At 40.3% G+C, this 72089-nt stretch overlaps 3 protein-coding genes across 8 annotated transcripts; 2 read left to right on the top strand and 1 right to left on the bottom strand.

Moving 5' to 3' along the window:
* Positions 1 to 18839: 18839 nt before the first annotated feature.
* Positions 18840 to 19283, top strand: LOC142169779 (uncharacterized). Its single transcript, XM_075231687.1, has one exon. The coding sequence runs from the start codon at positions 18840 to 18842 to the stop codon at positions 19281 to 19283; it is 444 nt and encodes a 147-aa protein (XP_075087788.1).
* An 11630-nt stretch (positions 19284 to 30913) lies between these two features.
* LOC107828337 (uncharacterized) lies at positions 30914 to 35345 on the top strand. Its single transcript, XM_016655626.1, has 5 exons — positions 30914 to 31204; positions 32634 to 32951; positions 33046 to 33128; positions 33230 to 33311; positions 34999 to 35345. The coding sequence occupies exons 1-5, from the start codon at positions 31163 to 31165 to the stop codon at positions 35050 to 35052; spliced, it is 579 nt and encodes a 192-aa protein (XP_016511112.1). The 5' UTR covers positions 30914 to 31162; the 3' UTR covers positions 35053 to 35345.
* Positions 35346 to 36311: 966 nt separating this feature from the next.
* Positions 36312 to 42348, bottom strand: LOC107828336 (O-fucosyltransferase 7-like). 6 transcript variants are annotated; one of them, XM_016655622.2, is made up of 12 exons: positions 42024 to 42348; positions 41035 to 41133; positions 40799 to 40898; positions 40612 to 40679; positions 40336 to 40424; positions 39978 to 40158; positions 39756 to 39884; positions 39529 to 39662; positions 39034 to 39247; positions 37895 to 38079; positions 37688 to 37783; positions 36312 to 36823 (listed from the first exon to the last, which is right to left on the bottom strand). In XM_016655622.2, exons 1-12 carry the CDS (start codon positions 42171 to 42173, stop codon positions 36670 to 36672), a joined length of 1599 nt encoding a protein of 532 aa, XP_016511108.1. In that variant the 5' UTR covers positions 42174 to 42348; the 3' UTR covers positions 36312 to 36669. The 6 variants fall into 6 exon arrangements, with proteins under 6 accessions (XP_016511108.1, XP_016511109.1, XP_075087181.1 ...); XM_016655623.2 differs by having other exon boundaries at positions 41035 to 41130; positions 42024 to 42308; XM_075231080.1 differs by having other exon boundaries at positions 40612 to 40695; positions 42024 to 42303.
* Between the last annotated feature and the right edge of the window lie 29741 nt (positions 42349 to 72089).

Genomic DNA, 72089 nt, shown 5'->3' with positions numbered 1-72089 from the left:
GGACATCATCCACGAAAGCTCTGAAGTAGTGGACGAGGACACAACGCCCAATGCCTCTCCTAGGCGAGGTGGATCACCCCCTCCCCACTGCAGCATCACAAAATCCCATGGCAAGACAGCCTCCACATCCGTGGGAGATGAGACACCACTAGAGATAAAGAAACTCCTTGAGGCTTGGCTAACTGATACAATGACCAGCGTCCTCCATAAGCCCGTCCAGGACGTGGCCGCAGTAAAGGAGAGAACCAGCGTCGCACCACTAGTGGACGAGCAACATGACCAGACTCCTACTCCTCCTCCTCCACCCACAACGACAGGTATTACTCACAGTGTTATTAACAATGCAGGAGACGACGCTCTCACAACCATTCTAAAAAAGGATGGAGGAAATGGAAAACAAGAACAAGACACTTCAGGATCAAATGAGAGAGCACCAAGAAAGGGTCGATAAAATACCGGGCGCTCCTAAGTTATTGCCGAAGAGAGACGCCGGTCGGTTCGTCGAGCAGCCGTATAGTGATAATACTGCCCCACATGCCATACCAAAGACCTTTAAAATGCCACCTTATCTGAAAATATACGATGTCTCAACCGACCCCGAGGATTATGTGACCCATTACGTCACCGCCGTGAAAGGCAATGACCTTGCCAAAGAACAAGTATCCTCCATTCTGCTAAAACAATTCGACGAAACCCTCACGGCTAAAATAATTTGGCGAAACCCTCACGGGAGGTACATTAACCTGGTACTCGCAACTGCCAGCACGTTCCATCGAAACCTTTGAGGAAATGGCCGATAAGTTCGTGACGGCCTATGCTGGGGCCAAGAAGGCCGAGGCAAGAATGAATGACATCTTTGCTATCATGCAATCCCCGGGAGAAGGACTGAGGGACTTCCTTGCCCATTTCAACTGAGTAAGAATGACTTTGCCCAATGTATCAGAAGGAATGGCTGTAGCTACTTTTCAAAATGGGCTGAACAGAAATGGTTCAAGGGCGACAAGAAAATTATTAAGTCGGCTTATAAAATATCCCCCGACAACTTGGGACGAAATACATAATGCGTACTGTGCCAAAGTCCGAGCAGATGAAGACGACCTCAATGGGCCGACTCATCGACTGACCTCAGTACAAGCAGAATCCAGAAAAGATCAGAGAAGTGATATTAGAAGAGATCCAGTGGCCCCACGGCCAAACCGGGAATGACATCTCCCATATGTCAGAACTACCATTGTATCCTCATCTCGCCATGAAGAAGGCCCCCCCGATTAAGAACAGGGACTCACCAGAATGAGAGAGGTATGCCCCATTTACTATCCACTCACAATTTTTGTGTGTCACCTACAGAGATCGTCTACGCCTTGGAGAAGCTCGGACCAAAGGTAAAGTGGCCACAAAAGATGAGGTCAAACCCGAATACCATAAAATCAGGCGCCATCTGCGAGTTCCATCAAGAGCGATGATACAAAACCTAAGATTTCATCGCCCTAAGATAGGAGGTAGTAAATATGTTGCGACAGGGACACCTCAAAGAGTTGCTGAGTGATCGGGGAAGGACCAACTTTGCCAGGGGATGCGAACAACATCAATGGCCTCTGAAGCTGCCCTCGCTAGCCCGCACCATCCGCATGATCATCGGTGGCAGGGACGACACTTCCATCAATAACGTGAAGTTCACCACAACCCACAAGCTCAAACGGTCGATCACCCACGAATGGTATGATGAATTCAGAGAAAGTATCACCTTCGATAAGTCAGATACCGACGGTTTGGCATTCCCTCACTATGACGCTCTCGTTATTACTTTACAAATTTTAGATACCTACGTAATATGAATTCTTGTATATGATGGGAGCGGCGCGTGTATTATCCATCCCCGAGTACTCACACAAATCAAACTTCGAGGACAAGATAGTACCATGTTGCATCACACTAACAGACTTTAGCAATGCAGTTGAACGAACATCTGGCAAGATCACACTCCCCGTCCTGGCGGGTGGCGTCACTCTGGAAACCACTTTCCATATAATGGACCAGGACACGGTGTACAACACCATAATAGGGCGACCATGGATACATACCATGAGAACTATACCCTCCAGCTTGTACCAAGTCATCAAATTCCCAAGTCCATGGGGCAAATTCAGCATACACGGGGAGCAACGCACATCCCAAGAGTGCTACTGCATTGCCCTAGACTACACGACCACCCAACAAATGAGAGATAGAGAGAAAGAGGCATAACAATCAACAAGGTCGAGGTCGGTAAGTGATGATAGTGGGGACATCATCAGAGACCCCGATATGGCCGAGGCCACATGATTGACCATAGAGAACCTCAACCCCGTTCAACTAGATAGCGACGACCACAGCAAGAAAGCTTACATCGGTTGCAAACTTCAAGAACCAGGTAATTTTTGTGAATTTGTAACTGCTAACGTGGACTTGTTTGATTTTAGCCATGCAGATATGCCAGGTATACCAAAGGAGATCGCCACACACAAATTAAACGTCGATCCACTCTACCCCCCGGTGAGGCAGGTTCGACATAAGTTCAACTCCGCAATCAATGACGCAGTGCGTGAAGAATTGGAAAAGTTATTGGAAATTGGCCCCGTCAGAAAGTCGAAGTACCCCCAATGGTTAGCTAACGTGGTCATGGTGAAAAAGAAGAATGACAAGGGGCAGATGTGTTTAGATTTCACCGAATTGAACAAAGCTTTCCCCAAGGATTCGTTTCCATTACCTCATATCGACTAGCTCATCGACGCAACAGCCGGGCATGAGTTGCTAAGTTTATTAGATGCCTAATCGGGCTACAACCATATCCTTATGGAGGAAGAGGACCAGGAAAAGACCACCTTCATCACCCACCAGGGGACGTACTGCTACATGGTCATGCCTTTTGAATTGAAAAATACGGGGGCAACTTACCAAAGGTTGGTGATGAATATGTTCAAAGAACAACTTGGAAAAATGATGGAGGTATACATTGACGACATGCTGGTCAAGTCCAAAAGGAAAGATGATCACATCGACCACTTAATAGAAGCATTTGACATACTCATGCAATACGACATAAAACTGAACCCCGAAAAATATGCATTCGGCGTGGCCTCAGGGAAATTCTTGGGTTTTTTAGTGTCACAGTGGGGTATCGAGGTCAATCCCAACCAAATCAAGGCCATCGACAGGATACCAGAGCACTTGACTACCAAAAAGCAGGTCCAGAAGCTAACTGGTCGTATCGCCGCTCTTTTGAGATTCATCTCACGATCCTCCGATAGGTGCCATAAGTTTTTTGGCATACTCAAAAAGGAGAACGACCTCTAATGGAACCCTGAGTGCGTCCAAGCCCTGAAGGAGTTAAAGGTGTACTTGTCCTCACCACCGTTGCTCTCAAAATCGAAACCAGGACAACCTCTCCTCATCTATCTGACCGTGTCCAAAGTAGTTATGACTGCAGTCTTAGTCCAAGAAAATAAAGTTAAGCACTCTCCCATCTATTACATTAGCAAGACACTAGTCAACACCAAGACCAAATACCGCCATCTTGAAAAACTGGCTCTGGCCTTAGTCGTAGCTTCACAAAAGCTTAGACTGTATTTCCAATGCCATCCCATCTCAGTCGTCATGACTTTCCCCTTAAGAAACATTTTACACAAACTCGAACTATCGGGCAGATTGGCCAAATGGGCCATCGAACTAAGCGAGCATGATATTACATATCGACCGAAAACGGCGATAAAGTCTCATGTCCTCGCCAACTTCGTCGGCGACTTCCGTACGCACATACTGCCCGAAGTAAAAAAGGAAGTCGTCCATTCTTCTTTCCAAATACAAGACCTCTGGGTCCTATACACCGACGATGCATCTAACGCGTTGGGGTCCAGGTTGGGACTCGTACTCGAAGTCCCAACAGGCTAAATGATTCGCCAATCCATAAGGTTCCCGAACATGACTAACAGCGAGGCCGAGTATGAGGCCGTAGTTGCAGGACTAAGACTAGCACTCAAGTACGGGGCGAAGCGGCTAAGGTTGCGCTACAATTCTCAGCTCGTGGTCAACCAAGTCACAAAGACTTTCCAAATCAAGGAGCAAAGGTTACAAAAATACCAGACCGAAATCTGCAAACTACTACCCGAGTTTGACGAATGTCAACTCGACCAGATTCCCCAAGCATAGAATATCGAGGTGGAGGGCCTAGCCAAATTAGCAACACCCACCAAAAACATTACAACCGGAGACCAAAATGTGGTCCACCTATTCAACTCGTTGATAGACCAAATCAAGGTAAGAATCATAAACCTAACTTGGGACTGGCACAACCGTATTATTACATATTTGCAGGATAGCGTACTCCCCAACGATAAAAAAAAGGCCAAGAAGCTGCAAATGCAAATGGCCAGATACAATATCGTTCACAACGACCTGTACAAAAGGATATATGGTGGACCTCTAGCGAAATGCTTAGGCCCAAATCAAATGCGGCGCGTCCTTGAAGTGGAGCTCACTCTGGCAATCGAGCTTTGGACAGGTGCCTCATACGAGCGGAGTATTACTGGCCCACCATGAAAACACAGGCCGTGGATTTCGTGAAAAAATGTGAGCAATGCCATAAATATGCCCCAATGATCCACCAAGCAGGCGAACACCTACACTCAGTAACTTCTCCTTGTACGTTCATCAAATGGGGAATGGACATCGTGGGCCTCTAATCTCGTCCAAGTTCACATCTCAATTCAAGGTTATGAAACGGTCGATTGCAATAGTAATACCCAACAAGGAATCAGGGTCGAATTCCACAGGGAGCTATACGTGGGATTTAGGAGTATAAATTGCAGTGTATGAGTATGAACTATCTCAAATTACACTTCCACAAATTGATGCTTGTTGTATGTCTATTCCAAGTTAAGATTGCAAGATTAAGTAATGAAACTAAAAAAATATTTTTGTTGTTGTTTTTAAAATACTGTAAAAGGCGTAGCTATGACCTTCACCTAGGTGTTTGCCTAACTGGTTGTAAACTTTAAAGCTTGTTTTATTGGTCGGGGTGTATTATAGCTATCAACACTTGAGTACCTACTCAATACCTCTCGGTCAGAGAGTGACTTTGCCCAAATTAGCTTTCTCAAGTCCAAATGGGTGTTGAACAAAACGGTTGATACAAAGCTCAAGTCGGGTTTTACTATCTCTAGATTGAATCTTTTAATTGGGACTATCAATCTCTTAATTCATCCCAATTTCTTGTTAGCCAAATTTTTCTAGACTATGTCTCTCTTTCTCAAGTAGAGACCAAGTCAAATAGGCATAAACTAATATTTGCAGCCATTAATTTTACAACTAAAAGCACGAAGAAGGCTAAATAATAAATACCCAACCATAAACAAGCAATAAATCAAACACCCATTAAGTTTACACTCTAGGGTTGGGTCACAACCCTAGTAAAAATCTAGCTACTCATGCTTAAGACGGAAGAAATAGAAGAAGAAATGATAATTAAACCCATATTGATAATTAAAATAAAGAAATTTATGTTTAAAAAGCTCAAAATGGCAAAAATTACTAAAGAGAGTAAAGAAAAATGGCTACTATAGCTGCTGATGTCAAAAACTTGATCTAAAAAAGTGAAACTCTTCTATTTATACAGAGCTAAAATTTTCGGACAAAAATACCCTTTCGGAGGTTCTGCGGCCGCACAACTCCATATGCGACCCGCACTTTGCTTCAACCTGACAGGATTGGAATCTTGCGGCCGCACAATTCTGAACCGTGGCCGCATCTCTCTCTTTCTGCGGTCCGCACATTTCTGAGTGCGGCCGCACAAATGCAATTGTGGCCGCGAAGATGATCTTCTGTGGCCGCACAATAATTGTGCGGTCCGTACTTCCGTTGAACTTGATATGTAGGTTCTATAAACTTTTGCGCTTGCCTAGCTTCTACGGCCGCACTTCTCACAGATCTCTGATAAGTTCTTCTGCATAATCTGCGGCCGCAGATGAGGTTTTGCGGTCCACACTTTAAGCTTCTGTGTCTTTTTTTGTCCTTGAGTGCAGATCACTCCTTCTTGAGTTGGATTTCATCTTGGAGGCTCATTTTCCAATATTCCTGCAATTAAGCATATGTCATCAGTTTTCAGGAACACAATTAAATGCTTTTGGACTAAAACAAAAGCTAAAAGGCGCTAATAAGTAGTCAAAATTCTCACTTATCAATTCCCCCAAACTTAAGCTTTTGCTTGTCCTCAAGAAAATAAAGTAATTACCACCTCCACAAGTTAAAAGCTATTCCAGCTAATCAAAGATGCATCAATCACACATCAATTGGGACCAACAATTACCCACAACACTTATGAATTATCAACAAGGCGATGAGTTGAGCTTTTAAGCGCAAATAGTTCTAATGTGACACTTGAGCATCAAGAGTTGACTTTATTCATCAAGGAAGCTCTCTCTTTCATGTAGGTCATTGTAGATACCAAACTACTCCTCCTCTACTCTCCATAATGTTATCTCACTAAAGAATGTAGCACTCAATTCAAAGATTTGTGAAAGGTTTGCTCATCTCTCTCAAAAGAATGTCACAAGTACGACTCTAAGTACCATATGATTGCCCCTCATGTAGAACATAATGTAAGTTCACTCGGCTTGAAATCACGTAGGACATTTTCGGAATGCAATGAAGGCTTTTGTACTGAGGTTGGATATGTTGTAATAGAACAGGTTCATCTTTCCTTAAGCACTCTACTTCCTCTTATCGACTCATGTTTTGCCAACTCTTCGAGGCATTTTCTTTTCCTTAGGGGAACTAGAGAGACTTAACGTCATTATTTCTTGGTCATGATATTCATTTTCTCCTTCTTTTCTTTTTCCATTCTTTGCATCATTACTATTCTTTGAAATCCCTTCAACTCTTCAACTTATTCACTTTCTTTTTGCATTTTTCTTTTTGTTCTTCTTTCTTTTTCTTGCCTTTCCTTCTCTTCATTTCTTTTCTCTTTTTGTGCATTGATACCTTTTCCAAACTCCTCGTTTCTCCCCCAAACTTATATTTTTTAGCCAATTGTTTCACAAGAGTGTTAAGGAAAGCTCGGGTGCCAAGATAGGGTCACGATAGAACAGGTAAAGGTTTGTAACATAGTGATCAAATTAGAAAGGGTTTAGGCTCAAATGGGTTGACTAAGGATAACAACATTGGTGGGCCATGAAAAATTTCAAGCGGGTCAAGTAGAGCCTACAATCACTTTTCAAGCCAAGCAAAACTTAATATTTCGTCTCGAAACACATTCGAGGCAAGTTCTAGACCATTCGCACATGTACTTGGACTTGCAACAAAAACATCTCACCTCTCACACAACTGGATTGTTAAAGAGGATAGAGTCGAGGGCCCACAACGATCATATTCAATATTGAAAATCATTATGGTTCGACTAAACCACTCGATGGTTTCTTAAGTCAACACAAGAGTCAGAAGGTCACTAACTAGAGCTGTTTCTTTCTAAAAACTTATTTTTAATCATAAGCACGGAGTTAAGTGTGTTGGTACCAAGTGAAGCATGTTTGACTCTTCGAGCCTGACTCAATTAGGTCTTTTTATTCTTGATTACTACTATTCTTACCTAAACACCAAAAACGGACTCAATCCCTTAAGAAGGTTATCACGCCATCCATCGTTAGGAAGAGTCACCCGGTTCACACAAAAATTACATTTGGAAAGAACCGTGGCATTAAAAAAACTAAAGGCTTATTATCCACTCTAACATAAAAAGAAGCTACTAGATTAAAAAGAAGCTATTAGATTAAACAAGAAGCTACTGAATTAAACATTGACTAATACAAAAATAAAATAAAGAAGCTACAAAGCAAGCTACTGCAAGCATAATGAATATACATAATGAGGGAGGAAAATAGAAAATATATACATCAATAGAGAGAGAAAGAGGAGAATCTATACATGATAAAAAGAACTAGGAAAATGTTATCAATTATTACAAACCAAATGTCAAATCATCCAAATATCAAATAAACTCTACCCCCCAAATAAAAGTAAGCATTGTCCCCAATCCTTAACAAAATAAGAATAAAGAAGGGTAAGAGTGAACAGGATTCCCTATGTGGCTGTGTCCATAGCAGCGTCACCGCCCTCAGTCTCATCTAACTGGATCTCATCATCCTCGGCTCTAGGAGTAACTGGGTGGGTGAACATCTGGCGCACCGCCTCAGCAGTGTCGGCAGCCAGGTCTGGCTCCTCAGACTGGCCAGCTGGTGCCACTGGTGCTGATGGATCTGCTAGTGCTATTGGATCTGTCTCCATCAGCATATCAAATGGAAGGTCCCCAATGGTTGCTATCTTGGTGACCTCTCTCCTCAGGTTGTCTAATGATTTCTTGGATGCCTGGGATTTCTTTATCTTCTTTACATGCTTCCCAAGCTCCTCAATCACTTATCCATGTGCTACTAAAGTGTTCATGATGGTTTGCTGATTCTCCAAAATCTTCTTCAATGTATCCTCCACTGTTGGAGGAATCTGGAGTATCGGGGTGGATGACTGTGCTATAACAACACTGGATAAGTCAGACAGCTTTGCATTAGCTGTCTGCATCTAATTGTTGAGGCTCGCCAGTGTCTGGGAGACTCGCATCGCAGATAGTGGATGAGTGGGCATAGGCAACGACCTTAAAGTCGAGGTGGAGGGAACTGATGCTGAAGGCTCTGAAGAAGGAGGTGGAGGCATGGCATTTGCACTGGTAGAAGGCACTGCTGAAGTAGAAGGCATGTCTGCTGACTCTGCAGCTACCATCGAAGGCTCATCAGACTGGCCTACGGTAGTAGTCGGTTGACCCTTTTTCTTTGGGTTTCCACCACCAATTAAATAATACCATGAGAAGGGCTTCTTCGACCGCACCTTAGTATCAAAATCCCTCGGTTCCACCCCCGCATCCGTAAAGTACTCAGTGATAGTGTTGGTATACGGGTAGGAGGTGTCACCTTGCCTGGCGACGAAAGACATATTGGCCGACATCATGGCACCCACATTGATTGGGTACCTGGCCATGATAGAGGAAACTAGCACTGCCAGAGGAATTGGAAGATTTGTCTTATTCTGGCACAGGTCTAGTCTGCTGCATACGAATGTCTGCCATCCCTTTGCCTCGATGTTTAGAGTGTTCCTGTGAATAGGAACCCCTGATGTGATCCATGGTGGTGGTGGTCCCGGAGCTGCCAGAATCTCAGCTAGCCATGGGTGAGCTCCATCACTCATAGCCAGCTTTTCCAAATATTGCACTGGCTCAACATCCTCAAACCCCAAGTAGGTGTTCAAGGTGTTCTGATCAAACCTCACTTTCAGGTTCCTCACTTTTGTCACGTTGATCCCCTTCTTTATGTATGCCACATTGGCATAAAATTCCCGGACCAAGTACTCTCTGGAATCTATCACACTCTTAGTGAACCATGTCCACCCTTTCCGCTCACGGAACTGCCTTGACACCGCCACATTGTATTTATCAAGGTCTTTCAACAAGAATTGACGCTCAAGAGTGAGCGATCTTGACGGCCACCACTCTCTGAAACTAGAGAAGGCTGCAAGACTGACGAACCTATCTTCCCAAAATTCTTTCTTCTTCGGCCTCTCAAGGCCGGCTACTCTGGTATCACCCCCTCGACCATCATCCGGGAGATCATCAATATCTATTATGGTAGCAGGTGCATTGGGGACATATATGGATGGAGGTTCTGAAGCCTGACTGTTACCTTCCGAACCCTCAGAAGTGCTCTCAGAAGAGGAAGGCTCGTTTCTATGTTGGTATCTGTCCTTAGGCAGATGTGGTTGTGATTGCACAGTAGGATGCTCTTGCACTGAGTCTCCCTCTGATGCTTCCGAAGACGGGGCATATGAACTTGATTCGGAGGGTTCCGGCTGTTTACTTCGGCCTGCTATGACTTTCTTACTGATTACTCTTTGGAGGGCGATGGGTAAAGTGCTTTTGCCTCTGCCTCTGGAAGGTTCACCCCTCCCCTTTAATGTATCACCACGACCACGGGATCTAACTATTTTCTGCAATAACAGTAGCAGGAGTCAGTTCTAATTCAAGTGCAAATAATCAGAAGTTCACAGAACAAAACAGTTTGCAGGGTATGGAAGTGTGGTCCGCACAATTGCAAGTGCGACAGCAGGTCTGGTTGTGCAGACCGCACAATTTTAAAGTGCAGCCGCACAATGGGCACCTGAAAATGGCAACTCTCTGAAGACAGAGAATGCCCTGATCGCATAATTTCAAGTGCAGTCCACACAATGTTACTTCAACAAAGCCCTAATCTATACTTCTGCGGACCGCATAATTCCTTGTGCGGCCGCACATTTCAAAACTTAATCAGGCAGAGTTCTTAGGATTTCAATTTTATTCATAAATTGGACATTGTAGTAGCACTTAAACATGAAAAACCAAATACTCATTCCCTAAATAGCAACTAGGAGTTTACCCAACACAATTCACACCCCACATAGATATGAAATAGACAAATGGTCTAAAATAACTAACAAATTGTAAACTAAATTAAGAAAATTGAAGAATCCTAGAAATGTTTTGAACATACCAGTAATGAAGTGGTGTTAAGGAGTGATCACAGATGCTCAATTGAGTGACAGATGATTGAATCAGTTGTGTGCAAGATTTTAGCCTTTGTTTTAATTTCTCAGAGATTGGAAAGTTTCAACAGTAGCATTAGGGCTACTATTTATACTAACCGGTTTTGGCTAAGGGTTCAAGAGACGAGTGCGGCCACAGAATTTCATCTGCGGTTCGCACTCTACTACCTGTTGTTCAAGTTCCCTTCGTTGATCTACGATCCGTATAATTAGCTGCGCAACCGGAGATGTTCATGTGGTCCGCAGATTTCCTTGTGCGGCCGCACTTTGGCCATTTCTCTGACAAACAAACTTCATAGAGTTTGCATTTTCACATCTCAAATTGTCGGCCGCAGTTGACTTCTGATATAACATTCAAAATTGTGCGGTCCGCACAATACATGTGCGGTTCGCACTTTTTCCATACTTAGCCAATTTTTCTAAGCACAGTTCCTGCAACACACTTCAAAACCAGTTAGCACAAAATAAGACATATCTAAAGAAAAAGAAACATGGGTTGCCTCCCAAGAAGCGCCTGATTTAACGTCGCGGCACGACGCAGATTACCATCATTTGAAATGAATTGCCGCCACGATGTGGCCATCGCCAACTTTTCCCAGATAATGCTTCACCCGGTGACCATTGACTCTAAACACCTCATCATTTTATTCTTCAAGTCCAAAGCACCAAAGGGTGTCACACACACAACCTCAAACTGGCCACTCCATTTAGACTTTAACTTTTTGGGAAACATCCGTAACCGTGAATTGAACAACAATACAAGATCACCCTCTTTAAACTCTTTGTTCCAAATGCACTTGTCATAAAGATATTTCATCTTCTCTTTGTATAAGGACGAACTTGTGTATGCATGATACCAGAACTCATCCAACTCGTTCAAATATGCCACCCTTAAGTTGGCAGCGACATCCCACTCAAGATTCAATTCTTTAAAGCCCACATGACTTTGTGCTCTAGTTCCACCGGAAGATGACAAGCTTTTCCGAACATCAACCGATATGGAGACATTCCGATAGGTGTTTTGTAAGCCGACCTATAAGCCCATACAACATCATCAAGCTTCTTGGACCGATCCGTCTGGTTAACATTCACTATTTTGGAGAAAATACTCTTTATCTCCCGGTTGGAGACTTCCACTTAATCGCTTGCTTGTGGATGATAGGGAGTTGTGACTTTATGAGTGACACCATAATTGGTGAGTAAGGTGTCGAAAGCTTTGTTGCAAAAATGCAATCCTCCATCACTTATGATAGCCCTTGGAGTACCAAATCTTGTGAAAATATTTTTCTTCAAAAACGCCACCAATCTTCTCGCTTCATTGTTGGGTAGAGCAATGACCTCAACCCATTTGGACACATAATCAACTGCGACCAAGATGTAGGTGTTTCCACAAGAACTCACAAAAGGACCCATGAAGTCAATACCCCACAGATCGAAAATATCAATCTCCAAAATGGTTGTGAGGGCCATTTCATTTTTCTTTGAGATTCCACCTGCCATTTGACATTCATCACAACGCTTGACTAGATCACTTGCATCCTTGTAAAGGGTGGGCCAATAGAAACCGCAATTTAGCACTTTGGCCGTAGTTCTTGTTCCACCAAGGTGACCACCATATGGCGAAGAATGACAGGCCCCAAGAATTTCAACTTGTTCCTCCTCCGGTATACATCTTCTAATCACTCCATCTGTACAAATCCGGAAATGGTACGGTTCATCCCAATAATAGTCTTGAAAATCCCGTTTGAGCTTCTTCCTTTAGTTTGAAGAGAACTCATTCGGGATGATACCATTTACAAGGAAATTTGCTAGATCCGCGAACCATGGCACCTTTTTTATTGAAATAGCCAAGAGTTACTCAACGGGGAAGGAGTCATTGATTTCAAGGCCATCATGCGGCCTCCCCTCCTTCTCCAAACGAGACAAGTGGTCCGCCACTTGGTTTTCACTTCCTTTGCGATCTTGGATGTCAATATCAAACTCTTGCAATAAAAGTACCCATCTCATCAACCGGGCTTTGGAATATTTCTTGCTCATAAGATAGCGAAGTGTCACATGATCCGTGTGGATAATGACTTTTGCACCCATCAAGTACGGGCGAAACTTCTCCATAGCAAAGACAATGGAAAGGAGCTCTTTCTCCATGACGGTGTAGTTGACTTGGGCACTATTAATGGTCTTACTAGCATAGTAGACCGGATGAAAAATCATGTTGATGCGTTGCCCCAAAACAGCCCCTACCTCTACATCACTTACATCGCACATGAGCTCAAAAGGAACACTCCAATTTGGAGCGGTAATAATGGAACTAGTAGTCAACTTGAGCTTTAACAATTCAAAGGCTTTCATGCAATCATCATTGAAGTGGAACTTAGCATCTTTCTCCAAAAGCTTGCACAACGAGTTCACTACTCTAGAGAAATCCTTGATGAAACGTCGGTAAAATCCTGCGTGACCTAAGAAACTCCGCATGCCTTTCACTAAAGTTGGAGGTGAAAGTTTAGAAATTACCTCAATCTTTTCCTTGTCGACTTCAATTCCATTCTTTGAGATCTTGTGGCCAAGGAAAATGCCTTCCTCGACCATGAAATGACATTTATCCCAATTGAGCACTAAGTTTGTTTCTTCACATCTTGCCAACACTTTATCCAAGTTTGCGAGACAATCATCAAAAGAATTCCCGACCACCGAGAAGTCATCCATGAAGACTTCAAGGTAATCCTCCACCATGTCTGTGAAGATCACCAGCATACACCTTTGAAAAGTCGTTGGTGCATTGTACAACCCAAATGGCATCCGCTTGAAGGCAAAAGTACCATAAGGACATGTAAAGGTAGTCTTCTCTTGATCCTCCGTAGCAATAAGAATTTGGTTGGAGCTGGAATACCCATCAAGAAAACAATAGAAAGCACGGCCGACCAATCTATCAAGCATTTGATCTAGGAAGGGAAGTGGAAAATGGTCCTTCTTTATGACTTTGTTGAGCTTACGATAGTCCATACACACTCTCTACCCGGTCACCGTTCTTGTAGGAATCAACTCATTCTTATCATTGGTGACCACCATCATGCCTCATTCTTTGGGACACATTGAACCGGAGAAGTCCACGAACTATCGGAATTGGGATAGATAACCCCGGTATCCAACCACTTGATGATCTCCTTTTTGACAACTTATTGCATGGCTTCGTTGAGTCTCCTTTGATGTTCAATATATGGTTTAAAACCTTCCTCCAAGTTAATCTTGTGCATGCAAAATGTAAGGCTTATCCCCTAAATATCTGCCAATGTCCATCCAATAGCTTTCTTCCTCTTTTGTAGCACCGCCAATGTAGAGTCTACCTGCATGTTGTCTAACAAGAGGAAAGAATAAATGGTAAAGTAGAAGAAGGGCCAAGAAATTCATACCGAAGATGTGGAGGCAATGGCTTCAACTCCAATATAGGAGGCTCCTCGATCGAGGGCTTTGTTGGAGGAGTTGTCCTATTTTCAATATCCAAGGATAACTTGCGGGGCTCATAAGTGTACGACCCCATTCCTTGCAACGAGTTCACACATTCCATGAAGCCATCCATTTTGTCATAATCAAAGTTGAGCAAGACGGCCTCCAATGTATCATCAACATTCATCACAACACTTGTTTTGTCTACAATCACATCGGTCACCAAGTCTACGAAAGAACACACCTCTTTGCTATTAGGTTGCCGCATGGACTTACACACATGGAAAACCACTTTTTCATTACCAACCCAGAAGGTAAGTTCTCCGGCTTCAACATCAACTAGATCCTTCCACGTAGCAAGGAAAGGTCTACCAAGAATAATTGGCACCTCATAATCAACCTCACAATCAAGAATAACAAAATTCGTCGGAAGAATGAATTTATCAACACGAACCAATACATCTTCAATCACTCCTGATGGTCTCTTTATGGTACGATCGGCCATTTGTAATCTCATAGATGTGGGTCTTGGTTGCCCAATTCCCAAAGTCTTGAAAACCGAATAGGGCATCAAATTGATACTTGCCCCAAGATCATAAAGAGCTTTTGCAAACTCTGCACTCCCAATGGTACAAGTAATCGTGAAAGCGCCAGGATCCTTAAACTTGGGAGCCATTGAATTCACAATTTCACTCACTTGATGAGTCATTTTTATAGTTTTAAAATTCACAGATCACTTCTTTGTCACTAAATCCTTCATAAACTTTGCATAATCGGGCATTTGTTGCAAGGCTTCAATCAATGAAACATTGATAGATAGGCTCTTCATCATGTCAATGAACTTTTTGAATTGATTCTCGCCATTTTTATTGGAAAGCCTTTGAGGATATGGAGGAGGAGGACTAGGCATTGGTGCCTTATCCTTTTGCACTACCGATTACGGTATGTCAACAATGTGATCCCTATACGGGTTCACTTCCTCTTGAGCTTCCTCCACATTGTCATCAATATTAATCCGCCCTTCCTCATTTGCTTTCACCACATTATCCGGGATCTCATCTTCTTGAATCACTTGTTCATCATCCATAAGCTTCCGTTGATTCAAGGTGGGTTCATCCCCACCTTTTTCACTCCTTGTATTAATGGCCATGGCATGTCCCGTATTGTTTCCACCCTTTGGGTTCACCACCGTGTCACTTGGTAGTGCCCCCTTAGGATGAGTGTTTAGGGCTTAAGATATTTACCCTATTTGGACTTCCAAGTTTCGGATAGATGTATTGTGAGAGGCAAGTTGGGCATCGAAGTCGACATTTTTCTCCATCATTTGCTTAAACATATTTTCAATTCGTCTCATCTCTTTGTTGGAAGAATTTGGACCATGGGAAGGATAAGGAGGCGGGTTGCTAGGTTGTTGATACATCGGGGGCTTTGAAAACCCGACCCTCGATTGCCTTGATTATTGTTCCATCCCCCTTGGTTGTTGTCTCCCCAACATCCTTGATTATTGCCACTCCAATTGCCTTGGTTATTACCACCACTCCAATTTCCTCTATTATTGTTACTATTACAATTCCCTTGAGTGTTGCCACCATTCCAATTACCTTGGTTGTTAGAATTCCAATTTTCTTGATTACCTTGAGGTCGCCATTGTTATTGAGTCGAGCCTTGAGAGTTGTTTTTTCGCCCTTGAAAGTTGTTCACATATTGCACTTCCTCATCTTGTTCATTGTAAGATTCATCTTGATCAAACCAACTATGTTCTTGCACATAATTCTTTGCACTTTTGGACCTTTGGGCCTTCTTTTGTTCACCATCATACTAACTCCCTCCATGGCATTGACTTGCTTAGTATTTTGCACTTGTGGAAGTTTAGCTTTGGCTAATTGATTCATTGTGGTGGTCAACTCGGCAATGGCTTACCCATGGTCATGCAATTCTTTATGTAGGTGAATCACGTTCTGATCACCTTGAGGAACATTTGCTCTACTTTGCCATGCCGAATAAATATCCGCCATTTCATATAAAATCTCACAAGCTTCCGCATACGGCGTTGTCATGAAATTTCCCCCGACAAGTTGATTAACCACGCAATGATTGGTAGTATTGATCCCCCGATAGAAATTTTGTTGAATCATAGCCTCCATCATGTTATTATTTGGGAACTATTTGACCATAGTTCGGTATCTCTCCCATATTTCATGCAACGGCTCATTGGGCTCTTGTTTGAATGCTAGATTCTCGTCTCTAAGAATAGCCATATGCCCGAGAGAAAAGCACTTGGAAATAAATTTCTCTTCCAATTCATCCCATGTATGGATGGAGCGATTTGGCAATCTTTCTAGCCAATCCAAGGCTTTCCCCCATAGAGAGAAAGGAAATAGCCTCAACCTTAAAGCATCCTCAGAGACGTTTGTCTGTTTACTCCCCCAACAAGTGTCCACAAACCCCTTCAAGTGTTTATATGCATTTTGACTCGGAGCCCCGGTGAAGAATCCTCGTTGCTCTAACAATGTGAGCATTACATTCGTGATTTGAACGTTGCCCGCCCTAATGCGGGGCGGGACAATGGAACTTGCATACCCTTTATTCGGAAACACCCGGTGTGGAGCCGCTCTTGGTGGAGGTGGAGGTGGAACTGAGACGTTGTCTTGAGGTACTCGGCCTCTTCTATTTGCTTGAGGTTCAAGAGAAACCTCTTCAACTTGGTCATCTTCAACGTCCACATCCCCCAAAGGCATGTTTCCGAGTTGATCGTTGTTGTTTGCCACTATGGTACCTATAATTGATTCACACAAATCAGTAACAAGGAAGGAAAAGAAGACAATTCACACAAAAACCAAATATATAGTTAAATCTTTTTTTAGCTCCCCGGCAACGGCACCAAAAATTGATCTCATCCAAGTTCACACTTCAATTCAAGGTTATGAAATGGTCAATTGCAATAGTAATACCCAACAAGGAGTCGGGGTCGAATTCCACAGGGAGCTATACATGGGATTTAAGAGTATAAATTGTAGTGTATGAATATGAACTATCTCAAATTACACTTCCACAAATTGATGCTTGTTCTATGTCTATTCAAAGTTAAGATTACAAGATTAAGTAATGAAACTAAGAAATTGTTTTTGTTGTTATTTTTCAAATACTGTAAAAGACCTAGGGCTATGACCTTACCTAGGTATTTTCCTAACGGGTTGTAAACTTTAAAGCTTGTTTTATTGGTCGGGGTGTATTATAGCTATCAACACTTGAGTACCTACTCAATACCTCTCGGTCAGAGAGTGCCTTTGTCCAAATTGGCTTTCTCATGTCCAAATGGGTGTTGAACAAAACGGTTGATACAAAGCTCAAGTCGGGTTTTACTATCTCTAGATTGAATCCTTTAATTGGGACTATCAATCTCTTAATTCATCCCAATTTCTTATTAGCTAAATTTTCTTAGACTAAGTGTCTCTTTCTCAAGTAGAGACCAAGTCAAATAGGCATGAACTAATATTTGCCACCATTAATTCTACAACTAAAAGCACGAAGAAGGCTAAATAATAAATACCTAACCATAAACAAGCAATAAATCAAACACCCATTAAGTTTACACTCTAGGGTTGGGTCACAACCCTAGTAAAAATCTAGCTACTCATGTTTAAGACGGAAGAAATAGAAGAAGAAATGATAATTAAACCCATATTGATAATTAAAATAAAGAAATTTATGTTTAAAAAGCTCAAAATGGCAAAAACTACTAAAGAGAGTAAATAAAAATGGCTATTGTAGCTGGTGATGTCAAAAACTTGACCTAAAAAAGTGAAACTCTTCTATTTATACAGAGCTAAAAATTTCGGACAAAAATACCCTTTCGGAGATTCTGCGGCCGCACAACTCCATGTGCGATCCGCACTTTGCTTCAACCTGACAGGATTGGAATCTTGCGGCCACACAATTCTGAACCGCGACCGCATCTCTCTCTTTCAGCGATCCGCACATTTCTGAGTGCGGCCGTACATGGCTCTTTTACGGTCCGCACAGTAATTGTGCGGTCCGCACTTTCGTTGAACTTGATATATAGGTTCTCTATGCTTTTTCTCTTGCCTAGATTATGCGGTTGCACTTCTCACAGATCTCTGATAAGTTCTTCTGCACAATCTACGGCCGCAGATGATGTTCTGCGGTCCGCACTTTAAGCTTATGTGTCTGTTTTTGTCCTTGAGTTCAGATCACTCCTTCTTGAGTTGGATTTCATATTAGAGGCTCATTTTCTAATATTCCTGCAATTAAGCATATGCCATCAGTTTTCAGGAACACAATTAAACGCTTTTGGACTAAAACGAAAGCTAAAAGGCTCTAATAAGTACTCAAAATCCCCATTTATCAGCCCCCTCCTGGCGGGACAAGGTAACGTACAATTTCTCTTGGTTTTAACTGACTATTTATCAAAATGGGTGGAAGCAAGAGCATTCGACCTAATACGCGAATAGGAAGTGATCGCCTTCATATAGAAAAACATCATATGTTGTTTTGATCTCCGCAAAGAAATCAGTTGCGACAACGGACCTCAATTTGCAGGAAAGAAGGTCGCTGACCTTTTTGAAAAATGGCCCATCAAAATAATATTGTCAACACCTTACCACCCCACGGGCAACGGGCAAGCAGAGTCCTCCAATAAGTCAATACTGAACATCATGAAGAAGAAGCTCGAAGACGCCAAGAGACTCTGGACGAAAATATTACCAGAAGTACTCTAGGCCTATCGAACAATGCCAAAAATGAGCACAGGGGAAACGCCATACTCATTAGTCTATGGGACTGATGCAGTAATACCAGTCGAGGTCGGGGAGCCTAGCCTAAGATGCTTCCGTAAAAGCGGACCCCAGAACGATGACAGTAGAAGGCAAGAACTCAACGAAGTTGTGGAACAAAGAGAGATGGCCTACGTGAGAATGGTTACCCAAAAGCAACAAGAAGAACGCTACTATAACAAAAGAGCAAAGATCAGGACACTTAAAGTCGGGGACTACGTGCTTAAAGCTAAAACAAGAGAAAGCAAAGATCCACGGGAAGGCAAACTAGGAACAAACTGGGACGGCCCCTGCAAAATCATGGTAGCAGCAAGCAAAGGGTCATTCATACTAGAAGCAGTGGAAGGAAAGCGATTACCAAACAACTGTAACATTACACACCTCAAGTACTTCAAATTTTAAAGGATGAGGTCCCCAAAGTCGCACTCTTTTTCCCTCACTTGAGTTTTGTCCCAATTGGGTTTTCTCGAGGAGGTTTTTAATGAGGAGATGACGAGGATACTTCAGGAGTGAAGCGCGCACAGACGAAGACACTGGACGACTAGTTCATTGCTCGATCTCTTACTATTTTTCCATTTTGACCAATGAAGGGACTAGATAGACCGGGAAATAACTGCAAAAGCAGAAGTGCGGGAGGAGGATGGCTGAGCCAATAACTGCGCCTTCTCGGCCTCGAGAGCAGCAACTCAATCACTAAGGACCGAATCCTCTCTTTCCAGCTCCCCTATCTGCTCAGAACAACTCCGCCTTCTCTAAACCCACTGCCTTCTCAGTGACCTCACTACTCAGAGTGACCACTTTGAATTGACACTCCTCGAGCTCGGCGCGCAATGAGACCACTTGGGCTTGAAGGTCGGCACATCTGGCCTCGATCCCCCTGCTCACCTAGAGCTCCTCTTCTTTGTCCCTCAACGCCCCCTCGAGAACGTTGCATTTTCCAATGACCTTCATCAATTCATCATCCTTCTCCTTTAGTTCACCTCGGAGAGCCTGGAAAGTACCGCTTCTACCGAACCGCATACAGATCTCGTTTATCACGGTATTCACGATATTTTCGCTCCATCTTTAGGAAAATAGCCTTACGCCTCTCTTCTTGTCGGGAACTCTCGATCTCCAAAATCATGGTCTGAAAGAAAGACAAAACAAGTAAGAACAAAACTAGACTCGACATAAAAAACGAAGAAAGATCAAAAGGCTTACCCTAAGAGCGAGGGCGGTTATACTCCTCGACAAAGTGGCATCCTCTAGCTTCTTAAGGGTTTTACCCTCCACATCGGAATAGAGGGGACCAAGTGAAGGAACTACGTCCTCCGTATCAACCAGCAAATCGCAGTCCTGGGATCGCAATGGTCCGCGTGGTCTCCTCCAATCTCACCTCAAATCGGGTAAGTCCTTCCCCCATCATCCTCAACCCGGGAAGAAGGATCCTTAGCTGGTAGCGAGGTCGATGGCTCATCCTGCCGTAAGATGTCAGGGACTCTCAGCGACGGCCCTTCAAAATCCATCACGGCCTCGGGGAGAGACATACTCTCCTCGGCCCCCGACGATGGCGAAATCGTGGGCGGTAATTCGACGTCATCTCCAAGGTCTATGGTCATCGTTTCTCGGATGAAGAAATCCTCCATCACCGAACTCCCCGAACGGACAGCTCTTTCGCCGACATCTATAGATCACATCTTATGGGGAAGCAAGTTACCGCCATTCGGCAATGATTCCTCCTCATCGTCCTCGTTTATTAGATGATGCAAAGGTGAAGTCGAAAGCCCTGCTATAGGAATAGTCAATGACCGATCAGACCTCACCGCAACAGAAGCAGCCTTCCTCTTACGGAATGCCGAAGCAGGAGCTTTCTGCCTTCTCGAAGGTCCTCGGGCTAAAAAAAAAAATCAGAAGACTGTCACTTCTCATACAAAACCACAACGAGCAGGCAACCATGAGGTCAAAATGGTATAGACAAAAGGTAATAATTATATATGCATAAATAAATACATATAGACGAACTCACCGGTCACGAAAGGCGCAGGTCCGAATTTCTTGATAAAGGCCGGCCATTTATGAATTGCCACTGTGTGAGGCAAGACCTGGCTGACCCAGTCATGAATGTCCCCGACCAAGGGAGGGGGCAAAGTCTCAGCTGCACGAAGAAGAAATGGAATGTTAGACTACGACTAAAACAGGAAAAATGAATGCTCGGCAAAAAGATACTTACATGCGTAATTCCAAGCCTCAGGGAACCCGCTCACGTTGGCCACCACGTCCTCGGTCTTGATGAAGAAATAATTGAGCCAGAACCGATGATTCTCCTTATCATCCATCTTCACCACCAAACATTTACTTCCTACGTGGCGAAGGTGCAACATCACCCCCCTATAAAAACTAGGGCCGAAGAGACGCATTAGTTGGTGAAGTTATAATTTTTGGTAAAACAATATGGACATTCATATTATGCGTCGCTTAAGCCATTTTCTATCAGTATTAAATATGGATTGGATCGAATATTTTATTTATTTTTAACCGACTCATATATGACTTGATCCGTCCATTTAAATATAGAGAGATCGGAAACACAAATAAACTTGCAAGGTGCTACCTATGGCATGAATATGAGGAGCTTTCCATGCATTTTTGAAGTACTAGTTAACAGTTGTTTTTAAAATCTATTTTAAGAACTTTTCTAAAAATGTTCTGCCATTTTCTAGGGGAAGTATACAAATTCATTCTTAGGGCTGCTATTTAGAGATTAATCAATACTTATCTTAGCCTAAAATTTCAAATTAAATCTTAATTTCAGGATTGTTTGACCCAAAATTTAGATCTAGGTTTAAATAATTTGATTTTCTAATAGAATAGAGTTAATCTTATCCAATATTAATATCCAAAAGATTGTTTAACTGATTTTGTAGCAAGATGTCATGAGTATTATTCGGATAGCAATTAATAGCAACAATAAATCAATATTCAATGGCCCAAGAACAAAGAGAATAACATCATATAGTAGTAAATTATAATAAATGACATTTATGTAAATAAATACAAGTGAGTCACCCAAAAAAGGGTAAGATTCTTTGATATTCCCTATGATAAAGATGGGTGATGACAAGCCTTAGAATATTCAGATCCTCCTTGGATCATGGGAGAAAAGGTTGACATAGGTCTAAAGAAATGTGTATTTTGTATGTTAACAAAATAAGAATCTTCAGAGAATGTCAATGTATTATTTTTTTACAACTCAGTGTCCAATTCCCTCTATAATTCTATTTATAAGGGGACATGAGTAGCAAAAACCCTAATAGTACAAATGAAAAAAATATTCTCGAGAACATTCTTTATTAGGTTTTATCTCTAGAACTAGCCATTACTGCCATTCTGCTAAGTCAACTCGACCTCGTCTTCGTCCTTTGTTGAAAACACATCGATAACGCGTGGTAGCCTTCAAAGTCTCTCTTTTAATGTTGACTTATCCCACATATAATTATGATAATTTTTAGCCCATATAGTTAGTCCCTCCGCTTGTTGAGGTCGTCCTCGTGGGCGAGTTCAATAAGCAGATAATAACATTCATGGTCGTCTTCGTGGGCGAGTTCCATGAATAGATAACAACGGTCGTGATCGTTGTGACAAAAAGGCGACATGGCTCTTTCTAAACCGCATATTTCGAACCCCTAAATTTCCCGAGTGATTTGTTGGAACAATTTGTTCCAAGAAAAGAAGTAACATCATGATTCCATGCGTCATGATGATGCCGATTCCCAGTGCATTGCGTTGATTCGCGCATGACCCTTGATTGGCTCTGCCGTTTCGATTCTAGTGCCAATTATGATGAACTATTTCGGATTCGGTCCTAAATCTCTATAAATAGGGATTGTTTCTTCATTATTCAAACTTTAATTCCTTTCACACCATTCTTGCTCTTCATAAACTCCGTTCCTTTTCTTGAGTCTTCTTTGCCTTTTGAGCCTTAACTTTCTTTCATACTCTCATCTTCTTGTAAACTTCATAACCATGTCTAATCTTCCTTATAATTTTGAAGAAGAGAGCCATGCCATTCCTTTGGCTGTTGTGTTCCCTGCTCACGAGGAGGACGCTATCACCGTCGCAGAAGCTGAAGCTCTTCCTTCAGTGGAGGATATCATCCCCCGCAACCCTGAGGCTAGGTCTGATTTTCAATGGTCGTCGAACATGATGACCAAAAAATTTCAATCGTTGATGACGTCTACGCACTTGGCTGAATTCAAAACCAAGTTTGGCCTTCCCAGTCATGTAGAATTGATCCCTACTGGTGAGGATGAAGTGCACGTTCACCGTCCTGGGTATTGTGCTCTCTATGCCTACCCATTTACCATTGGCTACTCGTTCCCCCATCCCCCGCTGGTGGAGGAGTTTTGCTGCCATTATGACATTTGCCCCCCCCCCCCCCAAAGCTCGCCCCTTACATTTATAAGGTCATCAAGATGCTATCAAAACCTTTTTAGCTTGCTAGGGTCGAGGTCACAGTGATGCACTTGGTGCATCTCTGCGCACCTAGCTTCTACATAGGGACGATGTTGAACCTTCGACATCGTGGGGGCAAATTCTTGGTGGTAAAGATGGACGATAAGAGTAGTCTCCAATTCTGGCTCGACTACTTCTATGTCAAGGCTGAGATCGTTGTGGCTAATATAGAAGGTTTCCCCAAGGCCTGGAACCATAAACGTAAGTGTTTGATTTTTTTTGTTTTTACCTTTTGAAGCACTTTGTTCTTCTCTAATTGGTCGAATAATTCTTCTCTACTACATCCACTAGTCGTCCTCCTCCTCTGGCAATACGTATCACTGACTGGGTCAAGCAGGTTCTCCCCAACACCGTGGGGATTCGTGACTGCCTGAGCTTCTTTCAGAAGTTCAGATCGGCCCTCCCTTTGACAGGTAATTTTTCTCTTTTGGACGTGATTGTATTTTGTATTGGCTTGTGTCATTATAGACCCCTATGCTTCTTCGTTTTTAGGTTCATCTAGGGGGACTTCAAGAAGGAATAGCGTGCGTGTACCCACGTTTAGGAGGAGAAGAGCCGTCACACATTCCGCCTCTGCCCCCGTCTTGTCTACTGTGCTTTTTGCCTCCGCCCAAGTCTCAGCTGCTGCGCCCGCTCCTAAAATATTTTCACTCATCGATGAAGATGATGAAGTCTCTCCCTATGATGGGGACCTAAGGCCCCATAAGATGAAGGTTGTGGACTTCAGGGAGGGAGGGAGTTCCCTTGGCCGTCAATTCAGTAGAAGGTGTATTGACGCTTCGGGAGACGGCGATAACACACATTTGAGATGATGTTGGGGAGACATCCGGGGGCCCACAACTGGAAGAGGCTAACGAGGGCATGCCTTTCCATCCTGAAGGGGAGATGGTTATGGAGAGGATTCTTAGTGATGACTTCATATCTGCGAGGCAAGAGAAGGCTTCATCTTCCAGGCCGGCAACATATTCTTCTCCGGTCGATGAGGACAGAGGAAAGGACGTCATCATTGAGGGCGATAAGTCAGGCTCCGACATGGACCTAGACGATCTTACGATGATTGGTGAGGGAGTCATTCAGACCGAGGTGAGGATAGAGGGAGGCTCAGGGACCATCACGATCCCAATGGATCGTGATTTGCTGAGAAATAATAAGGAGGTGGTCCCAACTCTCGGTCCTCTTTGTTCCGACACTGAGTGTGTGACCCTCAAGGAGATAAATGACAGTACCCCGTCAAAGAACATTGCCAATCTGGCTCTCAGGGTAAGTATGGTTGTTGTTCATTCTTTTCTCTTTGTCTTAACTCATTTCTAAGTTTTAACCTTTACCTTTTCTTTGATTTGCTAACGGTTATTCTGGAAATTAAGAGTGCTCGGTGGGAGAAGAGACGTAAAGAAATTTAAGTGAAGTTGAAGGATAAGTACAAAGAGCACCGTGGAAAGTACCGGGACCTTCAGAGGCGGCTTCGTGAGGAGGGCGATGAGCCGACCTAGAGATAAGAGCTGAAAAAAAAGGACGAGGAGCTGATGGCGGCCGTGGAGAGTTTCAGCGCTCTTGAAGGAGCATTAAAGAGAAAAGAAGAAGAGCTTGAGCTAAGTAAGGGCGTGGAGGCCTAATGCAGCGACCTTCAGACTCAATTGGTTCAACTGCAAACCTAGTTGGACGGATGCAAGCTCGAAATCGACACTCCAAGGGGGGAGGTTGCAGAGAAACAACAGATGCTCGAGGAGACGGATTCCTCTCGATTGGAGGCTCGAAGGGAGTCAACGGTTTGGAGTTGGCGAACAGGGCTCTCCGTAATGAGCGGGGCAACATTCTATCTATGGCTAAAGCTAAGGAGGCTAGGCTGGAGGAGAGAGTTGGGGAATTAGGTAAGGAGAACTCTAAGTTGTATGACCGAATTATTGCTCTTGGGGCCAAAAATGACCAATTGCTTGCGCAGCCCTCTACGTCTACTGCCTCTGAGTATCCTATATTCCTCGAGATCAGTATGATGAGTGGATCCTTGTTGAAGCCTATATGGACGTGATTCGTGATTTGAATAAGACGGGCTTTGTCTACGAGACGGCTATCGAGGAGGCTCGGGTCACAGCTCGTGAGGCCCGACTTGCTTGTGACTACGACCTCGCAATGCCTCAGGCTGACTATGAGGGAGGTGATGAGGGAGATGTGGACCAGCTAATGGATAGTGCATTGCGTGACTCCGCTTACGGTCGATATGAGAAAGGAGAGGACGATGGAGACCGAGGCAGCGACGACCATTGATATTTTTGTGTTTTTTGCTCATCTCTTGTATTTTTGGCTAGCGTCTTCGAATGCCTTTGTATAAACTCTCTTTATGAATATAAAGGTACTTTTGGTTTCATATATGCCTTCTGTCTTTGTGCGTTCTTGTTTCTGTACTTGTGTTTTGCTTCTGTATTTTCTTCATTGTTATTTTCTATGTTACGATAGCCATGGCGTTGAGTGGCTGTGGGTGTATTGGCCTTTTTTCGAGTTAGTTGAATATATTTTTAATCACGTCAGAGGGCCGATAGGTATTTGTTTGAGATTGGTCGAATCATACCTTTAAATAAGTCGCGATCGAGGGCCGATAGGTGTTGTTCGAGCTGGTCGAACTTAGACTTTTATTAGGACGTGGCTGAGGGCCAATAGGTTGTTCGAGCTTGGTCGAACTTAATCTTTCATAAGTCACGACCGAGGACCGATAGGTGTTGTTCGAGCTTGGTCGAACTTAACCTTTCATTAAGTCGTGGCCGAGGACCGATAGGTATTGTTCAAGCTTGGTCGAACTTAACCTTTCATTAAGTCGTGGCCGAGGGCCGATAGGTGTTGTTCGAGCTTGGTTGAACTTAACCTTTCATTAAGTTATGGTCGAGGGCCGATAGGTGTTGTTCGAACTTGGTCGAACTTAACCATTCAAGATAGTAGTTTCGGTAAACGTACATTTCTATTATTTTGATATTGTTGCTCTGATTACATTATTTTTCCCTTAGGCAATTTTTGGGGAAAGTTACAAGTTTTGGGTGTTGGTGGCGTTCCAGTCCCAGTGAAGGAAAAAAGAGTACGACTTATAGGGCATTTCTTGTTTTTTTGAAGTTGATGTACTTGAGGTGGCTAATATTCCGATTGTTTGGCAAGGGTTTCCCTTCCATGGTTTCCAGTTGGAACGGACCCTTGTCTGCTTTGCCTATAATTTTATGTGATCCGTCCCAGTTGGTTCCAAATTTCCTTCTCGTGGATCCCTGCTTGCTTGGGTTTTGGCTTTGAGTACGTAGTCTCCGATCTTGAGCAATCAGACCTTTGTCTTTTTGTTGTAGTAACGCTCTGCTTGTTGTTTCTGGGCGGCCATCCTTATGTATGCCATATCTCTTCGCCCATCGACCTCGTTGTGATCTTGCCTCCTACTTTCGTCATTACTGGTGCCACTTTCATGGGAGTAACTCATGCTGGGTTCTTCGACCTCGACCGATATAACTGCTTATGTTCCATAGACTAGAGAATAGGGTGTCTCTCCTGTGCTCGTCTTCGGGGTAGTTCTGTGCGCTCATAATACCTCTGGGAGTACTTCCGACCATAGTCCCTTAACCTCTTCAAGTTTCTTTTTCATGATGCTCAGTATAGACTTATTCGAGGATTTCACTTGTCCGTTATCGGCTGGATGGTAAGGAGTTGAAAGTATCCTTTTAATATGCCATTTTTTGAAGAACTCGATGGTTTTTCTTTCCGAAAACTGGGGCCCGTTGTCACAACTTATCTCTTTGGGTAGGCTGAATTGGCAAATGATATTTTTCCATATGAAGGTGATTACCTCTTGCTCACGCACTTGGGCAAATGCTCCACTCACTTGGAGAAATAGTCAGTTAAAACTAAAAGGAATTTTACGTTGCCTTGTCCTGGTAGAAGTGGTCCCATGATGTCCATTCCACATTTAATGAAAGGCCACAGAGAAGTGACGGGGTGGAGGCGCTCGCCTACTTGGTGAATTATCGGGGCGTATTTTTTAGACACTGCTCGCATTTCTTCACAAATCCTAGAGCATCTTTTTCATGGTGGGCCAATAATACCCGGCCCGTATGAGGCACCTGACGAGTGCTCGGTCACCGGAGTGGCTGCAACAATGACCTTCTTGGATTTCCTCAAGGATGCGTTGGGTTTGGTTCGGGCCTAAGAATTTTACCAATGGATCGCCATACGTTCTTTTGTATAAGTCGTTGTGAAGTAGGTTATACCTGGCAGCTTGCATTTTTAGCTTTTTGGCTTCCTTTTTATCATTTGGGAGGGTGTCGTCCTGTAAATAGTTTATAATACAATTGCGCCAGTCCCAAGTTAGATTTACAAATTTTCCTTGATATGGTCCAATGCCGAGTTGAGGAGGTGAACTACACTCTTATCCCAGAGGGTTACACTTTTGGTGGCAGCAGCCAACTTGGCGAGACCATCTACTTTGACATTTTGATTTTGTGGAATTTGGTCGAGCTGCCACTCATCGAAACTAAGTAATAATCTGCAGATCTCTGTCTGATATTTCTGCAACCTCTGCTCTTTGATTTGGAAAGTCTCAGTGACCTGGTTTATTACGAGCTGAGAATCACAATGAAGCTTTAATCGCTTTGCTCCATACTTGAGTGCTAGTCTTAATCCTGCAATTATGGCCTCATACTCAGCCTCGTTGTTAGTCATGTCCGGGCATCTTATGGATTTGCAAATTATCTCACCGGTGGGAACCTCGAGTACGAGTCCCAGCCCAGACCCGCATGCTTGGATGCGCCATTGGTGTGCAGTACCCAAAGGTCCTGTGTCTGAAGAGAAGCTTAAGTGGCTTCCTTTTCAGCCTCGGACATTACTTTTGCGCTAAAGTCTACAACGAAGTCAATGAGTACTTGTAACTTTATTGTTGTGCGAGGCTGATAAGTGATGCCGTGCTCACTTAACTCGACTACCCATTTAGCCAACTTCTCTGATAGCTCGGGTTTGTGTAATATGCTTTTTAAAGGAAATGTGGTGACGACTGAGATATGGTGGCATTGAAAATAGGGTCTAAGCTTTCGTGAAGTTATGGTCAGGGCCAAGGCTAGTTTCTCAAGGTGAGGGTACCTCGTCTCGATGTCGATAAGTGTTTTATTGATATAATAAATTGGAGATTGCATATCTTTGTTTTCTCAAACAAGACTACACTTACTGCTACTTTCGAGACGACGCGGTAAACGAGGAGGCACTCCCCGGGCTCGGGTTTCGATATGTGGGAATGAATCTTTTGGGCATGCTTTGTTTAGGTCTGTGAAGTCCACATACATCCTCCATTTCCCTTTTTTTTTTTACCATCACCACATTGGTTATCCATTTGGGGTACTCTGCCTCCCTGATGGAGCCGTTTGCCAATAACTTCTCTACTTCTTCGCGGATGACCTCATTGATGGCGTGGTTAAACTTTCGTCTGACCTGCCTTACCGGGGGGTAGAAGGGGTCAATATTCATCTTGTGTGTTTCGATTTCTTTAAGGATACCTGGCATGTCTGCATGACTAAAGGCAAAAAGGTCTGCGTTAGTTATTAAGAATTGACTAAATTTACCTGGTTCTCGGAGTTTACAGCCAATGTAGGCCTTTCTACTGGGGTTGCTATGATCTAGTTTAACAGGGTCGAGGTCTTCTATGGTTGATTCAGCGGCTTCGACTGTCTCGGGATCCGTAATGACTTCCTCGGCTTCGCCTTATGGCGTCCTTGATCCTACTGATTGTTATGCTTCTTTTTCCTTTTCTTTCTTTTGTTGAGCTGTCGTGTTGTCTATGGCAATTCGGTAGCATTCCCGGGATGTACGTTGTTCCCCTCGTATGCTGAATATTCCCTAAGGTGTTAGGAATTTGATCACTTGGTATAGACTTGAGGGGACGACTCTCATGGGGTGTATCCATGGTCGTCCCACGTTGGCATTGTATGCGGTGTCCTGGTCCATGATATGGAATGTCGTCTCTAGAGTTACTCCGCTTGCAAGAACGGGGAGTGTGATGTCTCCTGAAGTTCGTTCAACCGCATTGTTAAAACCAGTTAGTGTGATGCAACGCGACACTAACCTTTCCTCGAGTCTCATCTGTGCGAGGACTCGGGGATAGATGATGCACGCTCCACTTCCGTCATCTACCATAATTCTCTTAACATCAGTATCTAAAATTCGTAAATTAATGACAAATGAATCATTATAAGGGAAAGTCAAATCGTCAACATTTGATTCATTGAAAATGATACTTTCTTCGAATTCATCATACCGTTCGTGAGTGATCGATCTTTTGAGCTTGTGGGTGGTGGTGAATTTGATGTTTTTGATAGAGGCGTTGTCACTGCCACTAATAATCATATTAATTGTTCGAGCCGGTGAATGGGGCTTTAGCGGACCTGGACGTTCTCGACCCATTGCCAAGGTGTTCTTGCCTTTGTCACTGAGCAGTTCTTTGAGGTGCCCGTGCTGCAGCAAGTTTGCCACCTCTAGCCTCATGGTGATGCAATCTTCTGTTTGTGTCCACTTTCTTGGTGGAACTCGCAGAGGGCGTCAGAGTTCCTTGCGTTTGGGTCCGACCACATCTTGGGTGGCCATTTGACTTTTGACCTAAAATTTAGGTCTAGGTTTAAACAATCAGATTTTCTAATAGAATAGAGTTAATCTTAGCCAATATTAATATCCAAAAGATTGTTTAACTGATTTTGTAGCAATATGTCACGAATATTATTCGGATAGCAATTAATAGCAACAATAAATCAATATCCAATGGCCCAAGAACAAAGAGAATAGCATTAAATAGTAGTAAATGATAATAAATGGCATTTATATAAATAAATGCAAGCGAGTCACCCGTAAAAGGGTAAGATTCTTTGATATTCCCTCTGACAATGATGGGTGATTACAAGCCAAAGAATATCCAGATCCTCCTTGGATCGTGGGAGAAAATATTGACACATATCTAAAGAAAAGATGTATTTTGTATGTTAATGATAAAACAAGAATCTTCAAAGAATGTCAATGTATTATTTTTTACAACTGAGTGTCCAATTCCCTCTACAATTCTCTCTTTCTATTTATAAGGGCACATGGGCCACAAAAACCCTAATAGTACAGATGGGAGGAATATTCCCGAGAATATTTTCTATAAGGTCTTATCTCTAAAACTAGCAGTTATTGCCCTGCTAAAGGAAGTGCTCGTCCTAGTCCTTCTGCTAAGTCAACTCGACTTCGTGTTCGTCCTTTGTTGAAAACACATCAATGATGCGTGGCAGCCTTCGAAGGCTCTCTCTTAATGTTTGCTTGGCCCATATATAATTATAATAATATTTAGTCCATATAAAAATAATTTAGAATATTTTATATCCTGAAAAAACTAAAATTTAGAATACATTAGATAATTCCTAAATAGTGACTCTTTAGAGTGACTACTTAGTGTCATTCTTACCATTTTCCAAACTAAAAGCGGCTAATTGGACACTTTACCCTGACCAAGCTATTCTTACCATTTTCTACACTAAAAGCGGCTAATGGGACACTTTACCCTGACCAAGCTATTCTTACCATTTTCTACACTAAAAGCGGCTAATTGGACACTTTAGCCTGACCAAGCTAAAGAAGCCCAGTAAAGATGGCGAGGCAGTTAAGCCCACGGGCCGCAGCTCGATATCTGCAACGTGTCTAACGGCTGATAGCCTCCCCGTTTCTTGCCTTCTCTTCAAGTAGAATAGATTCTTTACTCACCGTACTCGAGCTTTCTACCCAAAAACCTTAGCCCATCAGCTAATTTTCCTTCGCCAATGGCAGAAGTCGACAGCTCAAATTCCCCATCTTTATCTGAGGTACTTCTCTTTTCATTATCTCTTATCGAATTTCTCAGCAGATCTCAACTAATTCTGGATTGATGTTTAGTTGATTGATTTTCTTAATTTCTTAACCGACGAATTTGATTTTATTGAATGATGTATAGATTCAGAAATATGCAAATTTAAATGAGGATCTTTTATAATAAGAAATTAGTAGCACTGGAAGAAGGATCGGAAAGTCTCAGGCAAGTGTAATTGGCATGTATAGCTGAGAGCCTGATTTCTAATTCAGTTAAAGTTTAATTTATTTTTCTGATATTTTAAATTTAATTGTGGGTGTCTGTTCAACTACTTCAAAATATTCGCGATTTTGAGAGGAAACTAGAGCTAATAATCAGCTGACGGTCATTTGATAAAAGTTAGTTTTTGGCTCCTTGTTTGGCTGTTTTCCTATCTATCTATAGGATTTTGGTTTACACGAGGAAGTGACAAAAAGTTAGAGATTGGCAACAGGGCGAGGCAGGTCAAATCGTAATCATGAGAGATGGTTAATTTTTTTTTTCAATAATCAAAAGCGTCACAGTGTAGGGCGGATTAAATGAAATCTTAGAGAATAATAACACGTTAAACTCACTAGGTGAAAAAAAGAAAAGAAAAGAACTCTTAAGCGAGGCAGAAAGGGTTTATTCCGGGCAAGGGGCAGGTCAAAATAGAGAAAAATGCACGGGTCGGGAGGCTTAAAACTTTGTGGGTTAAGAAGGCTTCACCCTTTCACACTGCCCTGTTTGTCGTCCCCATCTAAAGTAAGTGGAATTTGCTATTTGCCTGATTAGGAATCTTTTAATAGTTACTTGGAGTTGGTTTTCTGGCGTGTCCGGTTTGCCAATTCACGAGCTTGTACGCTCTTCAGGTCTTCCTTTATTTGGATATTAATGATGAATGTGGGCACTCCCATGGAAATTGTTTTTATTGACTATAATTATGTGGGATTCTAGGGTAAGGTCTGCGTACATACTACCCTCCCCAGACCCCACTAGTAGAATTTTACTGGGTTGTTGTTGTTGTACTTATGTGGGATTCCAAATACCTCTATTATTGGAATTCCAAATACCTCTATTATTGGATGCATCTAAAACCATTTGCTTTGTTGTTCCGCTGAGATTTCTTTCCCCAGATAGAGGCTTTTTCTGCAAATGACAAACTTTTTTCCAAATCCTGACGTCTCCTTTGCCTGTTTACGAGTTTGTAAGCTCTTCAGGTCTTCTGTTATTTTGATACTATAGATGCATGTGGGGCACTCCCAGAGAACTTGTTTTTATTGACAATACTTCTGTTGGATTCCCCATAGCTCAACTACATGAAACATCTTAAAACCATTTGCTTCGTTGTCCCACTGAGATTTCCTCCCTCTGATAGAAGCTTTTCCAGCAAATGACAAACTTTTTTCCAAATCCTGGATGTGCAGCAATATTTGCTGAAAGAGATAGAAGAGAAATCTACCACAGTGGCAAAGCCAGTGGAAGAAACTGAGGTTAAGGCCTCTTCTACTGCTCCATCTGAGGAAGATACTTCCAAAACTGAGGAAACCCCAGTGGTTGAGAGCAGTGAAGTTGTCCCTGCTGCACCTGAAGAAAGCAGTGGAGCCTCTGATTCAGCAGCACCTGAAATTAATGAAGCCTCTCCTCCTGTAGAGGCTGCCAGTGAAGAAAGCACCGAAAGTACTGAAGACGAGACTTCTGGGAATGGGGATCAAGAATCAGCGGATGAGACCCCTGAGATCAAGGTTAGATTGACTGGACAATCAGTTTTGACTTCTGTGTATTGGCTATATCTTATCTATTGATTGTGTTGTGGTTCTTGTCGTGATTGTCAACTAGCTCGAGACGGCGCCTGCTGACTTCCGTTTCCCTACTACGAATCAGACAAGGCACTGCTTCACAAGATATGTTGAATATCATCGGTCAGTAAACATGCTATGCTGGTCATTGCTCTTTTGTGTTTGCATCTATTTTTGTGATAAATCCATGTAGCCTAAATGTATTTGGTTGGTTTGCCTTTCAGATGCATAGCTGCAAAGGGTGAAGGTGCTCCTGAATGTGACAAGTTTGCCAAGTATTACCGATCCCTTTGCCCTGGTGAATGGGTATGTTTATTTTGTATTTTTCAATTGCAAGATGAGATTAGTATGTATGTGTGTGTATACATACACATATTAATAAGTATATACATAAAGTGCTTGTATGTATGTAATGCCTATGCTCTTGGTTGTACGCTTGCCGTAATCCCACACTCATCTAAACGTCGGGCAAATATGAGGTAAAGTAGAAGTACAATATTTCCCTTGGATTTGGTTGGATGGAAGCAGTCAGGTCCTAAAGTGGAGGGATTGCCTTGATCTGTAAATTTGAATTGTTAACAATAGAAATCACTAAAGCATGAAATGTTAATGTATTGATTGGATTATAAGAGCCTTCTGAATGCAAACTTTACTTTATTAGCATTTGTGAAGACTGCAGTAATGATTCTCGGTGCTTTTTTCAACAATTGAGCAATCCTAAAATACAACACCAAATCCCTCTATACAACTAAATTGAAGAAACAGATTAGGGACACTATTCAGATTATGAGAAGTATGAAGGTGAACTTTGCAGTGGTAAAGAGGCCAAGAGGGTATCGAGGAGCTTTGACTATGATGCTCACAAATCAGAGACCATAAAATCCTTAAATCGGGAAAGCGGAGGTGTCTGGGGCTTGACTTGAGATAAAGTGACTGCAAACTCAAAAGGGTAGGGAGTGACTGCCTTTAACACCTTCCTCAGCAGAGAGGATCCAGAGGGGAGTGAGCATCTTCCATCTGTGATGGGAGAAGGTCAGAGCTGTCGAAAAATCTGGAGATGTGATCCAAAATGACGCCTCAGGATTTATTGAAATTAGCATACAATGGGGCCCATATCCATTGACTTTGTGTTCAAATCCTAGCACTGTAATTCATCCAAAGGGATGGGTGAGATGTGGGCTTGTGGATTGCCAGCAATCAGGTAATATGGTTCACTGGAACCAGTAGACATTCCTCTGCCTGTAGAGAATTTTACAACTCGCTTCATCTTTTGATAAATTATGCAACTTTCATCGTAAGGGTGAGATAACTGACTTCATTTTTCATTTTTCAATTGTCTTGATCGTGTTTAAGTGGAAATTGGAGATGGAGATGGGAGTTGAATGTTAGCGGTGGTCTCATGGTGTGGAGTTTAGTTGGTCTAAGAAATTTAGTAATTTGGTGTTCAAATTGATTGTAATTTGCTATGGGTTGAGGATAGATTGGTGATCCAATTCATGGTAGAGTTATAGCAGGTCAGATCTGAAGATCTTTGAGCCATACTTGGGGCTGTGATTGTGTTAGATCTGGCTCTGTGCGGTCTCCTCTGGTAAAAGGTGATTCAAATTAGAATCCTGCTGACATAATTTCTGAGTCTAAACAAGTCAATGCTACAGAATTACGAATATGTATGAATCTCTGTATGAACAAGTGGTTAAGTATACTTAAAAGGGGTGGTAATGAATGAACCAATGTGCCTATTCTTTAGAAATAACAGACGGGTGAAAGCAGCCTTTTATCTATTATTTTGAGGGAGCAAAGGAATTGTTGGCAAGTTTGATGCATTCTGGTCACTGTGTGATATTTGACTTTCACAAGTCTCATAGGTCGACTGAGGCTTAGACTTGAGGTGGATAATGCGTTTCTCGAAATTCATGATAATCCTCTCATGTTGTCAGATCTTTTTGGTGTTTCCTTTTGACAATGACATGTTTTGCTTTAATTGTGGCTGCAGATAGATAGATGGAATGAGCAGAGGGAGAATGGCACCTTTCCAGGACCACTGTAATCGGCATTTTTGGTTCCAACCCTGCTACATCTGAACTCTTAAATGAATAGGGAGGTCTCTTTGAAAAAATTGTGATCAATAAAGTTTTGCCTTTCCAATGGAACTAGTTTAAGCATACAATGAGTTTGCTGCTACAAAGAGAATTGTTCATGATCCATCCTTCTTAACTTACAATGCACATTTCTCTATTCTAACTCTTGTACTTGTTGAATATCCAGTAGAATCTGTTACACTTAAATATTTTCGGTCAGAGGATTAACATATCCTGGAATAAAGCTTATTTTACCATTGCATATCTTCCTCGTTACACTAGCACTACCTACCTCATCCCAAACATTATGCTACTTGCCGCACATATGATATAATACAGTTTTGAGTCATAACGTGGTGATGCTGTTTTAACCCAACAAGAAGCTAAACTACTATTCCATCGCATATCAAATCACATCTGCAAATTTGTGTCTTCAAATCAGTCTTGATGTCATGAGCAATTTACAAAGTAGCTTGCAGAAAGGAACTTTACTGATCAACACTCGACAGCTCCGAACTCTTCTAGTACTTCACTGCACCTTTTTTTGTTCAAAGAAGCTTTATGATAGACTTAGAAACAAATATTTGCTACTTGTTGAAATCTATCAGGAGGAATGAATAAAATGAAGTGCATCAGCTCCAGGTCTATACAGACTATATCTGATTGTGAGGCACTTCACCCCTCCAGTGGTTGGGCCAAGCTTAGCAGCCTAACTAATTGCGAACAGAATGTTTAATCTCTAATGGATAAAAGAATAAAAAATACAACAGATAAGACGATAAAACACAACTTCTTACATCTTGTTATACCAGAAAAGGAAATCCAACCTGCCTAAACATAACCATGTATGGAAATAAAAGCAGTAATTTTTTCGATTAATAATGAATTCATCAAACTCGTTTTACGTTCTGAGGGACTGGTGCATAATTCAGACAACAGGATCTTGAGTTTAAATACTACAATCAATCATGTTTCGTATCCAGGTGCCCTCTTATGGGGCTTGGCTTCAAATATGCATTGAGAATACAGGAAGTTGCACTCTTGCCACATTTTTGTTTTTTTCTTGTTTATAGTTTTGTTGCTTTGCTACAGAACTGAAAGAAAAAAAAAAACCACGTAATAAAGTCAGAAGCAGCAGCCATCTAGGTACCAGTAGTCAGGTAAAAGTGAATTTTGTGCATGCTGTACATAAATATACTATCTAGGTAAGATTCAATCGATATTATTCTTTTACTGAAAATGTCCAAGAATGGATTTTATTAAATAAGTGTCCAACAATGGGGGCAAAAAAAAATATAAAAATCAATGTACAAGTGCACCCTTGTGCTTCTCCTCAATGAGTCCCTCCCTCTACACAAAATATGACTGATAATTCATTTAATTTGATCAACTTCCCCTGCATGGAAAGTCTCATCTCAATAGAAATCATGTACTCTTTTATCATCTATACCTCCAAGTCTGTATATATACAATCTAATTCTCGTCGTGTATATATACATCCTGCACACTAATCATCTGCATTGCTGATGCCTGGTCGAGCTTCAATACAAGTTCAGGCCATTCTCTCATGTTTGCGCTTCACTGAACTACACGATAGCATTAGAATTGTTCGTGTATGCTGACTCCTTTTGACACAAGCAATCTGGTAAAGGATTTACATAAAATGCCTCCTCTGAACGGAACCTATCCATTCCCTTCGTTCCTGAAATAGGTCCTTTTCTCTTCCTAGGCGATCCTTGCCTGAGCAAGGAAGAAGATTAGATAACAACTATAAGCAGATGAATTAGATAATGCAGTCCACAGTTTCAGTAACCAAAGGCAATATAATATCTTGGTCATCAAAATGGAGACCATGGTCCAAATCCCAATAGAAACAAAAAAGGCAAGCACGTAATTTTATTCCCATCTACCCAAGTCATGGTAGGCAAAGCTACCCAGTAGCTTTGCTGGTGAGAGATAACAAATACTGTAACACCCTATACTTTAGACAGAGTCCCACATCGGCAAAACACAAGAGGGATGATGGGTATATAAGTTAACAAGCCTTAGACCCTAGTGACGCGTTTTAAACCCGTGAAGGCCTAGGCCCAGAGCAGACAATATCACTAGCGGGCTGAATTGTTACAAATACCTGGTGGAATAGTGGAGGTGCTGCAAGTTAACTCGAACACCACATTATATATGAATTAAAAAAAGAAGAGATGTTGGTCACTAAATGACTATAGGAGTCATGAACGTAGTCTTCACAACTAAGAGACCAAAAGATGGTTGAGTAAAGCAAGGATATTTTGAACTAATAAGAGCAAAACAAAGCTTGACATAGCATCACTTTAAGGCTTTAAAATAAATGTGAAAATGGAATGCTAATTTCAGGCCAAGGACATGGAACACTCTAAGCAAATCCTATTGCACTCCTTTGCTCAAATACACCACAATACATGACCAGCCTCGAGAAACATAGGACAAGAATAATAGCAAGCAGGTAACTCTTACAATTGTTACTAAGAAATCTTATGACTAAAATTTCCACGACTAAAAGAGAATTCATGTCACCAGCAATTTGATTAAGTATCACTTAGGATAACAAATTTTACTTTGAAATACCTTGTTCTGTGAACTTCAATAATGCGATCAGAAAGTTTTTTCCCCTCTATCATTGTACCTTGGTCAACTTTGTTGACAAGCCGGACGAGAGCTTTCCTGATGAATTAAACGAAAATATTAGCAGGTAGTTCGAATCCTGCTAGCAGACCAAGTACTAAGAGAAAGTTAAAAGGATATTGATACAGTGTATTCAGGAAAAAATCTTGCCTATCAGGAGATATTGTTTTCCTGTGCCCCAGAAACCGACGATGTCCCTCAACTGCTCTTGCCATATTCCCCGAGTACGAAGGGATGAATATGTCACTCTCAACTGACACAATATAATCAATTGCAGCTAATTGAGATGCATGCTTGCTGAATGGTTCAAGCTCCTCATAAGATGACAACTTTTCCTGCAAAAGACAAAGATTGTTCATTTAAGCAGGCAGTTAACGTTGATATGGAGGGGAAGATATTGGATTAGGAAATGAGATGGATTCTGTACAATATAATCATGGTGAGAAGAATCTCACTTTTCTTTTCATATCATTTCTTTAGTTAATGGAAATCTCCAAAGTTGACAGAGTTTGACACGATCATCAAGTCTCATATAAATCTATATGATTAAACAAATTTACTTTTCCACTCCTAAACGGAACAATCTACCAGTTCAATAGACGAACTTTTCCTTTTTATTGATAACCGAGAAATCCTCGAGGTCCAGTGGCACACAGTTCGAAACTCACTGGAGGCTTGGCTTCTCGCGCAACCTATCAATCTACACTACCAAGCTTAATCTTCCTCTTTTCAGTTAAAGCTGGCAACATTACTAGTCACATTGAAAGTTCTGCTGTCTGTCTCAACAATTACAACCTTATGATTTAGCTGTAAGGTAATACTTCTATCAGCCATATTTCACAGCAGCTATCAGTTAGCTCAGGAAAGATGTTCAACAGGATATGCTGAGGTAAGTAAACCTGCACACTTATTCTGCGTTCTCTCTTTGGATGCAAATAGAATCTCACACTTGGTTTCAAAAGCAGATATCAACAACCAGCAACAGAACCAGCTTTATTTTCAATAAACAACTACCAACGAAAACTTAAAGGGATATCATAGCGATGTATATTAGTGACAGAACGTTAAGCTGTGGTTTGATTTTACATATTTGACATAAAGAAAGTGTTCATAATAAAGCTAATTGATGGTATTTGGTGTTAGAGGTTAATCTCCTTTGCAGCTCAGAAAATATAAGTTTATGGGCGTCCACAGTCACAGTGATTCACTATTAAATTTTCAGAAATTATGATCCCAGAAATAAGGAAAACATCAAACAACTATTTGAGGTAGGTTTGTGAAGAACAAACCTTGTTCATTAGTAAGGGATAGCGAGACTGTAGATCAGACATATGGGAATCACCCCCATATATCTCTCCTGCAGCAATATAAATCGGGGTGTTCGATGTGAATCCAAGAGCAGAAAGGAACATCCCCACCTCCCTAGGAGTTAATGGACAATAGCCTTTGCCTCTTTGTTCTACAGGGTTAATGTCTTTCACTTTCCACCATGGGATGCTTTCCCTATAAATTGTAAAGACAATGAAATAAAAGCAACAACAACAACAACAAAATCAAACCCAGTGTAATCCCATAAAGTGTGGTCTGGGACGGGTAGAATGTATGCAGATCTTACCCCTACCTTGTGACAGTAAAGGAGTTGTTTCCGATAATGAGATAAAAGCAATTGTTATTATATTCAAACAGTCTTAAGTCATATGCGTTCTGTCTTTCTAGAAGCATTTCCTACTAGCATATGCTTCTAGATTTCAAACATCAGTTAGCTTCGTGTCATAATAACCTACCTGATTGCCCTTAGTTCTTCAGCTTCTTCTGGGGATAGATCATGTGTGCATCCACTAAAGGCAAGCATGTCTTTTTCATAGCGCAAATGTAAAGCAATGTATGGACCATAGGTTCGCATACGATCTACCAACAACTGCGAATAAAAGAGTGTATGACATGAAAGACTGTGACAATATAACAGTGGAGATATTACAGAAACAATAATAAGCATAAATAAAATGATCACCTTTCCCATTGCTTCAATTTGGGGAGAAAATTGGAGGGCTTGATAGCAAGCACGGCAGCGCAACTTCTGAATGTCAGGAGGCAGGTTATTATTTGCCAGCCTTGAGTCAGACTTGGCTGCTCGAATCACCTACAAAATTGTTTCGGATATATTAGCCATAATAAAGTACTTTCCTTTTTTTTTTGTGCTTTCCTTGTGTGAAAAAATGTGCAAGATATATACCTGGTATTCATCCCACATACTAGCTATCTCCTTCTCATAGTAATCTACACCAGACCAACTTCTGAAATGCTTAACTGCTCTAGCTGCAGATGCAAGTTCCTTTGGTAGCTTTTTGACAATCCGTACATCATTTGCCAATGAATTAATGAAATGGTCTTCATCAAACACATCAGAGAATTTGCTGCAATTCAAGAGCAGAAGAGTAAGTGTTTCCGCATACATGAGTTTGCAGCAGAGGCTGCTGATTAAACATAATAGGATGAAAACAATGCTACTATTCCTTTGCAATTTGACACTTAAATTGGAGCATGAAAATACTAAAAGAAAGGAAATGAACAATAAAAGTATCATTGCAGACCTAGAGTCCTTCCAAAGTGAGCGCTTATCGAGCTCCGGGATTACAAGAGTAGCATTTATGATACGAGCAACAGCAACCATGTCACATATCTACAAAACAACAATAACTGCTTTCAGTTCAAACAATGACATACCAAACTTATGCATAAATAGTTTGAACTTCACATTTATGGCTAAACTGTTACGCGGCTCAATATAAAGGAAAAGTGTGCCAAAAAAAGATACATCTAACGATGCACACTGTGTGACAAGGAGAAGGGAGTAGAAAAATACTGACCCCGGCCCTCATCTGATTGAGTCCACCATTTGTATGAACAAGCAGGTAGCCTCGAGACTCTGGAGGAGCTGGAGATGAAATGCACTAATATGAAAGATAAGAAACAGAATAGTCCTCTTTATGTTTGCTACAAGGATGACTAAGCTATTTTGAAGTATTTGTTGATAGGAAACAAGAAATGACTTACACGTATATAATGAAGTTGGTGCAACACAACGAACATAGTCTCGATTTGGAGGCGGTCTCCATAACTTATCCAAGGTCCAATTCCAATTTGCACCATCCAACTGTCAAATCTAAAGGAGTGAAAACATGAAAGATATATAACTACTCTCAATTTACTAAGATGAAAAGAATTCTTTTTTATTAAAATTGAGATATTAAAAGTTAAAACTTTAGTATATTTTTGAAAGAACATACAACCTTGCTAGCAGTAACAGGAGCTTTTGAGAAATGGGGTGGAGCAAATTCCTGAATCCAGCTTCGCTCTCCACTCAATCTTTGGTATGAAAACTCATGCTGCTATAGATATTCAGGCACCCTAGATCAGTATTAAAATCATACTACTAATGAACAAGCCTAAACGACAACAATAACAACTGCTACGCATTAATCCTCTGTATCCATTTCACCTATGTTTAAGCCCAATAGACACGCCTACAACAACAACAACAAAAAACCCAGTATAATTCCACAAGTGGTGTCTTGGGAGGGTAATGTGTACGCAGACCTTACCCCTAACTTATGAAGATAGAGAAGTTGTTTCTTGTAAACCCTCGGCTCAAGGAACAGTGAAACCAAAGCAACAAAAAATTGCAACAACAAGGTAACAAGGTAACGGAAGCGAATGACACAACATGTACTAATAGCGAACCAGGAATAAGAAAATACAACACGCCGACAAGCTAAAATTTAAAAAGCAAAGAAAAAACTCTGGAAATTATTTTCCAATATCATGAATCACCTAAAAACAGTAGCTTGATGAAAAATTTGAAATGGGATTTCAAAATACTTAAAAAATAAAATATTAATAAGACACAAACACGCATTGAAATAATAAAAATGCTCAAAACAAAGATCAAGAACAACAACAACATACCCAGTGTAGTCCCACAAGTGGTCTTGGGGTCTGGGGAGGGTAGAGCGTAGACATACCTTACCCATGCCTTTAAGAAGGCAGAAAGGTTGTTTCCGGTATATCCTCGGCTCAGGAAGGAAAAGGGGAGGGGCAATAACAAGCAAACCAATATGACGACCGAAGCGAAAATACAAAACCAAAGCTAAGTTATGCAACAAAACAAAGATCAAGATAACAGAGGAAAAATAAATTGAAGAAATATTTATATAGTTTCACTACATCTTGAACAAAACAGAAACTGTAGAAAGAGAGAGAGGAATTGCAGTTGTAGTACCATAGGAAGTTTGTTGTGAGGGAACCTAGTAACATCAAAGGAAGGGACATGAACATGTACTGATAGCAGAGCCACAAAAGTTATTACAGCAATGGCACAACTTAACACCTTTCGAACAGAATTCCTCCACCTTTTCTTCTTTTGCTGCATATCCACCTTGTGCCCAATGCAATAAACCAATAAGACAATAACAATAAGAACCTTGCGCTCTCTCTCTCTCTCTAGTATATTTCTATGTATAGATGTGTGTATGAAAGAGAAGTTGGCTGCTGCTGATTTTGATTCTTTTTTCTTGGTTTCACTTCGGCTTTTGTATTCTCTGAGTTGGGCTTTAGCGTTATTTCTGTCTTTTTCTTTTATGGTGTATTTATAATGTCAAATTAGTAATGGCTAGCACTTTGCGGAGAGTAACTATTATTTTATTTGACACAAATTTCTTTTTATTTGTCTTAAAATGAATGATAAATTCTTATATTTAAAAATAACTTCGTCTTAAACTTTTTTTTAACTTTTAATACTAATGTTTTATCATAACATAAATGTCCTGGTATGTTTTAGACCATAAATTTTAAAAAGAAATCTTAAAACAGTCAAACATCTTCACGTAAAATTGGATAGATTCAAGATGGAGTATATTATTTTATGTATGAGCTTTTCAAAAAACAATTAGCATAATTTTATTTCTGAAGAGTTTTTAAAAAATTTTACAGTTCAATTTATTATTTTATTCACAACTTAAATCTCGGAATATAATTTACCCTACTACATTAACTTTTTAAGTAATATTATCTTCTAGTAATATTTATATAATATTACTAATTAAATTAATATTTTAAATCCATATCTACAAAATAAATAAGAGAGAAAGGGAAAATAAAGAAGGTTGGAGGAAATTACGGAAAATCACTGAAAATGTGCTAATTCCATTACAATTGGAGTCAGGCAACTTCAAAAAGAAACGAAGAGACTAATAGATAAGCATTATCTCCTTCTAACCTAGTTTACCTCTAACTATAACTCCTACATTGTCTATCAATTCCAAGCTTCTATAAATTTTAAGATCCAAAATAATCCTATGAAGTTAGGATAAGAAAAAAAGTTAACTTGTTTGGGTATAAGTGTCCTAACTTAAGATATTCATAACCATATTAAGAAGAGATAATTGAAATGAATATCTTGTAATACTATTTTCTGTATACAAAAAACTGATATTTTTTTCAAAGTACTTACTTAGCACAAAAAGAAAATAATCATTCTTGTAACTCTTTTCTCATTATTTAACCAGGAAAAGAAGATTAGTTTATGGTAGGAAAATGGTTGCTATTTTCGAGAGGATATTTTTATTTAGTTCCTAATAGCCTAGCTATAAAAACCGTTGACTATCAAACATGTTTCTTTTAGATATGTTTTGAAATGTAAATAAGGATATTCCAAAGCCTTCCGTGCAAACAAGTGCTCTTAGATTGTTTTAACAAAATTACTTTTTTTTTTTTTTGGCATTAACCTATGTTCCAAAACATTTAAGAATTCTGTTTAAATTTCTAAATAGTGCAGCATTAAGAAATAAAGAAGAAGACGACCTAATGGTTGTAACTACACTTGTTTATGTTAGAACTCTTTATAACTGCATCCCTATATAATAGTCATTCACTATAAAAGTCTAAGTTTTCTTCAAAATCGATTTTTAAGTTATATTTTACCTCTCTATAACAGCTATTTACCTATAACAGCAACAACCATATTTATAGCAGAACGCTCTTTGTAAAATTACCCCTCTATAACAGACATATAGAATCTTTTAAGATTAGTAATTTCTAAAAATATGCATACAATCATTTCCATTAAATGAAGTTTTTATCTTTCAATCTCTAGGACGACCGTCTGCAAAACGAATAAAGGAAGTTAGAACTTACGAAAGAACAAAACGTAAGGAAAATAATGGACAACAAATGTACTTACCCGAAGGGCGAGACCAACAATGTTATTTGACAGGGTGCTGTCATTTATAGTCTCGAGGGTCGTACCCTCAATTTCAGAACAAAGATGGCCAAGGGAGGGGATTATCTCCTCGGTGTTTACAAGAATATTACGATCCATCGGGATCGCAATAGTCCTTGAACCCTCTTCCAACCTTACTTCGATTGAGTAAGCCCCTCATCGATCATCATCAACTTGTCTATATCAATGTCAGAGTCAGATCCAACATCCTCCTCAACAACAACCTTCCTTCTATCATCAGTCAAAGAAGGCACGTCCGCCGCGACCCCGGAAGATGTGACCTCCTTGCGCCTCGGAAGGGTAGGGCCGTCATTGCTCACCACGCCCTCGACTGCGTCCCCCATAGGACGCGTACTCGTATCCTCCAAGTGAGGGGCCTCGGGACTTGCCTCTGGGCTCTCTCCAATATGCATTGCGGCTGTTTCCTGAAGGACAATGCCACAATCTCCCACATCAATGGTTGTCGGCCTCTCTCCCCCGGTATCCACGACCCTCCTCTTACGAGGCATCAAACCACCGTCATCAGGAGAAACGTCATCCTCATCAACTAGCGAATAAAGTTTGGGGCAGGAGTCGCAGAAGAAACGGAGATAGGCTCCCGATCTACGGCAGTTGAGGTCGAGATCGGTACGAAAGACGTAGTAGCCGCAACAGGAGCCGAAGTCGAGGAGGCAACAACCACCTTTCGGAAAGAAGGCACTGGTGCCCGGCTCCTCCGAGAACCCCTACCTGAGAAAACGACAGCATTAAGTCAGCAAAACGAATCTGTACATAATAGGAAACGGAGTGGCCACGATCAAAGAAAGGAAATTACCAGTCGAAGGGAGAGTAGGCCCGAATTTCTTGAAAAACTTGGCCATTCACAAATCCCTACGATGTGAGTGAGGAGCCTCTCGACCCAGTTAGAAATATGAGCGTCCAAAGGAGGAGGCGAAATCTTGGCTACAAAAGAAGAAGACGAGAAGCCAAAATTCAGGACCGAACAAGGGGGAGAAACCAAAGTACTTACGAGTATAGTTCCAAGACTCAGGAAAGCCGTTGACATTGGCCACAACGTCCTCAGTTCTGACAAAAAAGAAGTTAAACCAGAATTTACGACTAGCCTTGTCGTCCATCTTCACCGCAAAGCATTTACCCCCTCAGTGGCGAAGGTTCAGCATCGTTCCCCTATAAGAACTAGGAGCGAATAGATGAATTAAGTGCCGCAGTGTCAGTTGGACCCCGACCAGCTCAGCAAACTTAGTGAGCATCTTTATAATTTTATAGACGTACGACGCGAGCTAAGTAGGAAAAATACCGTAGTGATGATAGAACTCCTCCACCAGTGGAAGGAGGGTAAAAAAATAGCCGACTTGGAAGGGGTAGGCATAGTGGGCGCAATACCCAAGATGGTGGACCTGTATTGTATCCCTCTCAGCCGGGATCAACTCGATATGATTGGGAAGGCCGAATTTAGCCTTAAGCTCCGCTAATTCCTTCACCGTCATCATTGATCGAAAAGCTCCAGGTGCGGCCTCTGGTGATTTGGTGAAATTTGATCTGGAATCAGGGTTGCGTGGGATTATCTCCTCCACCGACGGAATGGTTTCATCCTCAACGGTGGCTTGAACGCTCTCCCTATGGGAGGGGAACACCACTGCCAAGGGAACTACACGACTCCCCTCACTATCATCAGAAGACAATTTAGACATGATTTAACGCAGTGGAGAGAAGTAACAAACGAGAGGGAATGAAGAACGATATAGGTCAATGAAGCAGAAAAAAATTCGGAGAAGAAGAAGAGCAAGAGAAGGGTATGGTACTTTAAAACGTTGGAAGGTTTAAACTTCAAAATCAGGTTCAAAGATCTCTATTTATAAAGGTCATAGCACCAAAATCAAAAAACGGTTCATCATGATTGGTACCGGAACCGAAGCGGCAGGTCTAATCAAAGGTCACACGCTAAACAGAACAACACATCGGGAATATGCGTCATAATGACGCATGACATCATGACGTTATCCCAACCCATGGACAACATAACTCTAGCAAATTACCTGGGAAATTTGAGGCATTTGAAATGCGCGGCCTACAGAGGTCTACGTCGCTTGCTCGCCGCAACAACCACGACCTGTGTAGTCCGTCTGGTTAGCTCGACCCCCAATAACATGATCCGCTCATCAAACCCGCCCGCAAAGCCAACCTCAATAAGCGGAGGGACTAATTGTATTGGTCAAAATCTATCTCTAGTAGAAATAGTATTATTAAAACATTCCTAGGCCGCCACGTGTCGAAGTAATCTAATTAACAATGAAGGTCGTGGCTGAAGTGTCAGCAAAGACTGAAGTCGAGGAGTTGCCAAAGATCAAGGCCGAGGTCGAGTACCCTTGGCAGAGTTATAACGGCTAATTTCAAGATAGGGCATTAAAGAGAATATTCTAGTGGATATTCTCTACATTTGTACTATTAGAGTTTTAGGAATATGTTCCCTATAAATAGAAAGAGACACAATAACAGGGGGCATGTGATATTCATTTGTAAAATATACTTTGACTTTAAAGAGAGAATTTGATCTTATTATAAGCCTACAAAAATAAAATTTCACTAAGATTTTTATCCACACTTTTTCACCAGATCCGAGGACAACTCGAATATTCAAAGGCTTGTCCATCATTCATCATTGTTAGAAAGAACATTCGCTGATTTTATTCTTTTTCGGGTGACTCATTTGTTCTATTTACATAAATATCATTTATTGTTATTCCTCACTATTTCATGCTACATTATTTCTGTTTGTGTTCTTAAGTATTGTCCATTGTGTACCTTCATTACTTTTGGAAGAGATCTACGTATTATTTATCACACTATCAGGAATTTCATCTTTGAGATATTATTATTAACTAAGTTTAATACTCATTTGTATAAATTTAATTAATTGAACCAAGATCAATATTTTTTTGTCAAACACCAAACACACCCTTACAGCAGTTAGAAGGAAGCTAAGGGAGTAGAAAAGTGAGAATCTATATAGAATTAATTGCATGAAATAAAGGACTTAAATGCAAAGGTTTCACCAAGTATGTTGCTTAGTTGAGATCGCAAAGGTTTCACCAAGTATGTTGCTTAGTTGAGATCAATGATTTCATTGCATATGGCATTATTTTGATTGTCATAAGCTAATGAAGCAAAGCCCACATGCAATTTTCTTGAAAACCAGACTGCTCCAGTTGTCCTATTTATGATGTGTTGATCATTTACTTCCTTTCACATTAGCACTGTCTATTAAATAAGAGTCTAGCTTTTATATTAACAACATGAAAGGGTCTTACATTATAAGTCATTTAGTATGTACAATTAATTTTTCATAAGAAGTATTTACAAATATTTACAGACAATAACCTACTTTATCACATTATTAAATTATATTGATAATGTAAGCATATTTCATTATTATATTGTTATTTTATATAAGTTAAATCTTTAAATATTAATGATAAATCTGAATTTCAAAAGCAATCACATGACTCAATTTATTAAATGTACAAGGCACGGGTGTCCTAAATTAGAGTCTTTGTCATTTAGGTCCTCAGATTTGATTCCTTAAAGAATAAAGAAACAATTTATTTCCATATTCGTTCACAATTTGCTAATGACATTAAAAAGGAAAAAAACTAAAGACGGAAGCAGGATTGCATAGAGGTGTTCATAACACGCAGCAGAAGATAATAACAATCTTAGGCAGAACTTTTCGTGTTTAAAATTTATTTATATGTCAAAGATCGGATCTAAGATGTACCTGGTGAAGAGAGTCTTGTTTTAAATTTTTTCGATAGTGCGAAGACTCTATGCGTATCCACACCGAGACTGATCCTTGCTATCAACTCTTTGATCAATGAAATCCCGCGAACAAATTGAATGAAAATATTGTGTTGAAATTTTTCTCAAAAATCTCAACTCAAAGGTAGAAGAACAAGAAATAATTTTCTTGTACTAGTATTTTCTATCTTGGCTTTGTATTGCACTATTACTTTCTCAAAGCAATTTTCTTCTCAAGAATAACTCTCTTGGTTTTTACAATATGTATAAGATCTATATCACCCTAATTCTTAATTAGGACTCACACATATATATACACATAATTTCCATTGGTAAATACAACACATGCTTTATGGTAAATATTTAAAAAATATGTAACTAATTTATGGAATTCAATTCTAAATTGAATTCTACAACTTAGTCGTACTTTTTAAAATAAAAATGTGTAATTCATTTATGGAATTCAATTCTAAATTGAATTCTATAACTTAGTCAATATTTTAAAATAAAAACATGTAACTCATTTATGGAATTCAATATATATATATCAACCAAGAGATGTAATTTAATTTTCTTATTTAAAATAGAAAACTTCAACTTGTCCACAATATTAATTATATCCTCTGTGCTAGCAAAGAATATAATAATATTTTATTTGGACTAATAACTAAATTTATTTGACTAATTAAATTCTTTAATTTAATTATCAAATAATAAAGTAATTAATCCTTTAGCAAAGATCAGAACACTCGTTAGTGTGCGACCCCATAGGTTCAATACTAAACCGGTAGTAAATTGATCACATCAATATACTAATCAAGGGTGGCGTCTAGCAACACTCCTTAACGACCGAATAGCATGAAGTATACAATTTACTTTCAAGAATCTGTAGAAGAATAATGTATTAATTCCTTCCGTCCTTATAGCTCCGGGTCACCCTAGGATATGGTTCAACTGTCAAATCCTAATAGGTGGCCAACTATGTGTTCATGTAAAAAAATAATCGACTATTGAATGACCTAAGAAACTCTTTTCTTCTTTCATTCAATCGCCCTGGCCAAGGTCTTAATTTGGTCCGTTATAATTTATGACAACATGGAGCTTAAACTCATTACCAAGAGTTGACAAATTCCATCTTGATCAATCACTAATTCTACAAGTATTTAATCGTACTCAATATCCTTTCAACTATCGCTCTAGGGCCATAGGTGTCTAGTATCAAAGCACAATAAATAACTTGTCAATTACTATGATGATATCAGGTCAAAGGAAACTCTTATATCACATTCTTCAAGAGAATATCCTATTGATATTTTATGGTAATTCTAACCATTAGGAATTATCCAATGAATCGGTTCAATGATCATATCTATATATGCATCATCTATTTATGTTATTTAGTTAATGAGATCAACTAATCTTTATCCTATAAATACGATCACATAAATATTGATCTAACCGGATTACTAATGTCCAAATTAATAATCCTACGATCAAGAACAAAATTTAGGTTAAATTGTAAGAGACTTTACTCTCATTATCATGATCTCCATCATGATCACAAGTCTCAAAATTTAATCAAGGACCTTATTAAATTAATCAAGAAATTAATAATAAATATAATAAACGAATATCAAATGCCATATATTTTTATATCAAATAACATTCACAAAAATATGTTCAAATCATCAAATATGAGATTGGATCTAGGGCATATATAATATATCCCTAACAATCTCCCACTTGCACTAGAGCCAATTGCTCTTGTACTTCATTCCCAATTTCCACTTGTGCTTGTCAAACTCCTTTGCTCCAAGTGCTTTAGTGAATGGGTCTGCAATATTTTCCTTTCCATCAACCTTTTAAATTTCGACGTCTCCACGTTCAATGATCTCTCTTATCAAGTGATACCTTCGCATGACGTGTTTGGATTTTTGGTGTGATCTTGGTTCTTTTGCTTGAGCAATGGCTCCAGTATTGTCACACAATAATAGAACTGCACCTTCTATTGAAGGAACCACACCAAGTTCATTTAAGAACTTTTTCATCAATACAGCTTCCTTAGCAGCTTCACTAGCTGCTATATATTCTGCTTCAGTCACTGAATCAGCTACAGTAGCTCGTTTGAAACTTTTCCAACTCACTTCCCCACCATTTAAGGTGAATACATAACCATAAATAGATTTGCTATCATCTCTATCTGAAGAGATACTTGCATCAGTATAACCTTCAAGTTTCAACTTAGAATCTCCATAAATGAGGAATTGGTCTTTAGTCCTTCTTAAGTACTTAAGAATGGTCTTCACCACCTTCCAATGTTCCTCACCGGGATTTGCCTGATATCGACTAGTCACTCCTAGTGCATAGGCCACATCAGGACGTGTACATGTCATGGTATACATGATAGCTCCCACTGCACTAGCGTATGGGATCCTACTCACGCGTTTTCTCTCTTCAGGTGTTTTAGGACAATCTTCCCTGCTGAGAGTAATTCCAGTGCTTAACGGTAGATAGCCTCTTTTGGAATTATCCATGTTATACCTCTTTAAGATGCTATCAATGTACAAGGACCGGGAAAGCCCAAGTAGCTTCCTAGATCTATATCTATAGATCTTTATTCCCAATATATAAGCTGCTTCTCCCAAGTCTTTCATGGAGAACTATTTAGATAGCCAAATCTTGGTACTTTGCAATGACCGTGTATCATTTCCTATGAGCATTATATCATCAACATAAAGTATTAAGAATATAATTGTGCTCCCACTAACCTTTTTGTACACACAAGGTTCTTCTTCGCATTTAACAAAATTAAACTTTTCAATTGTCTTGTTAAAGCAAATATTCCAACTTCGAGAGGCTTGCTTTAGTCCATAAATGGATCTTTGTAGCTTGCAAGTTTTATTATGATCAGACGGAGATGTGAAACCTTCAGGTTGTGTCATGTACACATCCTCTTCTAGCTCACTATTAAGGAAAGCTGTTTTCACATCCATTAGCCATATTTCATAATCATAGTAGGCTGCTATATCAAGTAAAATTCGAATTGATTTGAGCATTTCCACGGGAGAGAAAGTCTCATCATAGTCGACTCCTTTTTTCTGACGATATCCCTTGGCAACAAGACGGGCTTTATAGGTTTCCACCTTTCCGTCTGCTCCAATCTTTTTCTTAAAAACCCATTTACAACCTATAGGTTTTATATCTTTTGAAGGTTCAACTAAAGTCCATACTTTATTTTCCTTCATGGATTCCATTTCAGATTCCATGGACTTTTGCCATTTCTCATAATCAGAACTTTGTATAGCCTCTTCATAGGTCTTAGGGTCATCATCATTATGATCAACCTCATTTGATATATCATCTTGTACCATTAGATTTAATCTAGTTAGTACATGACGTTCTCGTGTAGACCTTCTAAGAGGTGCTTGTACAACTTGTTCACCTTGTGCTGGATTTGGTTGTTGTTCAATTTGGTTTGGAACTGGTTTATTAACCTGTTCTTGAACTATATTTAGTTCTTGAACTTCAACCGTTGAAGATGGCAACTTCCTTGTCAACTTCAAAACATCCAATAAGGGTGCTTCAACTTGTGTCTCATAATCTTGATTTTGTGTTGATTCATTTATTTCTTGAACTTCATCAAGTTCTATTTCTCCACTATAATTTCCTTCCAAAAGAAATTCCCTTTCCAAAAAGGTTGCTCCTCTAGCCACAAACACTTTATAGTCAGAAGGGCGATAAAAATAATATTCCATTGTTTCTTTGGGATACCCAATGAACCTACACTTATCAAATCTTGAGTTAAGTTTATCAGATTGAAATCACTTAACATAAGCTAGACAACCCCAAACTTTAATATGCTTAAGATTAGGCTTACGTCCTTTCCATATCTCATATGGTATTGTAGAGACTGACTTAGTAGGAACTTTATTAAGTAAGTATGTTGCTGCTTCCAAATCATATCCCCATATATTTATTGGAAGATCAGTGAACTCCATCATAGATCTCACCATATCTAATAAGGTTCGATTTCTCCTTTCAGACACACCATTGTGTTGTGGTGTTCCCGGAGGCATCCACTGTGAGAGAATCCCATTCTCTTTGAGATATCTAGTAAAATTTTCACTAAGATATTATTCACCTCTATCAGACCTTAGTACTTTAATACTTTTACTAGTCTGTTTCTCAACTTCACTACGGAACCTTTTGAACATTTCAAAAGATTCAGATTTGTGTTTCATAAGATACACAAATCCATATCTTGACATATCATCAGTGAAGGTGATGAAATAAGAATATCCACCTCTAGCTTGAATTTTCATGGGCCCACAAACATCTATATGAATTAGTCCCAATAATTCAGTAGCTCTTTCTCCACTTTCAGTAAATGGAGATTTAGTCATTTTTCCTTTGAGACAAGATTCACAATTTGGATATGATTCAGAATCATACTTGTCAAGGTACCCTTCCTTGTACAACTTGTTAATTCTTTTTTCTCCAATATGACTAAGTCTACAATGCCAAAGGTATGTATGATTTACTTGATCATCTCTTTTCCTCTTAAGACTTGAAACATGCATAATCGAATTAGCATTCATATTAGGTAAGACATAAACATCATGTTGGAGGTAGACATTCACATATAAATTATCACCATAATAAATAGAGCAAATACCATTGCCTATATTAATGCGAAAACCACATTTGTCTAACATAGAAGCTGAAATTATGTTCGAAACAAATTTAGGAACGTAATAACAATCATCCAACATAAGTACTTTACCCGTAGGCATTATTAAAGAAATTGATCCTACAGCTACGGCCACAACTTTTTCACCATTTCCAACTTGTAGATTAATTTCTTCTTTCTTTAACCTTCTACTTATTTGGAACCCCTGCAATATATTGCAGATGTTATAACCACTGCCAGTATCTAATACCCACAATAAAGTATCAGTAATAGTTAAAGAAACTTTGAAAACATTTTTTATTTGAGTCTTACCTTGTTTCTTGTCATTTAGAGTTGCAAGATACTCCTGACAATTTCTCTTCCAATGTCCTATCTTCTTACAATGGAAACATTCAGCATCAGATTGGTCAGCTTTGCCTCTTTTGCCTTTGGGTTTGGTCACACCACCCTTAGGCGCAATAAGCTTCTTCTTGGGTTTATTTTTACCCTTACCCTTCTTCTTAGAAGAGTTTCCAACCAACATGACAATTCCTTTCTTCTTCTCAGATGCAAGTTGATTCTCATAATCAATTAGCATATTAAGCATCTCATGAAGATCACAATCCATTTTATGCATATTGAAATTAATAACAAATTTTAAAAAGGAATCAGAGAGTGACTGCAAGATCAAATATTGAGAAAGCTCTTTACCCAGTTTGCACCCCAACTTCTCAAGTTCTTCAATAAGATCAATCATATGATTGACATAGGGTCCAACTGGAGAGTTTCCAGTCAATTTGGATCCGAATAAACCCTTAGATAGCTGGTATCTAGCCGTCCTGCTTTGTGTACCAAACATCTTCTTAAGATGTTCAATGATTGCAGTTGGATCCATATCTTGATGTTTCCTCTGGAGCTCAGATCTCATAGAAGCGAGAATGATGCATTTGATAGTAAGACATTCTTCCAAGTATTTCTGATAAATCTTGGTGGCATCGTCATCATCCTCATTTGGAACTTCCTTGGCAGGCTTATCGATCACATCAATAAGCTTTTCATGCATGAGAACAATTCTCAAATTTCTGTACCAATCATCAAAGTTTGATCCTACCAACTTGTTGGCCTCAAGTATTCCACGCAGTGATATAACAGATATATTGATAAATCTAAAATATGGAAAAGAAAAGGCAATAACATTTGAACATATTTATATAATAATATAAGAACATATTTATATATATCATAAAGACATGGACTTTTATCTAAATGATATTTTCACTAATTATTTTAAACTATTTACCCTCATTATAGTTCAAGAAATCTCTATTTCTATTAGTGGAGTAAAGGAATCCTTCAACAATATTTATGAGCCCCTTGGATGTCAAGTCGTTTCTCACGTATATTTTTAAAGGTAGGTACTTTTACCAATTGTATCCCCATACAATATCCTTACATAGCTCTATGTTAAATAGTCCCCTGGTAGTCAGGTCGATCCTATTGACATAGTTGAGTTCAACCATCATGAAAGCAAAGAACTTATTAAATTTTATACTCCCCCGGGTAGACCAAGTGTCTAGTGCAAAATTAAATAATTCTTCCAATCCATATATCTAATGCAATAAATGATTTTATCATATTCTTGAACTATAAGTCTCCTGGTTTTGAGGCCGCTCCTTATAAACAAGAAATAAATAATATTATTTATGGATAGCTTCACAATAAAATATCTTATATTTTATTATTTAAGAACTCAAATTTTAGTAAGAGGGAATTATTACTAAAATAATTTTTAATAACATAAAGATCAAATCTTATATAGCATGTGAATTTAGTTCAAGTTGTCTACATGCTTATTCCAAAATTAATTTACATCACATGTAATAAATAATTCAAAATTATGTAATGAACAAACATGTGACATAAAAACGAAATTCAACATCTTCTAACATGTTTATCTTATATGTCACATAAAATAATTCAAGATAGACCATTATGTAATGACCGAACTGGTCATTTTAACTTTTAGAAACTCGTTCCCTAAAATAAAACTCCCCGAGCATGCTTTTATTAATTTATGACTTGCGGGGATGGTTGGTTCGGGATTTGGAAGTGTGTGGGTTGAAATCGGAACACTTGGTTCCTTAAGTTAGCCTTAAAAGACTAAGTTTGACTTCGGTCAACATTTTGAGAAAACAACCCCGGAATCGGGATTTGACGGTTCCAATAGGTTCGTATGATGATTTTGTACTTGGGCGTATATTCGAATCAGGTTTTGGATAACCCGAGAGCGTTTTGGCGCATAATAGTGAAAATCAACTATTTGAATGTTTGAAGTTCTTTAAATTTGGTTTGGAGTAAGTTTTTGAGAAATTGATGTCCGTTTGGGAATAGTTCCGTATAATGATTTAAGACTTGCACGCAAAATTTTGTGTCATTCCGGGTAGTTTAAGTATGTTTCGGCGTATTGGAAGTAAATTAAAGAACTTAAAGTTCTTAAGTTTGATTCAATTTGGTTTGGGGTGTGATTCTTAGATTTGATGTTGTTTTACACCTTCTGAGAGTTCGAGTGAGTCCGTTTTATGATTTCAAACCTGTTGGTATGTTCGGGCGGGACCCCGGGGGTCCCGAGTGTTTACTGGACGAAGCTCGGACCAATTTCGGACTTGGGAGAAAAATGCTGAAGCTTTCTGCTTCTGGTATGTTCGCACATACGCTTGGACAGCCGCAGGTGCGACCCTCGCAGATGCGAGCTTCAATCGCAGAAGCGAAAGCGGGAATGAAGGCCTGCCATCGCAGGTGCAGAACATTTGGGCGCACCTGCGAACGCGCAGGTGCGAGAATTATTGCGCAGATGCGACCGTGGCCTAGGCGAGTGGAACTCGCACCTGCGAGGAAGTTCTGCAGGTGCGGTACCCTTTCCGCAGGTGCGAAATCACTGCTTGGCAGAATGGTTAAAAATCGGGGCTCAGACATTTTGAGCCCATTTGTCCTCTATTTTCGGGCGATTTCAGAGCTTTTGAGAAGGGAGTTCAACTAACAACTTGAAGGTAAGTTAATTCTGCATCCCTTGAGTTAAATACATAGATTATAAATAGATTATAACTAGTAAATCTTAGAAATCAAAGGTTTAGATAAAAAACCTAGATTTTTATAAAAAGGAGATTTTAACCACGAAAATGGTTATGGAATTGGATAGAAATTATATATTTGAGTTCTTTAGATTATGGGTAACGTTTTCATCCAAACATTTTCATAATCCGGGCATGTGGGCCCGGGGTGAATTTTAGAGATTTTACCATTTTGGATAGAGTAATTTAATTAATAGATGAATTTCGAATTATTGAACATATATTAATTATTTTATATAAGTTTTGGATAGTTTCGGATTTTTTGACATTGAATCGAGAATTTTACGCAACGCGATAATCTGAAAGTGGACTTTGAGACGAGGTAAGTCTCTTGTCTAATCTTGTGAGGGGGAAATTACCCCATAAGGATTAAATTAAATAATTATTGATAATTGCGGGGGGCTGCGTACGCACGAGGTGACGAGAGTCCGTGCGTAGCTACTATTAATGCTAAAGTTCGGGTAGTTTAGGACTCAAAGCATGAATTACTTGTGTAAATTATATTCTTTGTTTAATTAATATTAATTGATATATATGAATATATTGTGAATTATTAGATAAAGATATTAAAGGATATTGTGAATTGTTAGATCAAAATATTAAAGGATGGAAAAATTTATATGTTTGATTTTCTGTTTAAATTAATTAATTATTAAAAGAAATTATTCTTCCTCCCGAATTTATCTCATAATAAATATACTCTCCTTCCGGAGGTACATAAGAAAATGTCCTCCTTTCTTGTGGAGCGGGCCGAACGCCTAGGCAGGATAGATGCATCTATGGATCGCGCCGCACATCCCTCGGCAGTGTACACGACACTCTGGATCGGGCCGTACGTCCTCGGCAGAAATCGTGCTTTATAATAATAATAATTACACGATACTTTAATAGCTTATTCAGCTTGCGGAGTTAATCGATAAAATGGAAAATCCTTGGAATTTAATGAATTATTACTCTTGCTTGTCAAATAATTAATTGTTATTCCTGAAAATGATATTTAATTAATAAATTAGAAATTATTCGAATTTAAGGAGTTTAATTAATATATTGAGAATTGTTGCATTTGAAGAATTTTGATTATTTCCGTTGATTAAATAAATTATTGTAAATTCTGTAAATCATGTTGATTTATATATCCTAGTTGTATTTCAATTATTATTATTGCCCCATAGTGAGTGTCAAAGTCGGCCATCTCGTCTCTACCACTTCAAGATTAGGCTTGATACTTACTGGGTACACGTTGTTTACGTACTTATACTACACTTGCTGCACTTTTTGTGCAGGAACTGGGGCAAGTACTAGTGGGGGACCTATCGTCCTACGCCCACGTTATCCAGGGACATAGTGGTAAGCTGTTTCTCTGATCTGTTCTGCAGCTACTAGTGTCTCTCTTTGTATTTTAACTCTGTCTATTTTTATTTCGGACAATATTTGGGGTTTTGAATAATCTACTAGATGCTCATACACTTGTGACGCCAGGTCTTGGCACACACATTGGTAGAGTTTGGGTTTTATTATATTTTCTTGGTTTTAAATTTTATCAATGCATGCTTAATTTATTGGTTGGCTTGCTTAGCTGTAGTGTTGGGCGCCATCACGACTTATCGATGAAATTGGGTCATGACAACATGGTATCAGAGCACTAGGTTCACTTAGGTCTCACAAGTTATGAGCAGGCCTAATAGAGTCTTGCGGATCGGTACGGAGACGTCTGTACTTATCTTCAAGAGGCTATAGGGTGTTAGAAAATTACCTTTCTTCATATTCCATTGTGCAATTAATGTAGTACTAAATATCCTTCTTTTATTCTCTCACAGATGGTGAGAACGCGTTCGAATGAAGTTCCACACCAGGGAAGAGCTACTCCCCCAGTTGCTAGAGGCTGAGGCTGAGGTCGAGGCCGAGGGAGGGCTCCAGCCCATGGTAGAGGGCGAGGACGTCCCAGGACTGTTCCAGTTTTGCCGCCAGTGGATCCAGCAGAGAATCCCATTATTGAGGAGCAGGGTGAGCTGCCTGTGGCAGAGCCAGCTCTGGTAGATTTCACATCTGCACCGGAATTTTAGGATGTCATGGGTCGTATACTTAGGTTCATGGAAAATATGACTCAAGCCAGTTTATTTTCGGCAGACCCAGCCACATCTCAGGCGGGCGAGGGAGTACAGACCCCTACCGCACATGCTCATGGATAGACATCTGCTATATATCAGACCCAGGGTGCACTACCCGTGGGTGGAGCCCATCCAGTGGCAGCAGCTACACCTGAGCCCAGGCCAGCTGTAACCGCCGATCCTCAGAAACTATTGGACAAATGGACTAGAATACATCCTCCTATCTTTGGGGGTGAGCGACATGAGGATCCCTAGGATTTCATTGATCGTTGCAGGGACAGACTGCACAACATGAGGATATTGGAGTCTCATAGGGTAGACTTTGCTACTTTTCAGCTAGAGGGCAGAGCCCGTAGATGGTGGCAGTCTTATGCTCTTAGCAGACCAGCAGATTCTCCTCCCATGACTTGGGACAGGTTCACCTGTATCTTCTCGGACATGTATATTCCACCCTCCCAGAGGGAAGAGTTGCGGTTTCAGTTTGAGCAGCTCCAGCAGGGTCAGATATTAGTGACTGATTATGAGGCGAGGTTTTTTGAATTATCTCGCCATGCACTTATGATACTCCCTACTGAGGCAGAGAGAGTGCGGAGGTTTGTAGCCGGTTTACATACTGGTATTCAGGCCACTATGACTCGAGAGGTTGAGATGGGTACTTCTTATGAGCGAGTTGTGGAGATAGCCCGGAGGATTGAGGGTGTGCGTTAGTGGAGTCGAGAGTAGATTATGAGAGATAAGCGGTTCAGGTACTCTAGAGAGTTCAGAGGTGCTCCGTCTGGGGGCAGAGGTCAGTTCGTGAGGGGGCAGTCCAGCAGACCCCCATTTCCAGCACCACCACCTCCTCGAGGTGCTCCAGTGCGACCTTATCTCAGTGCTATACCAGAGAGTTCCTACCACCCACCAGCTATTCAGGGTCCTCCCAGTGGGTATTCAGTTCCCCAGGGCTAGACACTTAGTCAACAGCCCATCACACCGAAAAGTTATTATGAGTGCGGGGATCCCAGTCACATGCGGAGGTTTTGCCCTAGGCTTCGGGGTAGACCAGTACAGGAGGGTCAATATCCTATGCTTACCGGACCAGTTGCTCCACCAGTAGTCCGACCACCAAGAGGTGGAGGACAGGTGGGTAGGGGTCGTCCAAGAGGTGGAGGTCAGCCAGGCGGAGGCCAGCCAGTTAGCGCTCCAGCTCGGTTCTATGCTTTTTCGGCTAGACCAGATGCAGAGGCCTCAGATGCTGTGATTATAGGTATTATTTATGTTTGTGGCAAAGATGCCTCAGTATTATTTGATCCAAGATCCACGTATTCATATGTGTCATCTCTATTTGCTCCATTCCTGGGTATTTCTTGTGAGTCCTTGAGTACTCCTGTTTATGTGTCCACTCATGTAGGTGATTCTGTTATTGTGAACCGGATCTACCGGTCTTGTATTATTACATTTTGTGGTTATGAAACTAGAGTAGATCTCTTATTGCTCGAGATGATCAATTTTGAAATTATTCTGGGTATGGACTGGTTATCTCCATATCGTGCTATTCTAGATTGTCATGCCAAAATTGTTACCTTGGCTATTCCATCTTTGCCTAGGCGGGAGTGGAAGGGTTCGTCGGTTAGTTCATTTAATCAGGTTATTTCTTTTATAAAGGCTCAACACATGGTTGAGAAGGGTTGTTTGGCTTATTTAGCCTATGTTTGGGATACTACTGTAGAGACACCGGCTATTGATTCAGTGCCAGTAGTTCGGGAGTTCTCCGATGTATTTCCTTTAGATCTTCCAGGTATGCCACCTGATCGGGATATTGATTTTTATATTGACTTGGCTCCAGATACCCAACCTATATCTATCCTACCTTATCGCATGGCTCTGAAAGAATTGAAAGAATTAAAAGAACAACTTGAAGAGTTACTAGCCAAAGGGTTCATCAGACCAAGTGTATTGCCTTGGGGTGCACCGGTATTATTTGTGAAAAAGAAGGATGGAACAATGCGGATGTGTATTGATTATCTCCAATTGAACAAAGTCACTATTAAGAACAAGTGCCCGTTGCCACATATTGATGACCTATTTGACCAGTTGCAGGGTGCTAGGGTGTTTTCTAAGATCGACTTGAGGTCGGGGTATCATCAGTTGAAGATTCGATATTCGGATGTTCCGAAAACTGCTTTCCGTACTAGATATGGTCATTATGAGTTTATGGTAATGTTTTTCAGTTTAACTAATGCCCCGACAGCATTTATGGATCTGATGAACATGCTATTCATGCCATATATTGATTCTTTTGTCATTGTCTTCATTGATGACATTTTGATCTAATCGCGCAGCAAGGAGGAACATGAGCAACATATGAGAGTAGTGCTCCAGACATTGTGGGAACAAAAGCTATATGCTAAGTTCTCTAAATGTGAGTTTTGGCTAAAGTCTGTAGCATTTTTGGGACATATTATATCGGATGAAGGTATTAAAGTTAATCCCAAAAAGATTGAGGCAGTTCAGAATTGGCATCGTCCCACTTCGGTGACTGAGATCAAGAGTTTCCTGGGTTTAGCAGGTTATTATCGTCGGTTCGTGGAGGGCTTTTCATCTATTGCAGCACATTTGACCAAATTAACCCAGAAGGGTGCTCCGTTCCGATGGTTTGATGATTGTGAGGTGAGCTTTTAGAAGCTCAAGACAGCATTGACTACAGCACCGGTGTTAGTGTTGCCTTCCGGTTCGGGGATGTATACAGTGTACTACGACGCTTCACGCGTTGGTTTGGGTTGTGTATTGATGCAGGAGGGGCGAGTTATTGCATATGCTTCACGTCAATTAAAACCCCACGAGCAGAATTATCTGGTACATGATTTGGAGTTAGCTGCGACTGTTCACGCCCTTAAGATTTGGAGGCATTATCTTTATTTGGTGTCCTGTGAAGTTTATACTGATCATCACAGTTTGCAGCATTTGTTCAAGCAGATGGACCTAAATTTGAGGCAGCGCAGATGGCTGGAATTACTAAAAGATCATGATATTACTATCCTATATCATCTAGGTAAAGTAAATGTAGTTGTAGATGCCTTGAGTAGAAAGGCAGAGAGCATGTGTAGTTTGGCTTTCACTTCAGCAGAAGAAAGGCCATTAGCTTTGGATATCCAGTCCTTGGCCAACAGACTTGTGCGGTTAGATATTTCAGAGCCCAGCCGAGTTCTTGCATGTGTCGTAGCTCAATCTTCACTATTTGAGCAGATCAAGGCTCGCCAGTATGATGATTCACACTTAATGGTTCTTTGAGAAACGGTGCTACGAGGTGGTCCCAAGGAAGTTACTATTTGAGCAGATGGTGTTCTGTGACTCCAGGATCGTCTGTGTGTTCCTAATGTGGATGAACTGAGGAAAAAGATCCTGGAGGAGGCACACAGTTCTCGGTATTCTATTCATCCAGGTGCTACGAAGATGAATCGTGACTTGAGGCAGCATTATTGGTGGCGACGAATGAAAAAGGACATAGTTGAGTATGTAGCTAGGTGTCTAAATTGCCAGCAAGTTAAATATGAGCACCAGAGGCCAGGTGGCCTACTTAAGCAGATGACTATACCAGAGTGAAAATGTGAACGAATTACTATGGACTTTGTAGTTGGGTTACCGCGGACCTTGAGGAAGTTTGATGTAGTTTGGGTGATTGTTGATAGGTTGACCAAGTCGGCACATTTTATTCCTGTTGTGACTACATATACTTCAGAGAGGTTGGCCCAAATTTATATTCAGGAGATAGTTCGATTGCATGGCGTGCCAATTTCCATCATATCAGATAGAGGCCCTCAGTTTACTTCACATTTCTGGAGAGCAGTGTAGAGTGAGTTGGGGACCAATGTAGAGCTTAGCACAGCCTTTCATCCGCAGACCGACGGACAGTTAGAGCAAACAGTTCAGATTTTGGAGGATATGCTCAGGGAATGTGTGATTGACTTTGGAGGTCAGTGGGATCGTTTCCTGCCTTTGGCCAAGTTTGCTTATAATAACAGTTACCAATCCAGCATCGAGATGGCTCCATTTGAGGCTTTATATGATCGTCGATGCTGTTCACCTATCGGATGGTTTGAGCCCGGTGAGGCTAAGTTATATGGTACTGATTTAGTAAAGGATGCCTTGGAAAAGGTAAAGTTGATTCAGGAGCGACTTCGTACAACACAGTCCAGACAGATGAGTTACGCGGATCAGAAAGCGCGTGATTTATCCTTTATGGTAGGTGAAAAAGTTCTCTTGAAGGTTTCACCGATGAAGGGGATTATGAGATTCGGAAAGAAGGGCAAGTTGAGCCCAAGGTTTATAGGCCCATTTGAGGTATTGAGACGAGTTGGGGAGGTTGTTTATGAGCTTGCATTGCCTCCCAGTCTATCGGGAGTTCATCCGGTTTTCCATGTATCTATGCTACGGAAGTATCATGCTGACCTATCACATGTGTTGGACTTCAGCACAGTTTAGCTAGATCAGAGTTTGGGTTATGAAGAAGAGCCATTTGCCATTGTGGATAAACAAGTTTGCTAGTTGTGGTCTAAGAGGATTTCTGCAGTAAAGGTCCAGTGGAGGGGCCAACCAGTCGAGGAAGCGACTTGGGAGGCCGAGGAGGACATGCAGAGCAAATATCCACACTTATTTAACACTCCAGGTATTATTCTAAACCCGTTCGAAGACGAACGTTTGTTTAAGAGGTAGAGAATATAATGAACCAACTGGTCATTTTAACTTTTAGAAACCCGTTCCCTAAAATAAAACTCCCTGAGCATGCTTTTATTAATTTATGACTTGCGGGGATGGTTGGTTCAGGATTTGGAAGTGTGTGGGTTGAAATCGGAACACTTGGTTCCTTAAGTTAGCCTTAAAAGGCCAAGTTTGACTTCGGTCAACATTTTGAGAAAACAACCCCGGAATCGAGATTTGACGGTTCTAATAGGTTCGTATGATGATTTTGTACTTGGGCGTATATTCGAATTGGGTTTTGGATAACCCGGGAGCGTTTTGGCGCATAATAGTGAAAATCAACTATTTGAATGTTTAAAGTTCTTTAAATTTGGTTTGGAGTAAGTTTTTGAGAAATTGAAGTCCGTTTGGGAATAGTTCCGTATAATGATTTAAGACTTGCACACAAAATTTCGTGTCATTCCGGGTAGTTTAAGTATGTTTCGGCGTATTGCAAGTAAATTGAAGAACTTAAAGTTCTTAAGTTTGATTCAATTTGGTTTGGGGTGTGATTCTTAGATTTGATGTTGTTTTACACCTTCCGAGAGTTCGAGCGAGTCTGTTTTATGATTTCAAACCTGTTGGTATGTTCGGGCGGGACCCCGGGGGTTCCGAGTGTTAACCGGACGAGGCTCGGACCAATTTCGGACTTGGGAGAAAAATGCTGAAGCTTTCTGCTTCTGGTACGTTTGCACATGCGCTTGGACAGCCGCAAGTGCGACCCTCGCAGATGCAAGCTTCAATCGCAGAAGCGAAAGCGGGAATGAAGGCCTACCATCGCAGGTGCAGAATATTTGGGCGCACCTGTGAACGCGCAGGTGCGAGAATTATTGCGCAGATGCGACCGTGGCCTAGGCGAGTGGAACTCGCACCTGCGAGGAAGTTCCGCAGGTGCGGTACCCCTTCCGCAGGTACGAAATCACTGCTTGGCAGAATGGTTAAAAATCGGGGCTCAGACATTTTGAGCCCATTTTTTCTCTATTTTCGGGCTATTTCAGAGCTTTTGAGAAGGGAGTTCAACTAACAACTTGAAGGTAAGTTAATTCTATACCCCTTGAGTTAAATACATAGATTATAACTAGTAAATCTTATAAATCAAAGGTTTAGATGAAAAACCTAAATTTTTATAAAAATGAGATTTTAACCACGAAAATGATTATGGAATTGGATAGAAATTATATATTTGAGTTCTTGATATTATGGGTAACGTTTTCATCCAAAAATTTCCGGAATCCGGGCACGTGGGCCCGGGGTGAATTTTAGGAATTTTACCATTTTGGATAGAGTAATTTAATTAATAGATGAATTTCGAATTATTGAACATATACTAATTATTTTATACAACTTTTGGATAGTTTCGGATATTTTGGCATTGAATCGAGAATTTTACGCGACGTGATAATCGAAAAGTGGACTTTGAGACGAGGTAAGTCTCTTGTCTAATCTTGTGAGAGAGAAATTACCCCGTAAGGATTAAATTGAATAATTATTGATAATTGCGGGGGCTACGTACGCACGAGGTGACGAGAGTCCGTGCGTAGCTACTATTAATGCTAAAGTTCGGGTAGTTTAGGACTCAAAGTATGAATTACTTGTGTAAATTGTATTCTTTATTTAATTAATATTAATTGATATGTATATATGAATATATTATAAATTGTTAGATAAAGATATTAAAGGATGGAAATCTCATATGCTTATATATTGTGAATTTTTAGATCAAAATATTAAAGGATGGAAAAATTTATATGTTTGATTTTCTGTTTAAATTAATTAATTGTTAAAAGAAATTATTCTTTCTCCCGAATTTATCTCATAATAAATATACTCTCCTTCCGGAGGTACATACGAAAATGTCCTCCTTTCTTGTGGAGCGGGCCGAACGCCTAGGCAGGATAAATGCATCTATGGATCGCGCCGCACATCCCTCGGCAGTGTACACGACACTCTGGATCGGGCCGTACGTCCTCTGCAGAAATCGTGCTTAATAATAATAATTACACGATACTTTAATAGCTTATTTCATCTTGCGAAGTTAATCGATAAAATGGAAAATCTATGGAATTTAATAAATTATTATTCTTGCTTGTTAAATAATTAATTGTTATTCCTGAAAATGATATTTAATTAATAAATTAGAAATTATTCGAATTTAAGGAATTTAATTAATATATTGAGAATTGTTGCATTTGAAGAATTTTGATTATTTTCGTTGATTAAATAAATTATTGTAAATTCTGTAAATCATATTGATTTATATATCCTAGTTGTATTTCAATTATTATTATTGCCCCATAGTGAGTGTCAAAGTCGGCCATCTCGTCTCTACCACTTCGAGATTAGGCTTGATACTTACTGGGTACACGTTGTTTACGTACTCATACTACACTTGCTGCACTTTTTGTGCAGGAACTGGGGCAAGTACTAGTGGGGGACCTATCGTCTTACACCCACGTTATCCAGGGACATAGTGGTGAGCTGTTTCTCTGATCCGTTCTGCAGCTACTAGTGTCTCTCTTTGTATTTTAATTCTGTCTATTTTTATTTCGGACAACATTTGAGGTTTTGTATAATCTACTAGATGCTCATACACTTGTTGTAATGACCCAACCGGTTATTTTAACTTTTAGAACCCCGTTCCCTAAAATAAAACTTTCTGTAGGTGCTTGTAATGATTTATGACTTGCGGGGATGGTTGGTTAGGGATTTGGAAGTGTTTGAGGTGAAACCGGAATACTTGGTTCCTTAAGTTGGCCTTAAAGTGCTAAGTTTGACTTCGGTCAACATTTTGAGAAAACGACCCCGGAATAGAATTTTAATGATTCCAACAGTTCCGTATGGTGAATTTGGACTTAGGAGCGTGATCGGAATTTTATTTGGAAGTCCGTAGTGAAATTAGGCTTGAAATGGCTAAAATAGAAATTTAAAGTTTGAAAGTTTGATCGGGGAGTTGACCTTTTGATACCGGAGTCGGAATCCAGTTTCAAAAATTTTCATAGCTCCATTATGTAATTTATGACTTGTGTGTAAAATTTGAGGTCAATCGGAGTTGATTTGATAGGTTCCGACATCGAATGTAGAAGTTGAAAGTTCTAAGTTTCATTAAGCTTGAAATGGAGCAGGATTCGTGATTTTAGCGTTGTTTGATGTGATTTGAGGTTTCAAATAAGTTTGTATGATGTTTTAGGACTTGTTGGTGTTTTGGGTTAAGGTCTCGAGGGCCTCGGGTGAGTTTCGGATGGTTAACGGATCAAAAGTTGGACTTAAAAAGCTGCTGCAATTTTCTCTTCTGCTGCATATTCTGGGCTGCGATCGAGGCTGTGATCGAGCCCCAGATATCGAGCCTTAGATCGAGCCCCAGATATCGAGCCCCAGATATCGAGCCCACGATCGAGGCCTGAGTCGAAGCCAGGGACGAGGCTCAGTATCGAAGCCTCGATCGAAGGCAAGGCTCGAGGGCATGATCGAAGGTAAGGCTCGAGGGCTAGGATCGAGACCCATGCTCGATGCCCTGATCGAAGGCTCAAGCTCGATGCAATGATTGAGGCTATGATCGAAGGCCCAACCTCGATACCGAGATCGAGCTCCCGAGATCGAGCTTCCAAGAACGAGCTCCCGAGATCGAGCTCCCGAGATCAAGCTCCCAAGATCGAGCTCCCAAGATCGAGCTCACGAGATCGAGCTCCCGAGAATGAGCTTCTAAGATCGAGCTCCCAAGATCGAGCTCTCAAGATCGAACTCCCAAGATCGAACTGGACAGATCGAGCTCCCAAAATCGAACTGGGCAGATCTGTAAGTTATAAAAACAGAGGCATTCAACCCATTTGCCATTTTTGACAAACTTGAGCTTGAACATAGGCTAATTTTGGCAGATTTTCAAGGAAAGACATTTGGGGTAAGTGATTCTAACTCGGATTTGATCAATATATACGAATATATCATTGTTTTCACAATTTAATTAGTGTTTTGAGATTGAAATTTGGAAAAAGTTTAGAAATCTCATAAAAACAAAATTTTGAGATTTCGGTATCGATTCGGAGTCGGATTTGAGTGAAACTGGTATGGTTGGACTCGTAATTGAATGGGTTGTTGGATTTCATAACTTTCGCTGGATTCCGAGATGTGGACCCCGCGAGCGAATTTTTAATTAATTTCGGATCTTTTCTTTAAAATGTAGTATTTTCTTATAGAATTGATTCCTATAATATTTAGTGATTGTATCGAATTATTTTGGCTAGATTCGAGCCAGACGGAGTTGGATAATCGTGGAAAAGGCCTTATAGTGGATTAAATTGGAGCAAGACGAGGTAAGTCTCTTGTCTAATCTTGTGAGGGGGAAATTACCTCATAGGTGATTAAGATTAAATAATTGTTGCTAATTGTGGGGGCTACGTACGCACGAGGTGACGAGAGTCCGTGCGTAGCTACTATTAATGCTAAAGTCCGGGTAGTTTAGGACTCAAAGCATGTATTACTTGTGTAAATTGTATTCTTTGATTAATTAATATTAATTGATATATATGAATATATTGTGAATTGTTTGATAAAGATATTAAAGGATGGAAATCTCATAGGCTTGATTTTCTATTTAAATCAATTAATTGTTAAAAGAAATTGTTCTCCTCCCAAATTTATCTTATAATAAATATACTGTCCTTCCGGAGGCACATAAAAAAATATCCTCCTTTCTTGTGGAGCGGGCCGAATGCCTCGACAGGATAGATGCATCTATGGATCGCGCCGCACGTCCCTCGGCAGTGTACACGACACTCTGGATCGGACCGTACGTCCTCGGCAGAAATCGTACTTAATAATAATAATAATTATACGATACTTGGACAGTTTATTACAGCTTGTAAAGTTATTTGATAAATTGGAAGTTTATTGAAATTAAATTGTAGCTTGTAAAGCTATTTGATAAACTGGAATTTTTTTTATTGAAATTGAAAGATTTACTTAATAGATTAGAAATTATTTGAAATGAAGGAATTTAATTATTATACTGAGAATTATTGGAATTGAAGGAATTTAATTACTTCTACTGGTTCAATAAATTATTGTTAATTATGTGAATCATCGTTGATATAAATATTTCTATTTTCATGATTATTTAATATTATTGACCCATAGTGAGTGTCATAGTCGGCCATCTCGTCTCTACCTCTTCGAGATTAGGCTTGATACTTACTGGGTACACGTTGTTTTCGTACTCATACTGCACTTGCTGCATATTTTATTGTGCAGGTACATATATGTATAGCGGCCTTGTGGGCGCAGAGGTGTTATAAAAATTGTGGGGACATAGGTGAGCTGCATTCTATATTACGATCCGCAGCTAACAGAATCTCCTTCAGAATTATTATATTTTCCTGTCTAATTTGTATTCTGGACAGATGCTGTATTTTATTTTAATTCCCTAGTAAATGCTCATGCACTTGTGACACCGGGTTTTGGGAATGGTTGTGAATTGTTTAGAAATTTAGCTACAAAAATATTTATCATTTACTTTATGAGTTTTTATCTCTACAATTTTATTAAAGAAATCTTTATTTCAAAAATACTAAAATGGGTAATTAAGTTAATTGATTATGGTTGGCTTGCCTGACAGTGGTGTCCGGCGCCATCACGACCTTTTGGATTTTGGGTCGTGACAACATGGTATCAAAGCACTAGGTTCACTTAGGTCTCACGAGTCATGAGCAAGTCTAGTAGAGTCTTGCGGATCGGTACGGAGACATCTGTGCTTATCTTCGAGAGGCTACAGGGCTGTTAGGAATACTTCCCTTTTTGATTCTTCATCGTGTGATTCAATTCCTTTGAGGCTTATGCCTACATTTCCTTCCTATTCAATCTTATGCGACGTAAAGCACTTGTTATACATTGAGGATCGAGAAAAATTTTAATGGTACTACAAATGTAGTACAAGATACTTCTCCTTGTGTAATTAATTGGGCTATTGTCATCGCCTTGCGAAAGGCCGCTCTGTCATTTCAAATTAAATATCAGTACTACCTAAGGTTTGAGATTTGGCATTGATTGTTATGACGATTCGTGTGTTGTTATCGCACAGTGTTTATGAAATGGAATAATGCCTGTCTATGTATCAGGGCAGTAAACGACTTGAAACAAGGTTTTCTCAGTACATGATTCAGAGGTTCCATGTTTTAATTCCAGCGGAGAAAAAGGCAACCGGACTATGAATGTTCATGTTGGGGGTTGATGGAGTAACGAAGCTTGATATTTTCGAGTGTGGTAGAGTTCTCAATTTTGATGTGGTGTCATCACCTTGTAAAATTCGTTAAGGTTCGCCAGTGTTATGGTTTTCTTTAACTCGCCTTCACGACGGGGTGTTAAGAATTGGTATAGGGGAAGCAGTCATTAGAGATCGCGGTGTGCAGTAATTCAGGATTGAAACAGCATTTCTAGTATTGATGTCTCGATAAGGATGATCGTCAGAAAGGTTTAAAGCTGGTAACGAGCTATTGGTTCAAGTGCTACAGAGACGGATTTTGAGTTAAGGCAACAACTGGGCAGCGAAGGATGAGGAAGGACATGTGGAAGGTGCCTTGCGGTGGTTAGGTTCCGAAAAGGCCAAGTGTAAGAAAATAGAAGCAGAGTAATTTCTTAAATGAGATGGTTGACCAAAGTGAGAGAGTGGCAAGGTAGCACATGGGTTACGTGGTAGGATGATTACATGTCCTGAGGAACATTATGAGTGATTTAGGATGTAAAATGGATAGTGACTAGGTCTATGGACTTAATTTAGAATATTGGCTGCTATATTGAGGAAGATTGGATAAAACAGGAGGGAGTTGCTTAATATGAAGAAGGATATGACATGACTTTGGATTGGAAGGTATTGTCGCCCCTTTAGTTGACATCCATGAGGAGTGAACAGACTGGTGCAGCTGGTGAATGAGCTCGGACTCAGGATGATCTACTGATTTCGTAGTAATTGCACCCAGTGCAGCGACGTTGGAATATGTCGGCATGTAATTTCCACAGGTGGGTTATCTCATGTGAGCATGTTAGCAGTTGCGTGGTGTTGACGAAGCTTCTGCAAAGAATTCTACTGCCTACCCGATAAGAGATTTAATATGTAAATATGGCTAGTGGTGCAGAGTGTTTATTAAAGGTTGATAAAAGGATTTCGAGAAAATTTGGCGAGTTGCATGTGCAGGATCATGTCAACGATAAAGAAAGAATCTCGGTGGATTCCAGAATTTTGTAATTGTAGCTTCAAGCTAAGTGGGAGAGCCCCATCGTTTATGATTGAATTGCGTAGTGTCAGGTTGTGCGATTTCTGGTTATCAGTGTATTGGTGGGTCATTGCAACTAAGGAAAGAAAACATCAGTGGTAATTTGAGCAAAGGATTTGGGGAATGTGTGCCATATTTGGCCTTATCAATTCATATTCAGGTTTTTGGAAGGCTTAGAGTTTATGCTTGGTGTAGATGTAATGCACATGAAAGTGAGACAGTCGGATGTTTCCTTGATAAAGTGCCTATGTGCTAGAAGGGCCTTGGAATTGATCATGTTTGGGAACAAGTCAGAGCAAGTGACTCTCAATAACGGTCTTAGCGGCTTCAAAAATTTAAAGTGCGGTATCTAAGGATATCGAGTTCGTAGTATGGTTGAGTATCGAGCTTTTACAGTAGATTATGAAACAGGGCTTGGAGTACTCTGCGTTATCTTTAGGTTGTGGTGTAGCATTTGAGAAACGGAAGAAAATAACTTCGGATTCATAAAAGAAGTATCAGAATGGGTGTAACAGTTGAAGATGAAAAAGTGCGCACAAGGAAGGGTAGGAGATGATTTGTGGATTTTGAAACAACGTGGTCTCGTGAAATAAGGTCACTTGGGATGAGTGTGGATTTGAGTTCGTGATGTAATGAATGAAGCTATTATTATTTCTAAGGCAAGTCGAGAATAAATTGAGAAAAAGACGGGTCGGCTAACAACGGTTGAATCGGCATGATGGTGGCAATGACCAGTTCCTTCAGCGCATAGAGTTATGCATGTAATTTGTGGCAGTACATGCGAGGCTTGGCGGCCGCCATAATTGATTTTATCTGGAGGAATTCAAGTATTATGGCATGTTATGTGTAGAGGGATCCCGGAAAAGTTATGGTGGCTTAGACCACTACTTGAGGTCGGTATTTTCTACGGATATGGAAATTCAGTCATGTGTTGCAATGGTTCTCTTGAAATGAGTTAAGAAGAAGGTTTATATATGATGAAGTGTTTACTCTATTAGTGATTCGGGAGTTATGATGGAATTCTTGTACTCCTGCGCATTGTCATGGTTAAGTGCACTAAGTAGCATGGGATTCGAAAGTTGAGGATTTAAGATTTTGGTTCGGTGTTGACAAGGATGTCATGAACTCGGATGAACAGGAAAGGGATTTAGATGTTTAAAGTAAGATGGTATTGTTTTTGGCATCATCTAAGGTCGATGTCAGGTGTAAAAGACCTTGTGTATTGATTTGTGGATTTTTGATATGCTTTACAGCATCAGTGTAACCGGTAGCATGGATGTGCAGACTTGTTACCTAGTGCGAAAGGTCATAGGAGTGTGTCTCACGAAAATATTGTGTAAAAGTGACATGTAGTCACTTGATTGAGTGAAGATTGTAACCAAGTATGAAAGCTCCCTATATCAGAGTGACATGTGTCTCTATATCAGGCCAGATGTGTTCATTTCAGCATAAAAGGTCCCTATGTTGGAGTATTCGGATGTGGGATGTCGTTTTGTCGTCGGTTATTTCATGTAATACTATATTGTGCCGTGTGAGTTATGAAATGGCTTGATAAATTTCTTATGTGATGAGGTTCCGCAAAGCGATGGTGTTATGTGAGCAGAATGGCTCTCGAGATTCAGATCATATATCGTACCTTAGTTGTGCTTGAGTTTTGTAGCGTATGGCGCTGTCGGTTCTTCCAGGGATGATATTATGCACTGAGCGTGCTTGTGTCCAATATTCGGATATTTTGTAGTAATGAGCATTTTAGCTCGGTAAGTATTTTCTTATAGATTCTTTTTGTGCGGATCGGGTGGCACGCCGCCACGGGTATGTTGTTTGGATCGGGTTGCATGCAACAACGGTATCATGTGTGGATCGGGTTGCACGTCGCAATAATGTGATGTTGAGTACAGTCTCCTATATTCTATTTTGTGTGTTTGTGTCCCTTTTTCTAAGGAAGGTTCATGACACCTTTTTCAGTTGTCTAATTAGTCACGTGGGTTGAGAAATCCTTACAGAGTTCATTTTTCTTATGTATCGCAATCGAGTCCGTAGCTTATTAGCTCATCGTGGCATCATATGAGGCTTATTGGTTCACTTTATTGTGTTTGAGGTGGTTTATTGCCTGAGCAGCTTATACTTGGTGAGACGAGATTATTGGATTTTGGATCTGTGCGATCAGATTATATGGAGTGTAATAAAGAGCAAATACCATCATTTAGTTATAATGAGGCAATGGTTCTTGTCATAAGGAGAAACTCAATAATTGTTGACTCGACAGTTGATTATGAATTTCTACACATTTCTTCCATCGTGGAAGAATTTCAAGAGTTGGAACATGACTTATATGTATCATGAGGTGTGTTGTGAACATCAGATTCGTGAACTTTTGGCTATTGTTATCGGAG

Source organism: Nicotiana tabacum, chromosome 15, assembly GCF_000715075.1.
Source record: "Nicotiana tabacum cultivar K326 chromosome 15, ASM71507v2, whole genome shotgun sequence".
Classification (NCBI taxonomy): Eukaryota; Viridiplantae; Streptophyta; class Magnoliopsida; order Solanales; family Solanaceae; genus Nicotiana; species Nicotiana tabacum.
The sequence above is the reverse complement of the archived record's forward strand: the minus strand, read 5'-3'. Positions and strand labels throughout refer to the sequence as shown.

What these genes read in the sequence shown, in the direction of transcription:
- LOC107828336 (XM_016655622.2), bottom strand. Translation starts at nt 42,173, where the DNA reads ATGCAGCAAAAGAAGAAAAGGTGGAGGAATTCTGTTCGAAAGGTGTTA. An exon ending in GAAGAACTAAGGGCAATCAG is followed by an intron (nt 39,248 to 39,528) that starts GTAGGTTATTAT and finishes TACAATTTATAG; the next exon opens with GGAAAGCATCCCATGGTGGA. An exon ending in AAAACAATATCTCCTGATAG is followed by an intron (nt 37,784 to 37,894) that starts GCAAGATTTTTT and finishes TTAATTCATCAG; the next exon opens with GAAAGCTCTCGTCCGGCTTG.
- LOC142169779 (XM_075231687.1), top strand. Translation starts at nt 18,840, where the DNA reads ATGCCAAAAATGAGCACAGGGGAAACGCCATACTCATTAGTCTATGGG.
- LOC107828337 (XM_016655626.1), top strand. Translation starts at nt 31,163, where the DNA reads ATGGCAGAAGTCGACAGCTCAAATTCCCCATCTTTATCTGAG. An exon ending in ATTCCCCATCTTTATCTGAG is followed by an intron (nt 31,205 to 32,633) that starts GTACTTCTCTTT and finishes CTGGATGTGCAG; the next exon opens with CAATATTTGCTGAAAGAGAT. An exon ending in CCCTTTGCCCTGGTGAATGG is followed by an intron (nt 33,312 to 34,998) that starts GTATGTTTATTT and finishes TTGTGGCTGCAG; the next exon opens with ATAGATAGATGGAATGAGCA.